Source organism: Ursus americanus, chromosome 34, assembly GCF_024610735.1.
Source record: "Ursus americanus isolate L20-20 chromosome 34, mUrsAme1.1.p, whole genome shotgun sequence".
NCBI classification, from domain to species: domain Eukaryota; kingdom Metazoa; phylum Chordata; class Mammalia; order Carnivora; family Ursidae; genus Ursus; species Ursus americanus.
The window spans coordinates 3210665-3282138 of record NC_142160.1 but is presented as its reverse complement, the minus strand read 5'-3'; the positions used below and the strand labels follow the sequence as shown (position 1 = coordinate 3282138).

The 71474-nt window shown below is 48.3% G+C and overlaps 1 protein-coding gene across 1 annotated transcript; it reads left to right on the top strand.

The window, feature by feature from the left end:
• Nucleotides 1-15772: 15772 nt before the first annotated feature.
• Nucleotides 15773-45861, top strand: DIRAS2 (DIRAS family GTPase 2). Its single transcript, XM_045772479.2, has 2 exons — nt 15773-15843; nt 42425-45861. Exon 2 carries the CDS (start codon nt 42460-42462, stop codon nt 43057-43059), a length of 600 nt encoding a protein of 199 aa, XP_045628435.1. The 5' UTR covers nt 15773-15843; nt 42425-42459; the 3' UTR covers nt 43060-45861.
• Nucleotides 45862-71474: the final 25613 nt, after the last annotated feature.

The following is a 71474-nucleotide window of genomic DNA, read 5'->3' as shown; positions in this document are numbered from 1 at the left end:
CGCTGCAAAGCAGGTAAAATGCATGCTGAGAATCCCCCACGGGCCTGGACAGGCTCAGCGCCGTGGGTCCGGTCACAGGAGTCCTGGTAGAGGCGTCTCGGGGCCTGGGCTAGAAAGGCCAGGGATTAGAGAGAAGAGAAGATGAAGAGCCCACAGCAGCCTGGGAGATGTCACTGGCAAGAGGTTTCCTGCAAGGAGCAAGGGTGGGGTGAGCGCTGAATGCAAGCCAGGGGCCAGGGAAGGACTTGGGGTTTCTGTCATTGTGCTCGGCTGACCCCGCCATGTGTCCCCTCGATGTTTTCTTAATTTTCTTAGCTTTCTCGGACTGTTGGTGGCTTTTAGGACAGTGGGTTTTCTCGAGCCCTGGCAAGCTGGGAAGGGCTGCCCCGGCCCGCAGCTTCCGCCGAGCAGAACCGGTGAGCGTGAGTGTGCGTTCCTGCCGTGCCGGGTGGGCCACGGCTCTCTCTGCAGGGTTTGCTCGGGCCCAGCCTCAGGGACACACTGCCAGTGGGCACCCTCCTCAGTGGTCGGGGTCTCTTCAGGATGGAGCGTGAGCCCCTTCGCTCTCCCCCGCTACCCGAGAGAACGAAGCCCTGGCCAGCTCTCTCCCCACAGATGGGGGGAGAATTCCAGGCTCCAGGGCCGTGTGCTGCCTGCACGCCTGCCCTAGTGTTGAATGCCTTCTTAAAACTGGGGGGTGGGGTGGGGCATGGAGCTGTGCCCAGACTGCAGAATTATCCAGAATTGCCAAGGCATCTCCCCACAGCTCACGGATCTTTGGCATCTGTACCCAGACTTGCTAAGGAGCAGCGAGTCTGCTAGAGTTACCTCGAAAGCGCCCTCTCCACGTGCTGGGCTCCTCCCTACTCTTGGCAGTCACCCCAAACCCTCTGTCCCCTCTTCATAGCATGCATGCCGTCCCCCGTTGCCACGCCACCTCCAAGGCAGCTGAACACGGCCACAGGGCAGAGTGCGCGCGCAGAGCCGGCACCCCCGAACCCGTCAGCACTGAGGCCCCCCAGATTCCACCCCCCACGCGGAGGCCCTGCTTGGAGCCATAAACCATCTGGCTGTTTCCACCTGCGCCTCTATGTCTGTCCTCACCTCCCCTTCCTTACCTCCCACTTCGCAGATCAGAGATTCCTCCTTGCAGCACGGAGCCTCCTTTATAGAATATCCTGACTTCTTTCCTCCTCGGGGCTCACGAGAAACTCCAAGTTCAGGCCTACGGGCTCGGCTTTCAACATGAAAAGGCAGCATTTACAGTTAGAAATCCCTTCTTTCTGTCTCAAAGCTTGAATTTTGAGATGATTGCCCATCTAGGAATTCCAGAAAATCAGTTCCAGATTTAAAGTCGATCAAAGACTTCTTTTGTCCCAGGTGATCACCAACCATTCCTGGAAGGTGACCGTCCTTAGGGTCAATGGATGGGGACCCACAGAATGCAAGTTTTTTTATTGTGTTTTTTTTTTTGGAAAACCTTTCGAAGATGCTGTGTTACAGCAACACGCTTTAGCAGGCACGACACATCACACGCTCTATAGTTTAACAGCTGTCAAACAACGTGTAGCTTTAGTTGTGGTAAAAAGAAATCCTTCACGTTGATGAACGTGGGGCGCAGCGTTCCTGTGAGTCCCGAGCCACCAGGTGAGCGCGCTGTCACCCCAGGTGAGGAGAGCCAGATTCCACAGGCAGGAGCCTGGACCCACCAGGTCCACCAAGGACTTTGAGTCAGTGATGGAGGAATTAGCAAGCCCTGGCCTGCGCAACGGTCACTAACCCCATCTAGTGGGTTGTCGTCCCTGAAACAAAGTTGTCAGACCACCTGCACAGTGCCCGGTGGGGCGGGTGGGGGATGCAGGAGAGAAACTTCTAATTGTTCGACTGCATGGGACTGTGTTTCTGGTTTTAGTACCATTTTTCAAATGCTTGCAGTCTTTTCCAGCATCCGTATGGAAAACACTGGCCTCTGGGAAAGAAACAGGGTAGCTGGCCAGCTGAAATGTATTTTGTCTTATGTCCTGAAAGTGAAATTAGTATAGTTATTAGGCTATAGTCCTGTGTGTGTCTGTATTTCTGTGAAGATGGTGATTAAATTGAAAGGTACTGGAAGCCAAAAAAAGTGTGTGACTGCGTGTGCGTACCATTATGTGTGTGTATCTGTGCATATGCACCATGCATGTGTATCCGTGCACACACATCATCATGTATGTATATCCGTGCGCCATTACGCATGCATGTCTGTGGGGGGGTAGTGTGTACCCTGTGGAATGATTTCAGGAATTGCCTTTCAGATACAGATGCACTGAGCCTTATAGGAGGCGAAGTAAGTGGACACTGAGCAGGGACTTTTGTCTGACTACTAATATAGGCAACTACTATTGCCTATTCCTGTTTCATGAGGCTCCTGTTTGTGGGAGAAAATTCACTTAGAAAATATGACCAATGGCCCTAAAAGCATTCGGGGGAGGGATGTTCCCAGTCTGCACACAGCCTTCGTAGTGCTTATGCACTCCGTTTTGGGGTCAGAAGGAAATAAGAAGACTTTAATAGTGACCACCGATCATTCATCAGGGAAAGCGTCCCCAAAGCCTCTATTTTTAGAAGGCTTCCCAAAATTAGACAGCAGTCTTCTCTGGTAGACTTGAGGAGCCCGGAATAGACTGCTGCACTCAGACAACGAAGTGGGGGAATGGACGGCAAGATCTCAGGTGCATTAAAATGGGGCAGGTGCCCGGTGCCGCGGGCCACTCAGAGTCGTGTGGACTGGGCACAGCCGCCCCTGATCTGAGTCAGAAACAAGCTTTCCGGTTCACTGGCTTCACCGCGGCTGAGCCTTCTCAACGAGGAAGGCTTGGACTGGAACGGGTCCCGACAGAGGTCTCTCTTCAGGTGCGCTCTACCTGGATGCTGCAGCGGGGGGTGGGGAAAGCTGTAGGCATTTGGGGCAACAACGAGCACGCGTGGCTGCTGGGCGTCTAAGTAAGCCACCCCCGGCTGAGCTGCCCTTCCCGGCTTCCTAGTGACACAGAGCCCAGGGCAGCTGTCCCCCAGAAGCCTCCTCTGCCCCACATCCGATGCCTGTCACCAGCTCGTGGGCTTCACCCCAGCTGCTGGAACAAGAGGACACTTCGTGAACCACTGGGGCCAGAAGAGACCTGCGTGGATCACTGCCTTGATAGCCCCAGAGGGGTCAGCCCTCCCTATGTCCACCCCTCTTTGCTAGGTGACTTTGGGGCCGCTCCTTCTGAGAGCTGGTGACTATTTCCTGTGCCTGAAACAGCGCCAGCCTGGCCCCTTGCTTTACCCAACAGGGTCCGGCGGGAGGGACCACATGGGGCCCCAAGATAAGCTCTAAGTGGCTTCGCCCTGCCCAGGTGGGCATCGGAGAGCGCTTCCAGCAGCATGCGAGAAAGCCAAGGGTGAAAGGCTGGGGAAGAGCGGCCCAGATGGCCTGCCAGACCCCTGCTGGCTCGTCAGAGCCCCTGTAGCCACGGCCATGCCTCCAGCCGCCTGTAGCCCTGTGAGGGACCGGTCAGGACCACTAAAGAAAGGCCAGCAAACCAGGGACTCGTCAAGAGTCACATGCCGCTGTCTTAAGCCATGAAGCTTTGGGTGTTTTTGTTACGTGGCAATTGATAGCAGATACAGAAACTGGCCCCACATCGTCTACACAGACCAACTAAACCGTAGAGGCAGCTTTGAAAAAGGGTCATAGCTTTCTGCAAGTGAGCAAATTGTGACTTTCTGGGGCCAAAGAGCTAGTTAGTAAGAACAGCCAGACTGAAGACCTGCCTCTTCCCCTGCGAGTTGGGGACCTTATGAAAATCACCCCATTTCTCTGAACTTTTCCTCTCTTTATCCATCAAACAGTGATGACAATAACCCTATACCTGATATTCGTATCGAACACAATGAGCAAATTAAATCTGTAAATTTGTCACGCCCGACTGCTGTGTGAGACTTCACGCAACTCCTCACAGGCCTTGCGGTTTTCCCTTCTTTTTCCTTCTTACTGGAATCAGAGGAACGCGGCTGACAGTCAATCAATGTTAATTTGAGAAAAGAGAGGGAAGATGTCCTGAGTTAGGAGAAATTTGAATTATTGAAGAATTTTATAGAAATAGGGTGAGGATACAGAGTGCATGTTAAGAAAGACGTTATGTTTTGGCTTTAGTTAAAAAAAAAATCCTTTTAACGTTTAGCTGTGTCCAAACATGGAATGAACCCCCTCCGTGTAGGGTCGAGGGCTTCTCAACTGAGATAGACTGTCTCAACGTTTGCACGCAGCGGGCCAGAGTACAAACGGAGGCCCGCAAGGCGTATTTTTGTACTTAAATATTTAAAGGAAATAAATCAAGCTGACAAACTCTTAAATAAAACATGTTCCATCCTCCTACCTTGAAAAATAAACTGCTATATGCTTCTGGGTTCGCATTTAGAGTGTGAAATTCTTTTGGGTTCCACTCAGTGGTTTTTTGGCTCAGGGAATGTCAGGGGCCCCCACTCCTACCCTTGTCCCTCTCTGCACTGCCCCCCCCCCCCCAGGGAGTGTTGTCCTGGGACTTCACTCTCTGGACACGCCAGCCCCTCATCCCAACTCTGCTCAGATGCCTCAAAGAGCTGCTCGTCGGCCACAGGAGATCACAGCCGCTTGTGAAATTTCTCATAAAGGACCCTCGTGCTCCAAAGAAGGGGCTCGACTAATTAATTGACCTTCTGAGGCCTCTTCTAGCTTGGACTTCTTATAATTCCGTTATTTGCAAACATTGTACACAATGTGAGCTCAGAAAAATGTGAACTAAGGTACAAATGGGTACCTAAAAACAAAAGGAGTTCCATTTCCAATTTATAGTTCAGAGTAGCTCTTACGTTACAAAGTCATGTCTTCTATACACACGATAGGCGTTAAAACATCTCCCAGCTAAGTAACCACACCTCCTGAATGAACAGGGCCTGGACCCATCAGATGATAATGACTGGTGCAAAGCATCTAAAGTACAGATTAATTGATCTTATAATAGGAACTAGAAAAATCATCATAAGTAGATCCGAGTTTGCCCAGGACATCTCTGGGTCTCACCTCCTGTCCTGTTATTAATATTGCTCCTTTCCAGCCTTAAAAATGTCCCAGTTTGATGATAAATTACGTGTTCGCCTTACTCACGGACAGCAAATGACACCTTCTAGATATCTTTTCACTGCAGCGAAGGCACATGGCAAGCAGAAATAAAGATTCACATATAATCAAAGGATTGTTCTAAATGAGAACATCTCCTAGACCATCCTATAGGATCCGCCACCCCTCCCTAAATAAGGATTCCCAGGCCTAGGGAAGTTATCCAAGCCTCCTAGCTCCCAGGGGACCTCCAGGAGAGTGGGGTGCTGTCGATGGTCAGGAACCTGGGGTTGCCGAATGAGGACTCCACCCTGGAAGCCAGCAGGGACAAGGCCAGGACAAGAAGTCAAGCATCTGTGGGGTCTAGTCCCTGAGCCAGACCAGACTGGCTCAGTCTCTCTGCCTCCAGGACCACCAGCAGGACCCGAGCAGACACCACCATGGAACCAGGTGGTCACTTACCCGAAACCATCTGGGGAAGAATGGGAACAGGGAAAGCATATCTGAAAGATGAGGATTTTCCTTAAAAAAAGAGCAACTTGGGACTCCTGGATGGCTTAGTCGGTGGACCACCTCCCTTTGGCTCAGGTCATGATCCTGGGGTCCTTGGATCAAGCCCTGCATTGGGCTCCCTGTTCTGCCGGGAGTCTGCTTCTCCCTCTCCCTCTGCCCCTCTCCCCTGCTCATTCTCTCTCTCTGTCCCTTTTTCTCTCTCTCACTCTCTCAAATAAATAAATAAAATCTTTTTTAAAAAGGAGCAACTTAATCCTTTCAAAAGTAATTAGCAAAATTGATATAATTTAAAATGTATTTCGACTTCGAGACACTGTGTCACCAATAATATGCAAGATTATATTCTCCTCCTTCCTCCACAACCCGACAGAAGAGGACACTTGCAGAGTAGAAGACTACAGCTCATAATGACCGGCTTTCTCTTTGCACATTTTGTCATCGTAGGAAGATCAGGGGACGTGTGCCATCTGGAAAGGGAGATCCTGCTGGTCTTTGGATTTCAAAGCGACCGCGTGGCACTTCCTCACCAGTTAAAACTTCCCCTCCGGGGATAGGGTGGACATTTGGAAAACTTCCAGTAGCGAGCGTAGAGGAGCCAGCCGCGCCCCCTCTCCTTCAGTAAACCCCAACCCCCATCCCCTTGTGCGCCCTTCTCCCCATCTAGTCCCGTCCAACTGGACGTTTGCCTAGTAGAAAACTAGTTGCCCCTCCGAATCCACGTTTTCTCTCCCAGATACAGAAGCGTCTTTCATTCACTATTCCTAATCTTGCACACAAACCAAAGGTTTCAACACCGGAGCCCAGACTCACCCAGATTCTTGGCTGGGCTCTGTGGTTGCTGGTACCGTAGGCTGGGATCGGAGGCTGCTCAAGGTCACGGTTCAGGTCCCCGGTGTTGTGGGGCCAGAGTGCATGCTTCAGAGCTGGGCTGCTCCCCACTGGGTGGGCCATAGGATGGACCCCGTGGCTGTTGGACGCCTCTGACTCCTCGTCCCGGAGGGGCAGACTTGGAGGCTATGCTGGGCGGTTGTCTGGGCTGTGGGAGGCCCAGCTGGGCTGTACGGTGTGCTGTGTAGCTGCCGGGGTTCCGTGGCCCGTTTTCCAGAGGGGCGATTTGGAAGGCTATCCTCCAAGGTTGAGTGGGCGTGCAGATGTGCCCCCTGCCTGGGCAGGGCTGGAGGATGCGCTCCGTACCAGTACGGGCCATTGGCTGAGGGTTCAAATCAGGCGGAACTGCCAACCACGCTCTGGCCAGTCGGGGCCACCAGCCCGGCTGTGCAGATGCTGGGGTCCCTGCTCAGGCACTGCTGAAAGCCGGAACCTGTGGTCTCCCCAGATCTGAGCCCAGGTTTCTATGAGTCGCACTCCCTCTGACTCTGTCTGATCCTAGTGCTTGAGCTTGGTCCATTCTCCCGTGATCCTGGTGAGGTGAGACCCCAGGGAGCCTCCCAGGAAGACTCCCATAACTCTGGGGAAGCTGAATGGACACTGGGTTCTCGGTTTCCCACCGGAGAAACCAGAGGCGAGGGGGGCCTCTCCATCTGTCACTGGGCCAACGCCGGGGAGGAGCGATGCGGACCGTGGCCGCTCTTCCGCTTCGGTGTGGTTGGTCCCGGTGTCTGTTTTCCGGAGGGGTGCTGCAGCCTCGGCCACAGCTTCTGAAATCGTCACAGTCTTGCCTAGTTGCTGGTTGGCCTTCCCGGGACAGGCACTGTAATGGGGAATGTCCCGCGTCACCGTGGTGGCGATGCCACGCCCCCGTCTCCGTGAACCTGCCTCATTCAAGTACCTCATGGAACTGGGATCGTACAGTCTGTGCTTTCGTGTCTGACGTCATGGAGCATAACGTCCTCGGGTTCATCTGTGCTGTAGCACGTGTCAGAACCCCCCTCCTTCTCAAGGACACATAAAATGCCATCGCACTATGTACCACATTTGGTTTATCCACTTCTTCGTCACGGACATTTGGATTCTTCTACCCTTGGCTATTGTGAATAATGCTCGTGTGAACACTGGTGTCCAAATATCTGTTTGAGCCCCTGCCTCCAATATTTTGGACATTTATCCAGAGGTGGAATTGAGAGATCATGTGATAATTCTGTTTTTAATGTTCTGAGGATCTGCAATACTGTTTTCTCTAGCAGCTGCGATGGGCCTTACGTTCCCACACACACGCCCACGATTTCACTAACACTTGTTTTTTCTGTGACCAGCCATCCTAACAGGTGTGACGTCAGGTCTCACCGTGGTTTGATCTGCATTTCCCTAATGACCAGGGATGTTGAGCATCTTCTCCTGTGCGTGCTGGCCCGTCGTCTGTCTTCTCTGGTGAAATGGTTATTCAAACTCTCTGCCCATTTCTTCGCTGGGTTGTTTCGTTGGTGGTGCTGGTGATTTGCAGGAGTTCCTTATATTTTGGATAGTAATCCCTTATCAGGTACATGGTTTGCAAATATTTTCTCCCATTCTACAGGTTGCCGTTTTACTCCATTGATTGTGTCCTTTGATGCTCAGAAATTTTAAGTTCTGATGTAATCAGTTTATCCATTTTTTTCCTGTTTGCCTGTGCTTTTGATATCGTATCTAGTTGTGTCATTGGCAAACCCAGTGTCATGACAGCTGTCCCCTATATTTTCTTCTAAAGGTTTTACATTTTTACCTCTTCTGTTTAGATCGTCATTGTTTCTTCAAGTAATCTCTCTGTCCCTTTGTCTCCTTCCTCCACCTGGGACTTCTCTCATGCATATGTTAATCTGCTTAATGGTGCTTCCTAACTCCCGTAGGCTCTGTTCACTTTTCTTTTCCTTTTTTTCTTTTTACTCCTCAGTCTTGTTAACTTACTATGACATCTTTTCAAGTTTGCTAATTCTTTCTCTTGTCTGTTTGAGTCTGTTGTTGAAACTCTGGCATGAGATTTCAATTCTGTAATTGTATTTTTCAGGTCCACAATACGTGTGGTTCTTTCTGTAATTTTGGCCCCTTTGCTGATATTCTTCTTTTGTTCATATGTTGTTTTTATGATTTGTTTTAGTTCGTTGTCCATGCTGCGCTGTGAGCATTATAAGGCCGGAGTTCAAAAGTCTTTGTCTAGTAAATCCGAAGCCTTATTTCTTTAGAGTCTATGTCAGGAGATTTATCTTATTTCTCGGAATGGGTCGTGTTTCCCTATTTCTTTTATGCTTGGTGAACTTTTGTTGAAAATTGAACATTTGGAAAAAAATAGCATTTGCTCCCACTCTTTGCAGACTGGCTGCGTGCAGGGTAAGACCTTTACTCATTAGCCTGGTGTGAGCTTAACACCTTCTTGGGCCTTTTCTGGGCATGTGTCTTTCCTGGAACCGTGCACATGCTTTTTCCTGAGACCCTGTATACCTGACTGCTGTTAAGTGCTGCAATTTCCCTGAGACTCTTACCCCTGCTCTTTCCCATGGCCGTAGGCGTTCTACTGTGTTTCTCTGCCTCTGATCTCAGCCCCCAGGCACTCACACATCTGTAGCCTCCTGCAGTTTCCAGGTGCTGTGACACCTGCTGTGGCTTTCAGCATCCTCAGAACTGATGCATGAACTGTGTTACTATAGGGGATGAAACTTTCCTTCTATCTTTCTACGTTCTGTGGCTGGTCCGAGTATTACATGAAAAGAAGGCAGATTAGAGGAGAAAAAAAAAAAACCCCAATTTTAATTATGCATGTGTGCACTGGAGTTTCACAAAAATATGTGGAAGCCAGCGGATTGAGACTTCTATTTCTGAGGTTAGGGGAGGTGGGGGTTTGGAGCTTCTAGGTATGGGTAAGGAGAGGGAAGTTACGAGAAACGAGGGAAGAAAATGTATGGTAAATAAATGTTGCCTTTTTATGCAGGTAAGATTCTCTCAGGAACAAGAATTACCTCTGAGAATAGCTCTTTTCCTGGTACAGGCCCCTTTCCTAACAGGAACTTCCTTTATAGATTCCTTTGCAAAAAGGGGAAGGGAATTTAGACTTTATTGTAGGCAGGTAAGGAGCAAGTAAAGATGTTTTCATGAGTTTTCTAGTTCTCGGTTGCCTTCGGTTCAAAATAATCCCCATGCCAAAGTGGCATGTTTTGGGGTGCTCTGAACCCCTTCACCATATTCCTGTGTGAGTCAGGCAAGACAGAAGCCTTGTCCTTCAGGCAGCCTGCCAACAGCCGAGGACACAGCAAACAAAGTAACGTTCATCCTTTTGTTCCAGAGAGGTACTAGGAACTGGGTGGCTCCTTCTGGACCACACTGTGCTCAGACATGCTGGGTCAGGATGAGCAAAACATAACATTTCTCATGTTTGAAGTGTCTTCATTTGTCATTCCCGTGGTTGCCACAGACCCTTGACTGGTTTTTAGAGTTCTCACAGAGATATTTCACTCAGTCTGTTGTCATCTACTTGGTATTTCCAAGGGGAACGAGGGTCGGGGGCTCCCTGGTTTGCCATCTTGCTTGAGTCTTTTGACTCATGTATACTCTTCATTGGTTTAGAACTGGGTGGGGAGGAGGGGCGCCTGGGTGGCTCAGTCGTTAAGCGTCTGCCTTCGGCTCAGGGCGTGATCCCGGCGTCCTGGGATCGAGCCCCACGTCAGGCTCCTCCGCTGGGAGCCTGCTTCTTCCTCTCCCACTCCCCCTGCTTGTGTTCCCTCTCTCGCTGGCTGTCTCTCTCTGTCAAATGAATAAATAAGATATTAAAAAAAAAAAAGAAGTGGGTGGGGAGGAGCTGGCATTTCTACACTTCCCCGCTCAAGTTTGTTTCGCCCTAACACGCTGGGACGGTGATGAATGAGGCATTCGTGGTGCCTACCTTCATTTAGCTTACGGGCTACAGGGGAGGATGAAAAACACAAGTACACAGACAACTAGTAAACACAGGTAAAATGGAGACTCACTCTGCTCTAGGCTACGGAGGAAGCAGGATCTGGGGGCCGGGGGACAGGAGGTTTAGTAGTTTACTGGGGCTGCCGTAACCCAGGACTCCGGACTGCGAGACCAAGAAACAGAAATGTGTTGTTTCACAGCTCCAGAGGCTAGAATTCTGGAATTCAAAGGTCTGAAGGCTTCATGCTGTTGTCAGGGCCAGGCTCCCCTTGAAACCTTGCGGAGAACCCTTCCTTGCCTTGTGTAGCTTCTGGCATTTGCTGGCGATCCTTGGCATCCCTTGACTTGTAGATGTGTCCCTCCCATCTCTGCTCCATTGTCACCCAGCTATCTTCTCCCTGTGGATCGTCCTGTCCTTAGAAGAGCACCAGTCAAATGCAAGTAAAGGCCCACCCTACTCCGGTGTGGCCTCATCGTAACTTAATATCTCTGCAATAAACCTATTTCCAAGTAAGGTCCCATTTTGAGTTACTAGTGGCTAGTACTTCACATGTATTGGGGGGGGGGCACAATTCAGTGCTTAGCAGGTGTTACAAGTTTAAACAGGGTGGCCAGAAAGGCCTCTGTGAAGAATGCATTTAGCAGTAGATTTGAGTGGAATGGCCTTGGCCAGATGAGCTCACAGAGCTGATGAAAGCCTGTGCAGCAGCCTTGATGGGAGGAAGGTCTTGCTGCATTTGGGGAATTGAAAGGAGGCCCTGAGAGCAGAGGAAGAGGGGCATGAGGGGAAGCTGGAGGCGTAGCAAGCTGCTGGCTCATGAGTGCCCTGTGAGCCAACAGAAAGGCTGGGCTTGAGTCTAGAAGCTCTGGGATGCCCATCCAGGGTCTCCCCGCTCCGCTCCTCCTGGCTGCTGTGAGGACAGACTGGAAATCATGAGCAGAGATGAGGGGAGCGGCTCAGACTCATCAGGGCCGCCTTCAATCTTTTTGTTTCTTCAGAGAGGACAAGAGTAAGGGGAGCAGTAAACCTGTTTCTCCACATGTTCTGTGGGTAGAAAAGGGAGCAGTGATGATGTGGGAAAGACGGTACTTAGAAGGAAGGTGATCCTGAGCTCAGGGAGGAAAGTGACCTCCCAAGGAGGATGTATGGCTGTGAATGGCGGAAGGGGCCATGCTAGACACCAATTCCCTGTTGTCTTGCAATTCACCATGATGCCTGGGGGCAGGATGTGGGAGAGAAGAACATCAGTGGGGAGGAGGAGACCGTGACATAAGAGAGCAGAGAGTGGGGTGATCGGTGACATTGGACCTACACAAAGAGGAAGGATGACAGGTGGCCCAAAGGACAGCAGGACGAAGGGAAGAGGCTGGTGCAGTCCAGGAGACGGGATCCTGTAGCCGGAGGGGAAGCTACAGCTCAGGAGAGACTGCTCTGAGGTTAAGGAGATAATGGAGCATGGGAGGAGAGACAGTCTCTGCTTGAGATGCTACTGGAGAAACAGGGATGCGTCAACAGTCAGCATTTAATGAGGCCCAAAGGGTGGGACTCCTCCCAAGCAGTTTGGATTTTAGAGAAGCTTGATGGATAAGCACAGGTATTCCGAAGGGCGCAGTGGGAGGTCTGGGGAGCAGGGAAAGCAAAGGTTTCGATGGGCTGGATCCAGGGACAGACAGAGCAGGAAGGGTGCACAGAGCTGCATTTCACGGATATCATCATCCGTGTGTGTTCTCTAATTTCAGTAGACTCGGAGAACGAGGTCAACCTTAGATAAGGCAGGGATGAGAAACTCTCGAGATTACAGAGAACAGATGTCAGCTTTGGCATCTGTGCAGCCCCGGTAAGCTGAAAAGATTAAGAACAGATAGCAAGCACGATGCCTGGGCCTTGTGTAGCAGTGCTGAGGGAGGGCAGGAAGAACAGAGACAAAGCTTCCTTAGACCCAAAAGCACCCCGTACAGCTGGGGAGAGCCTGGAGGAATGATTAAAAATAGAGAACCAGGATGAAAACCAATGGAATAGCAAAGACTCTTCACCTTCTGCAGATTCTTCGCTCGTGACGACTGGACGCCCATCTCTGGAAATCGTCCCTGGTTGCTGGGGTGCTGCTGCACTGCACAACCGTGGCCACTGCCCAGGACGGAAGCCTGGTGCCCCCGTGACTGGCGTCTTGCTGCTGAAGGCTCTCAGCTGACTCCCTTCCTGGGAATTGCCTCAGAAAGGGCCTGGGGAGAGGACAGCCTGTGATGACTAATCCCGCAGTAGCTTTTGATGTGGGACATCTCTGAAGGGCCAACCCAATTTCAGAGCTCTTATTTCAGGGCCAGTGAACTTACGAACAAAAATCAAAAGAAAACTTTGTTTTCTCCTTGCCTTTTGTGGGAAGACTTTATTTTCTTGGGCCTGGGCTTCCCTTTCTCTGAGTAGATGTGCAAGGCTTTTTACATTGCAGGGCTGAGGACTGAGTTTGGAGGGTCTGGCCCGTCCGGGGATTAGGCTTCATGGGGGGAAGATGGAGGTGAGAGTTTGGATTGAAGACGGCCAGCTCTGCAGGTGGACCTCCTGACCACTGGCACGACCGCTGGGAGACAGGGTGTCCTCTGGGCAGTGGTGTCCTGCACCCTACCCTTACGTGGTAAGCCCTTAGAAGGGACAGTTGCAGGGGCAGGGCGTAAGGGCTGTGATCCTGGGAGACCTCCTGCAGGACCAGACCCATCTGGGGGTGAAATGCGCCGTCCCTGTAGCACCTTCCATCAAGGTGGTGCCCTTTCTACAATTTTTAAGGAGATAGGTTGACATGGCATTTGTTAAACATATGATAGGAAAGCATACATTAGTGCAGGGGGTTTCAAACTCTACCATGTGGATCGGGGTCCCCGGGATTGTTTGCTAAACACATGTTGCTGCGTCCCCACATTCGGAGTTTCTGAGTCAGAAAGTCGGGGTGGGGCTGAAATGTGCATGCCTGTTAACTTCCCAGCTGCTGCTGCGCAAACCCGCGTCTCAGAGAAGACAGGAGGAAAGTGAGACAGTGGGACACAGAAGGAACACAGTCCAAAGGTGTGTCTTTTCATTATATGTGTGCTTGCCCAGCAGCCAGCTAGAGTGTCTCCAGCCTTATCCCCCTGGCTTGTGCCCCAATGTTAGACTTTGGCTCTGCCTCTCCCTTGATGGCGTCTGGCACTCTGTGGACCGGTGACATCAGGTCCTAAATGGAGAGGCCAGCGCTCAGGGGAGCCATGCTGGCTTGGGGGAGGAGCGGGCTGGATGAGTTTGCTGGGCAGTTTGTGTCATGTACAAAGGTGACCAGCAGAGGGCGAGAGTGAGGTTGGGGTTCAGCAGGTGCCCTGCACTCACCCCCCCTAAACATGGCATGGCTAACACCTGCTCCAGGAAGGTTCTTTGCACAAAGGATTCTCTGCCCCTCAAGTCCTGCCTTCTCTTGGGAGCAAGGGGAGAGCGTGTCCACCCAGAGACGGGTCCTTTTTCTGATCTGCATAGAGGCTAAGTTTGCCAAGTACAAGGCGGAGAGGGCAAAGTGGGAACATAGCTGAAGAAGCTCTTTTTACAGCCCCCCCCAAAGGCTGCATTATCTGGGTGGCTGAGCTCGGGGGTCCCTGCTCCAAGCAGCCTTAGCATGACCAGGGAACATGTTAGAATTGCACACTTTGCAACCCCACCCCAGCTGAGTCAAAAAATCTGGGGTGTGGCTCAGCAAGCTGTTTTGAACATGCTAAGAGTTTGAGAGACACTGGCCTGGAGCTTCTCACGTACCACAGGCTTACAAAGCTCATGGGGGATCTTATTAAAGTCAGATTTTAGAAGCAATCTGCTCCTTGTGGCCAGTGAAAAGTCAGGGCTTTGCGGAGTGACAGGGAAGCCAAGGACATCATTGCAAGCATGCTGCTCCTGTTTAAACGGGGCTTCTGGGGCCCCTGCGGCACATTCTCAGAACAAATAATGATCGTATGTGGCAAAATGCAGATTCTTCTGCAGTGTGGAATTTGCAGAATCAACTGGCTCCACTCACCAGCTCCAGATTCTCGCTCCTTCCAGCGCTGGGCTAGGACGGGCTTTCTGCCTTCAGTACTTCCACACCATTAAATCTCGTCGCCAATCCCTACCTAGTCCTCAGCTTCCATTTTACCATTTGACCTGGTAGCCTATGTTTCAGCTTGTCGAGGAAAACAACATCTCAATTTGTTAGCCTGCGCAGTCCTTTCAGATTCCAGAAATGGAGGCAGGCAATGCCCAGAACCCACCGTCAGCATCCCTGAGCCCACCCCTGGGATAGCTATATACCAAAGAGGAGACCCAGCTGGAGTGGCCACCCTGCTTTCCTGCATCATTAAAATAAGGGTAGATTCGCCCACAGTGGTCTTCAGTGACTTTGACAAAAATGGTATACCCCCCCCATATTCCAATGGCCTTAGCTTCTAGGTCAGAATTAGGGGGAACTAGTGGGGATAATAAAATTTCTTGATTATAATTATCATTCTAAGTAAGGTTTTAAAAAAACATGTATTTTCTGTGAATAATGACAGGAATATACTTTAGAAATGAACGTCAAAGGATAGACAATTTGAAATCATGCAGAAATTCAAGACAGGTTTAAAACAGGTAAATGGAATTCTATCAGCTAAATCAAATTTAAATAACAACAAAACACTGCTAAGACTCTGGGAAACATTGGTATTAAAAAAAAGAATGAGTTATAATAAGGCAAAGAAATATTCCTCAAACCTGTAGTTTAAATTCAGTATTCCATCAGTGTTATAGGCAAGCATTTAAAAAATGCTGGCACAGAATCGTTAGCTATAAATCTTTCTTGCTGATTCACCTGTTTCCGATCAATGCTTCTTAGACAAAATGGTTTATCCATGTCAGAAAATAAACCTGGTTATTTCCTCCAAACGCTGATGTGAAACTACTCAGTGGAAAGGCAATTCTAGCTCCAAATTGCCAATGGTGATTTTGTCACAGGAGTCTATTAAATGAGAATGTATTAATCTGCGCTGTGTGGGTGGCTATCGGCACAGCCCAATTTTACCTGCCTTCTCAATGAAGTTTTTAATTTAGTATCTGGACACTGCAAGAAAAGCTTACGTGGTTAGTAGTGATTACAGTTGTTGATGTGAACGATCCAAGACAAAAGAATCGGGTGCACCTTCAATGGAATGATTTCAATTCATTGAATTCTCAGAAAATTCCAGTCCCGGCCATCTATTCCAGGAGCATGCAGTAGGTGGCACCTAAAAGCTCTTTGGAGGCGAGCAGGCGCCATTTGAGCTAAAGCAGCGGCCGCTGCAGCAGCTGGCAGGGCTCAGAAGTCGGTGATCCAAGAGGGAGCGAGAGGAGGAAGGCCGGAGGAGGCCCGGGCTGGGCGGCGCAGGTGCGGGGTGTGCGGGATGTGAGGGGAGTGAGGGGTGTGCGGGGCGCAGGTGCGCAGGGGCGCGGGGGGCGCGGGGCGCAGGTGCGGGGAGCGCGCGGGGCGCGGGGCGCAGGTGCGGGGGGGGGCGCTGGGCGCAGGTGCGCGGACGGACGCAGGGGCGCGGGGGCGCGGGGCACAGGTGCCGGGGAGCGGGGCGCACCGCGAGGGAGCAGCTGACAGCAGCGTCACGGCGGCGGCGCGAGGGAGCGCGCGCCCCGCCTGCCTCGGGAGGAGCCCGCCGCGGCACAGCCTGCGCCGCCCTGTCCTATGCGAGGCGAGCTCGAGCTCGGGAGCAGCTCCGCGCAGAGTTGTGCGGCTCCTCAGGTAACGATCCCCCCTCCTTTGCTGTGGCTTCGGCGCGTCCGCATTGGGGCCCCGACGGCCTGGGCATCCTTGCTCGCCAGCCCCTGCGAAGGGATTGCCGCCATCTGGGAGGGCGAGCCAGCAATCCGGATCCCGGAGTTGGCCAGCGGGAAAAGCTGCGTTTCTGTATCCTTGTCAGGGAGGGTGTGCATCTTGGTCCCCGTGTCTATAACGTGTTCTCTAAAACAGAGAATCTGTACCTTACACTTACTTGGGATTCCTTCCAAAACAGGAGTTAGTGTTTTAGGAAATCCCGTGGTGCAGGTGTTTCTATTGTGGAAGTTGATTGAGCGGGTTTGCGGAAGTCCTCAAAGATGTGGTTCGAGGTGAGCAAATGCAGAGCACGCTGACGCTCGGGTTTGCTCAGCATGTTTTCCGACCACGCCGCAGCCCTTGCCGGGCTTGGCTGAGACTCGGCTATGCATTTTCATTCTCCTTTTAAAGAATGTGTCTCATGGTCGCTACATGTGTCCCCCCGTCTCCCTGGCGGAAGGGCAGGTGTAGGAGAGGCACCGAACCCCTTCTGTAGTTGTAAGAATGTGGCTTCTCCAAGATGACAATGACTCCTGTCGGCTCCCGGGCTCCCTGCAAAGGACTGCTGGCTTCTAGCCCTGAGTTCTCTGTCCGCCGGCCGTCCGGCTGGAAAAATGCTGGTTTTCTCCTTTAAAACCAGTTCCTGTTCTTGGGGGTTTGGGAGACTTTTCAACTGCAAGGTCTGTGCGTCCCCGGCTCCCTCCGGGGGCCGGTGAAATACAGCGTCGTGGTGGGCTTCAGTCCTTCCAGCTGTGCAGTGACACAGCTTCCCGTCCTAGGGGAGTCATTCTACATCGCTGCCCTTATTAACTTTGGAACGGCCCCCTTCCAAGCGAGAAGCTAGTCTTAGCATAAGAGACCTTTCCTGCTTTGAACTAAAAACCTATAAAATATTCTCTTTAAGGAAGATTTTCTAGGTAACAATAAAAAGCTGGAGCGTTTTACATTCCAGATCAGTCCAAATGCGCTTCTTTTCCAGTGGCATTTGGATTTGAAGAGGTGGAGTGGGAGGGAGAGAAAAGGGGAGGGTAAAATTAGAATAAATTTAACAAGTTTGTGGGGGAATAATACTATTTTTTGGAGGGTCGTTGCCTGAAATTGCAAATTGTCAAGGGTTCTGTCTGTGGAAATGCAGGAGCCCAGCATTCCTATGGGCTGAGGCATTGGAAGACCCGTAGCTCATCTTACAGAAACAGGAGGGGCAAGGCAGGGAAACATTTTCATCCTCTTTAACAGAGGGCCCGTTAGTTTGGTAAAGGGCATCGTCCCCGGTGAGCACAGGGAAGGGAGCTGGGAGAGGTGACTGTCTCCCAGCGCCTAGAATCGCTGCTTCCTCCAGAGCTTCTTTTGCAGACGGCAATTACACGTGCACAGTTATTGCAGAAACCTCCGGAATCTTTTCTTGTTACAGCTTTAATAGTTGTTCCTAAGGAGAGACTCAGAAAACACCCAAATTGAATTCGAAGTTGTGGGAGTGCCTTTGCGCTTATGTCTGGCAATCGGGCGTTCTCAGCAATCGGTGAACGCTGCCTCCGCTGGCGCACCTGCCCATCTTACTGAACAATCTAAACCTCTGAGAAATCACAAGCTTTCTTTGTCAAAAAGAGAGCGCATCTGTGACAGTAAACAAGTTTGTTCTTCTAATTTTGTGGCCATAGTTGATATGTAATTAACCTATTGATTTGGACAGAGTCTTCCTTTTCCTCCCAAGATAAATGCAGTGAATTTTTGCACTAAAAAATTTCTTTGTTATAAAGAGGAGCATTTGTTTTTCTGGGGTGAGAAGGTTGCCTGCAAACTGTCTTAAGTTAGAAAGGGCTCAGCGCTGACCTGTAACTTTCAATTCAGCTAACCACTGTGTCCCATTCTCACCTCTAAGGTGGGTCGGTCTATCTATCTATCTATCTATCTATCTATCTATCTATCTATCTATCTATCTATCTAGTATGGCTACTTACCACGGGCAGATGTCTCTTTAAAGACACAACTGATTTCTAGGACATTGTTTTTGGTTATGATTTTTTTAGGAAAATACTTGCTCTTCATCAAAAGGGAAGGTGATGGTTGTCGTACAGTCACGGTTGCTAATGTTGCTTTACGAGTTAAATTTACACATGCATGTACAATTGAACATTAACCTGAAGTTGTTTGACTTCAAGTCAGGCTTTACGTTTTATTTTATTATGAGTCTTGCAGATTTCTCTGCCTTCACCAGGTAAGGACTCTTTAAAGTGCTCAGAGCAGGTGGTTTCCCAACCTCTCTTGCTTTGCTCTCACCATTTGCAAATTCAGGAAAGATGCCTTATACCTCTGTCCTTAATGCAGTTAAATTGTTTTCCTGTAAATCAGTACTGTTCAATATAAATTAAGTGTGTGAGCCACATGCATAAATTAAAATCTCCAAAGACTCACATTAGAAAAGTAAAAATAAACAGGTGTGATTAATTTTAATAATATATTTTCTTTAGCCCAGTCTATCCAAAATGACATTTTAAAGATGTGATTGATACAAAATACTGATAAGATATTTTACAAGTTTTTTTTTTTTTCATGCTAAGTCTTACATGTATGGAACATCCAATTTGGATTAGCTGTATTTTAAGAGGTCAGTGGCCCATGTGGCTAGTGGGTATTGTATTGGCTAGCATGGCTGTGAAATGTTAACTTTTTGACAAAGCAATTTAAAAGCTGAAAGGTTAGCAGCCATTAAACCATTCAATTGAACCAATTAAACACAATCAAAAATAAATATACAGATAATCTCAAATTGCTGTAAGACCTGTGTCTTACCCTTCCCTACCATTCACTAGTTGTGCGATCTTGACACCTATTTTTGCTTCAGTAAAACAGGAGGATTGGGTCAAATAACTGGTTGGGCCAGATACCTTGAGCCAAATGCCCGGTTCTTTGAAAATTAACCAGTAGACAGACTTGAGGATTCAACCCACTTGCAGCCTAGGGATCTGTCGTAGCAGAAACAAAGGAAGCCAACATCGTGCTGGGGGTCACCATTTTGCACAAGTACTGTTTGCTTCTGTCCAATCCCTGATGGCAGACGTCAGCAACTGAGACCCCATGTCCCATTGGAGATCATTCAATTTTCATATTTAAATTCCTTTACTGGGCAGGTAACAGCAAATCCATTGTAAAATCAATAAACAGCGAGTGAGCACATATTTACTGCACGATTGAATATGCTTCACGGATCTTTTCAAAGTATCCTTTGCTGGTGTGTGTATGTATTTTCAATGTTTCTATCCATTTTAACACCATGCAATAAAGGTTGGTGAAATGCAACGCTTTATAGTCGACTGACCCATGAATACTGACTTCTCGAAGCCCAGAAATGAGGGACCTTAATGAAAAGATGTCAGTTTCTTCACCCGGCCCCTGGATGGCCTCGGTGATGGGTAATCAGTGAGTGATGGAGGGGCTGGGTTTCTGTCACATGGCTGGCTGTCTCAAAATCAGGATAGGAGGTTTAAAGAGAGCAGCATCTTGTATGAAAGGAGTTTGTGCAGTGTTGTTCTAAAGCTAAGTAATGTCTGGAAAGTGATTTGTTTTCTAAAGTAAGCTGATACAGAGACTGTCCTTTAGGACACCCCCGCCTCGCCTCCCTTTACTTCTGAAGCTGGACTCTAGAAGGGTCCATGTGCTCATGAGAGCTGAGAGAGAGGAGCCCTTGGAGGGGGACACTTCCCTCCCTAGGTCATCTTCACCCTCCGATTGTCTTATTGGAGCACATCTGTGACTTTCAACGTGGAATTTGTCTTCAGCTGATACTGGGCAAGGGGGGAAATGACCAGTATCCAAGTCTCTGCCTCCAGAGCAAAGCCAGCAGCTCACCCAGCTCTACCACAGCGAAAATCCAGCTCCATGGCATTTTCCTTTCTGTACGAACTTGGCCGTGTCTTCCTCACCGTGCTGGCCCAGCTATCACCCCCACCTGCCGGCACACATGCGTGCGTAAGGTCAGTGGGCTCTCTCTCTGCCCCCAGCTCTGAGATATCCCCTGACATTGACAGAAAGCTGTCTGTGGAATAGCCCCCTGACACTGGGGATACTACACACCCGTTTATCTTCCTGTCTTTCTCACTCATTAGCGATCACTTGATATCTACCCCTCTTTGACTAGATGCTGCTGGATTCACACCCAGTGATAACGCTGGTTCCTTACTATCGACCGCCCAGCATGCATGCTAACTATGTCGGTACCTACCCTCCTCTTCCATCAGCTCCCCATCAGATCTGCTCTTGGCAAGGAATTATTTCTGGCGATTGAGTCAGAGAACATACACGGCCATCCGTGATTAGCTGGATGCATGTTGCATTTTTAAAGTAAATATGAGACCATTCTGGAAATGGCTTGGCAGTATTATATGTTCCTGTAAAAACTTCCTTCCTCGCCATCCGAGCATCGTGAGCTCCTGGTTCCGTTGTTGCCGATTTGGATTGGCTGGGCTGCCTTCTGGGTTTGTTGCGCCGCGGCTGAAATGCGGGTTCTGCCACTTCCTGCCTGCACGTTGACCTCTGTTCCTTCGCGCACCTGGAGACTCGGGGTCCGCGCTGGGGACCAGAACATCGGGGCCAGGAATGCCCGATGTTGTAGGAATTGAAGCGTACACTCAGAGGTGTTTTCAAGATGCGGCTTGTCCAGACCTCTCTGCACCTGCTGGAGGGTCAGGATTCCGGGCTGTTGGGTGGGTGGCTGTGACCTGATGGGCATCTTAACGGATCTGCTCTCTCGCCGGTCAGATTTGTTCTTCTCCGGGGCAGCCTGGCCTGAAGCCCGTGCTCTGACGTTGCAGCTTGCTTCCAGGTGCCCTCCCGGCCTCTGGCATCGGCCCTTTCTAGCTCACCTGGTATATTCACTCTCCAATTAATCTGAAAAGATTGATTTTCTTTTCTTTATATCTTGCTCTTGAGCCGGGCCTGCAGGGACTCCCTGTTTTGATTCTGGTTAAGCCCGTGTTCCTTCTTTTGCCAACTCTTTCCTTCTGTTCCTTGACTGAGCTCATCTCCCCACGGGCAGTCCCGCCTCTGTCACTGAATTCATGCTGTTTTGTATCTGTAAGAATATCCCCTACTTGACATTTTTGTCGCTCTCGTCTCTTCATCTCTGTAAGGATTCTGGGGGCCTTGACTGGAAGCCTCCGGAGGACAGGTAGTGCTGAGGACGGCCCAATGTCACCTGTCATTGGATTCCAGACACGATGGTAGCCACAGACTCCGATGGCACGTTTTGCTGACCTGCTTGGTAACTGCAGAACAGATGCAAATAAGTATCGGTCAGTGGCTCCGACTCCACGCCCTTGCCTTTGCTCATCCCGTCAGCTTCTGACCGCTGATGCTCTTCTTCGCTCACCAAGAGCGTTGGCCCCACGTTCAGCTTTTGTCCTCACGGTGTGTTCACATGTCACCCAGGAGACCTCTGTCTTTCCCTCCTCTCCTCTGGAGGTCCATCTAATGGTGACAGTTGCAGGGGAATCTGGTCAGTCCCGGGAGCTCTCCCCCCTCCTGAGGGATGTGGGGCGTCCGGCCACAGCGTCCTGTCCTTGCAGCCCACTTGCTCAGTGCGCTTACTTTACTGCTGTCCCAGAACCGACACTTCATCCTGCTAGTCTCTTCAGTTGTTACCTTCCCACTGGTGTTCATACATGTTTGTGTCTAGGTGTCCTTAAATTAATTAAAAAAAAACCAAACTGGATACTAGTTGGCCACCAATTTGCAAGCGTCCCCCGGTTTCATGGCCAGGGTCTCAGGAAGCGTTCCTGGGCGGCACCTCGTGCTCCATCTGAACCACTCTTGCTGGGCTCACCAGGGACTCTCTTCACTTCCCAGTTCGTACTCCCAGTTCACACTGCAGCGCCGTCTTCTTTGAAGGCTCTGCTCTCCTTAGCTTCCACGACACAGCCCTTCCGTGCAGCTGCTCCCATCCCCCCATGCTCCTGGTGAGGCTTTGCAGACCCGCTGCCTCCCCCCGCGTTCAGTCCCGGAGTCCTTGGCTGTTTTCTCGTGGGTCTCACATGTCTACGCTGGGCTTCAATTCCTACAACATCGTGCCTCCCAGCTGCACACCATGGTCCCGGCGCCACAGCGGGCACTGGACCCGTTATCCACCTGCCCACGCGCTGTGAGCCTCGATGGGCCCAAACCCAGAGCTCATGACCTCCCCCTACAACCCGTCCTTTGCCCAGCATGCTCTCAGGTGGGATCTGATCCCGTCTCTCCCGTTCTGCCACTTGGAAACCTTACCAGTGCTCTTGACACTTCCCTTCACTCCCCATCTGAGCTCCTTCCCCAGCCAACCACCACCGATTCCTGTTGATGTCACTCTACCTTCCCTGCTGCCTTTCTAGTCTAAGCTGCCTGGGTTTGGGCCCGATTTATCGTAACAGACTTCTTGTCCGCTTTCTCCGTTGGAGCCGGCCCCCTTCAGTGGCTGTGTGCTGTGGTCTGAAATGCACGTGGTCATGACCGTGCCTCCTGGCCCAGCCTCACCTTACACTGCTTCCCTCCTGCGGCCTCTGCAGTCCTGGCGCCCAGGTTTGATATTTGGAGGCCTCTAGATAGGGAGCTTCAAGTGCACGCAGGGCTCCCCCACGCAGGGCCCACACACGGTCGTGGTCTGCCTTGTGGATGGCTTCCCACAGCAGAGGCCTGGGGACGGTGCAGCGCGAGCAGAGCCCGGCCCTGTCGTTGACGTGGTGGCTGGCCTCACGCTTCTCTGTTCCTACAGCCCAGAAGCCACATCTGAGATGCCATTCAGCCCACAAGGTGCCCACAAGGATTGTAGGTGCATGGCCGCCTAGACAGGGCCCCCCCCAGATCTCTGTTCACGTGGCTCGTGACTGAGCCGCCTTGCTGAGCCTGACCTTCCCCATCTGTTCATTACAAGTAAAACAGGTTCATTCACACTCCGAGCAGATTCACACGGAATGCCTCCTGTGGGCCAGGCGGTGTTCAAGCACCGGGGAGACAGAGTGAATGAACAGATAACAAGCTCTTGTGGAGTGTAGGGGATAGTGGAGTGAACACAGATTTTAAAAAAGTAAATTACATAGTATGTCAGAAAGGAATACATGCTATAGGGGAAAATAAGGCAGGAAGGGGTTATAGACTGTCGGGGCCGAGGTCATGCAGTGAGACAGGGTGGGCAGGGGGAGTCTTCATATTTGAACATAGGTCTGCAGAAGAAGAGCGGGGGAAGAGAGTGGTCCATGGAGAGGGAACTGCCAGTGCAAAGGCCCTGGGGCAGGAGCATGCCAGCTGTTGTCCGAGGGGCAAGAGGAGACATGTGGCTGGAGTGAGCTGGGGAAACGCAGGAGGAGGTGAGGGTGAGGGTGGGGGGTGAGCCCTTCAGCCGCTCCTCTTTGAGACAGCGCAGCCAGTGGAAGGTACAGGGGTGACGAGGTCTGGTGCCTCTGGGGAGCTGATGAGAGTAGCTTGAGGCTGAGGCACACTTTCTGCTTGGGAGGTGGCTGCAGTGACCCGGCTGTGGGCCACGGGAAGCAGGTGGGAACAATGGGAAGGGCGATCGTGGTGAGGTCTGGCCGTGTTTGGGAGAGATCTCTGGCACGCTGTGCTGATGGACTGGGCATGAGGTGTAAGAGATCAAGAGGGGTTCAGGAGGGCTCTGGGGGTTCAGGCCTGGACAACTGGAAGGGAGGTTGCCATCGACCAAGACAAAGTTGTGAGGGGAGCTATTGACGGGCTACAGGCAGCTCCGTCGTGCACGGGCTCTTTGGGGATGTCTCCAAGGCATCCTAGCGGAGAGGTCTGGTAGGAAGAGGGCTTATAAGCCTGTAGTTTAGGGCAGAGCCCTGGCTGTGTTTATGCCGTCAGGTGTTGCTGGCGTAGGGTTGGCTTCTGTAGTCATGGACCCAGAGGGTGAGCTTAGTGGGGATGGCACTGACCACCTCCCCTGCCACCACCCTGGTCCAGGCCGGGACCTTCTGACTGTCTCCTGCTTCCACCCTGGCCCTCTGAGTCCTCAAGGAGCCCCCACAGCAGGAGTCAGACCGTCCCTCCTCTCCCAAAAACCCTCAGTGGCCACCATCCTTTTCGCGGTTAAAGCTATCTCAACACAATCGCTGCCCATTACTTGCTGACCTCATCGACCTTTCCCTCTCTCTCCCTCCCTGCCTTCTGGAATCCTACGTGGTCCTAAAACAGGTCTTGCTGGTCTCTGTGCTTGCACCTGACGCCATCTCTGCCGGGGAGCTCTTCCCCAGGTATCCAGACTTCACACCATTGCCTCAGGTAAATCTTTGCTCAAGTGGCAACTTTCCAGGGATCCCTTCTCTGCCTCTGTTCCCCTCTGACGTCCACGACACATTCTCGAAATGGGACTGATGGATATTGCATCCATGCATTTTTATCAAATGCATCCACACCCATGGAAGTCCTTCATCTGGAAGACCTTTAAAATGATAGAAAAAAAGTTTGATTTGCAAATTTTTAATTGTGCAAATAGGAGAGCCATTTAGGGAACATTTGCATCGCTACTGACAAAGTCATATAGTAGGGGGCGCGTGGGTAGCTCAGTCGGGATTGAGCCCCGTGTGGGGCTCCCTGCTTAGCGAGAAGCCTGCTTCTCCCTCTCCCACTCCCCCTGCTGGTGTTCCCTCTCTCACTGTGTCTCTCTCTCTCTCCAATAAATAAAATCTCAAAAAAAAAAAAAAAAAGTCATATAATAGTAGAAGCACTGTTTTCCCAGTTGTATCAAGAGATATTTGACATACGTCACTGTATGTTTAAGGCACGCAGCATGGTGGTTTGATGTCTGTACCTTGTGACATGAGCACCCCAACAGCTTCATCTAATATCCATTTCCTCATATAAATATAGTAAAAAGAAAAGAAAGAAAAAAATTTTTAGGGAAAAAAAAACTTCCCCTTGGGATGAGAACTCCGGATTTATACCCTTATGAGCGTTCCTGGGACCCCAGGACAGGGTGGGCTCTAGTCAGCCTGCTGCACATTGCAGCCCCGTGACTCATGCATCTTGCAACCTAGAAGTTTCTTTGTTTTGACCACCTTCCTCCAATTTTCCTTTCCCACCCTGTGCTCTGGCAACCCATGTCCGATCTCTTTTTCAATGAGTTTGAAATGGGTTTTTGTTTGTGTGTTTTCTATTTCACATATAAGTGGAATCAGATAATATCTGTCTTTGATTTGTCTCACTGAGAATCATGCCTTCAGTGTCCATCCATGTTATTGCAAACGGTAAGAGGTCCTTGATTTTTTACTGCGTGCGTCACATTCCATCGTATGAGTGAATACACACAGCTTCTTCACGCACGCATTCAGCAGTGGACGCTAAGGTTGTTTCTGTGTCTTGGCTCTTGTAAATATGCTGCAACGAAGATTCCTTTTTTAGAAAATTTGTTGATAGCGTATAGAAATGCTACTGATTTTTGTTAGTTTCATATCTTGCAACTTTGTGAAATTCATTGATTAGCTCTAACAGTGTGTTGGCAGTCATTAGGATTTTCTCTATATAAAATCATGTTGGGGCACCTGGGTGGCACAGTGCTTAAGCGTCTGCCTTCGGCTCAGGGCGTGATCCCGGCGATCTGGGATCGAGCCCCACATCAGGCTCTTCTGCTATGAGCCCGCTTCTTCCTCTCCCACTCCCCCTGCTTGTGTTCCCTCTCTCGCTGGCTGTCTCTATCTCTTTCAAATAAAAAAAAAAATCATGTTATCTTCAAAGAGACAATTTTACTTCTTCCTTTCCGATTCTAATGCCTTTTGTTTCTTTTCTTGCCTGATTGGTCTGGCTGCCACTTCCAGCACCATGCTGAGTAGGAGTGCTGTCAGTGGGCACCCTTGTCTTGTTCCTCAGCTTAGAGGGAAAGCTTTCAGTCTTTCTCCACTGAGTGGTATGTTCGTGGCGGGCTTCTCATATATGGTTGTATTATGTTGAGATATGTGTCTTTTATGCCTAACTTGTTAAGTGCTTGTATCGTGAGTGTGGATGTTGAATTTTGTCAAATGCTTTTCCTGCATCTATTGAGATGATGCTATGATTATTTTCTTTCATTCTGTTAATGTGAGCTATGACATGGATCGATTTGCAGATGTCGAACCATCTTTGTGTCCCAGGGATAAATCCCACTTAGTTAAGGTGAATGATCCTTACGACGTGCTGCCTGATTCCGTTCGCTAGTATTTTCTTGAGAATTTTTTTTTAATTAATTTATTTGACAGAGATAGACAGCTAGCGGGAGATGGAACACAAGCAGGGGGAGTGGGAGAGGAAGAAGCAGGCTCCCAGCAGAGGAGCCCGATGTGGGGCTCGATCCCAGAACGCCAGGATCATGCCCTGAGCCGAAGGCAGACGCCTAACGACTGCGCCCCCCAGGCGCCCCTTCTTGAGAATTTCTGCATCTAAACTCATCAGGGATATTGGCCTGTCATTTACTTTTCTAGCAGCGTCCTTTTCTGGTTTTGGGATCAGGATAATGCTGGCCTCACAGAATGAGTTTGAGGGTTCCTCCCTTTGATTTTGTTGGAAGAGTTTGAGAAGGACGGGTGTCAGCTCTCCTTTAGATTCACTAGTGAAGCCGTCCGCTCTGGGCTTTCCTTCATCGGGAGATTTTCCATTATGGGTTCAGTCCCCTTAATAGTAATTGATCTGTTCGGATTTTCTGTTCACCGTCAGATTCCTAGCGGTAAGCCCCAGAGATTCCCCTGCTGGTCTCATGGTGTGAATTAGAGTAGGGGCTCCCACAGAGTGACCCACAGTGCTGGGGCAGGCTGGTTGTTCCTCCTGGGTTCTCTTTCCCCCTTGAAGGAACCAGAGGCTCGGGGAGACCCGTCCTTGCAGCGCTGTGCTGGCCTGGGGAAGGGGCGATGCAGTCAGGGCGTGGCTTCTCCTCTAACCCGGTCTGTCTTGGGCTCTGGGGTGCAGGCGGGGGATGCTGCAGCCTGCGTGTTCTAGGACTCTGCAGGTGGTGTCTTGTTCTTGACAAGATGTTAGCTGCTCTTGTCCGGGGGAGCAAAGTCAGGAACGACCAATGTCACCATCTCAGTGACGTCTACGTGACTCTCCTAGGAGGGTTTTTATGCATCTGTCTTCAAACTGCTCTCTCTGTAGGACAGTTGTTTTCCCAAAGGAGGGACTGTGTCTCTCTCTCTCTCATGTTTACAATTTCATCTTTATATTAGAGAGATAGAGGAAGTATGCTTAATTCTGTAAAATATCTGCTATATGGCGCACACTCAAAGCCATCTGCCATACAGAAAATGGCAATGAATTTAGAACAGTTGCTTTCTGTATAAAAGATAAATGCATGACTTGCCTTTGGCTCTGCGACACTTCTATAGACTGAGCTACAAGGTAATTAATTAGGAAGCCATCCTGCAGGCACAGTGCTTTTGTGGTTGATTCTTATCTCCTTATGAAGTATGTCAAAGAATTTGCTACATCTTAAAGGTTTTGTTTTTGTATATTCCATATTATTATATATTATTTATATATTTTTATGTATTAAAAACACTTGCCTTATATATAATATATATATTCTTACCTTTTATAAATTAAAAATACCTACTTTATTTTAAAAAACACCAGTTGGAGATAGGTACGTGGAAAAGAATGAAACTGGACCACTTTCTTCTACCACGTACAAGAGCAAACTCAAAGAGATAAAAGACCTAAATGTGAGACCTGACACCATAAAACTCCTAAAAGAAAACACAAGCGGTAATCTCTTGGACATTGGCCTTAGCACCATATTTATGGACATGTCTTCTCAGGCAAGGGAAACAAAAACAAACATAACCTATTGGGACTACACCAAAATAAAAAGGTTTTTCCCAGCAAAGGAAACCATCCACAAAATAAAAAGGAGCCTGGTGAATGGGAGAAGATACTTGCAAATGATATATCCAATAAGGGGTTAATATTCAAAATATGTAAAGAACTTATATAAGTCAACACCAAAAAAACCCCCAAATAATCTGATTAAAAATGGGCAGGAGACCCGAATAGATTTTTTACCAGAGAAGACATGCAGATGGCCAACAGACCCAGAGAAACATTCTCAGCATCCCTCGTCATCAGGGACATGCAGATCAAACCTCAGGGAGGTACCACCACACACCTGTCACAATGGCTAGACTCGAAAAGACAAGAAATAGCAAGTGTGGGTGAGAATGTGGAGAAAAAGAAGCCGTCGTGCTCTGTTGGTGGGAGCACAAGCTGGTGCAGCCGCTGTGCGAAACAGGATGGAGCCTCCTCAAAGAGTTACCATATGGGCCGCCTGGCTGGCTCCGTCGGTGAAGCGTCTGCCTTCAGCTCAGGTCATGATCCCGGGGTCCTGGGATCGAGCCCTGCATCGGGCTCCCCCTGAGCAGGGAGCCTGCTTCTCCCTCTTCTGCTCCCCCTGCTTGTGTTTTTTCTCTCTCTCTCTCAAATAAATAAATAAGATCTTTAAAAAAAACTTACCATATGATCCAAATAGCCATTTCTTTGGGTATTTACCCAAAGAAAATGAAAACACTAATTTAAAAAGATACATGCCTTCCTATGTTTATTGAAGCATTATTTATAATAGCCAAGATATGAAAGCAACCCAAGTGTCCATGGATAGATGAATGGATGAAGAAAGTGTGTGTGTGTGTGTGTGTGTGTGTGTGTGTGTGTGTGTGTGTATAACGGCGTATTATATATATGTGCACACACAATGGAATATTAACCACAGAAAAGAATGAGATCTTGCCATTTATGACAACACAGATGAGTTTATGCAAAGTGAGATAAGTCAGACAGAGAGAGACAAATACCATACGATTTCACTCCTATGTGGAATCTGAAAAACAAAACAATTGAACAAACAGCAAGCCTCATAAATGCAGAGAACAAACTGCCCAGAGGAGGGAAGGGTAGGGGAGTAGATGAAATAGGTGAAGGGAAAAATTAAGACAAAGTCTCCGAATGCGCGACACCCAGGAGCCCCCGCCTACTTTTGGCTTATACTTCTTTGCTGTAAGAACTCACTGTTTATAAATTTTTATTTCACCTCGCACCGCCAGCCTGTGAGTGGTTAGTCTTATGCAGATGTTTCGCAACTGTATTTTGTTTCTTTAAAGAACTCATTAATCTTCTCCGCGTGATTTTCCTTGGTCGGCTCACAGAAACGCACTCCAACGGCAGGTAACCGTCCGGTAGGTGCTCAGCGTTTCTGATGCGCTCGGCGACGAGGCAGATGCGTTGATGTGCCTGGTGAATGAACCCAACAGGAACCCTGGCTTTGTGCTACCGACAGTAGACGAGGAGTGGAGGGAGACACGGGCCAGCCAACACTGAGAGAAGAAAGGAGGTGCCACAGTATCTTCTTATTGGAAGAGAATCATTATAGCAAATAATAGATGCGCTGAAGTGTGTTTAAGAGCTTCGTACTTTTGCTCAACTGTAGCAAACCTGTCTCCTCTGACACGTCCCACCTCGTCCATTATTTTTTATTGCTCTTTCTATAGCATTCTGAGAGGGAATGCATTTTAGTTTGTCACCATGCATCTTGGCATTTTATTTATATATTTTGCCGCAGCAGGAAAATAAGTATTTTTCTGATGGCTTGTGGCTTTTTGCCTTTCACTATTAATTAGAAGAGGAGTCTAAGAATTTTCTAAAAAAATCACATTTTTTAGTTCATTTCTGTAACGGATTGGATTAGTTATAACATGCTGTTAAACTTTGCCAAAGAAAGAAGGGTAGGGATTTGCTCTGGAGCATTGCACACCAGCAAATACAGCACGTGAGCCATGTCTGTAACTTTGCGTTTTCTAAAGTAACCACATTTTAAAAAGTAAGGCACAGGTGAAATTAATTAAAATAATGTGCCCAATGTATGTGAAATAGCATCATTCTAACTTATCACTGATATCACAGTTACGGACGAGGTATGTAGCATTCTTTTTTATCCTAAGTGTCCACAATCCAGCGCACGGTTTCTCCCTGGAGTCTGGCCTCAGCTCCCTTGGGCAGCGGCTGCCATGTTGACAGCACAGCCTCCACCAGGTTTGGTTTCAAATAGCGGTGCTTAACGTTACCTTTGATGCAATACAAAATCAGGCCCAGGACGTAAGGGCAAATGTTAATTGGTCTTCTTGGGAAATTAGACTTTTGTTTGGTTTTGCCAGATCAGATTAGACCCTTAATGCTTTTGCCACAGGACATGGATGAGAACGGAGAGGGGCCGTCTGCCCTCCCGGTGCTGTTACTTGTGCTCGTGTTGTGACTGTGGTCTTTAAGGCATGGTTCTGTTGCTAAAAATGTTTTCGCTTGCAATCACCGATTTTTATTGTGCTGAAATATAGTTGACGTAAAACCCACCGTTTCCCTCATTTTCAAGTGTACAGTTCAGTGGCTTTAATTACAGTCGCACTGTTGTACCGCCATCCATCTACGGAACGCTGCACGTCCCCAAACTGAAACTCTGTCCCCATCAAACACGAACTCTCCATCCCGCCTCCCCGCCCAGCCCTGGCACACACGCTGTGCTGCTTTCTGTCTCTACGAATTTGCCTGCTCTAGGGACCTCGTGTAAGTGGGATCATGTGGTATTTGTCCTTCTGTGACTGGCTTATTCCACTTAGCGTACTGTCCTCAAGGGTCATCCGTGCTGTGACAGGTGTCAGGGTTTCCGTCCCCGTTAAGGCTGAGTAATGTTCCATTACACGTGTATATCATATTTTGTTTACAGACTCATCTATCAGTGGACCTGCGTTGTTTCCACCTGTCGGCTGTCGGGATTAGAGCTGCTGTGAACGTGGGTGTGCAAATATCTTTTCAGTTATTTTAGTTATCCATCTGTACATCAATTATATATCGGTTCTTTGGGGTATACACCCGGAAGCGGATTGCTGCGTCAGATGGGAATTCTGTGTTTAATCTTTCCACGTCTCCAGCACTTGTTCTTTTCTGACGGTGTTTCGGTCTTTGGTTTTGATTTTGCGGAGTCTTTATCCTGCTGGGTGTGAAGTGGTGCCTGCCTGTGGTTTTGACCTGCGTTTCCCTGGTGACGAACGATGCTGGCCATCTTTTCATGTGCTTCTTGGCCACGTGTATATCTTCTTTGGAGAAATGTTTATACGAGCCCTTTGTCCATTGTTTAGTCGGTTTGTTTTTCTTGTTGGTACTCAGTTGTCTGCGTCGTCTATACAATCTTTATGTTAGATTCTTACCAGAATATAGGGTATATTTCCCCCTCATTGTGTGTATTCTCTTTGGACTTTCTTGATAATGTGTTCTTGGTTGCACAAATTTTCTAATTTTGACAAAATCCAATTTACTTATTTGTCTGACATTCCAAGGGGCCCCAAATAGCCAAAACAATCTTGAAAAAGAACAGTGAAGCTGGAGGCCTCACACCTACAGATTTTGTTATTTTATTTTATTTTTTAATATTTTATTTATTTATCTGACAGAGAGAGAGCACAGGTAGGCAGAGCGGCAGACAGAGGCAGAGGGAGAAGCAGGCTCCCTGCTGAGCAAGAAGTCCGATGTGGGGCTCGATCCCAGGACCATGAGATCACGACCTGAGCTGATGACAGATGCTCAACCGACGGAGCCCCCCAGGCACCCCACACCTGCAGATTTTAACTTACTGCAAAGCTATAGTAGACAAAACAGTATGGTGCTGGCGTAAGAACAGCCATGTAGCCCAATGGAATGCAGTAGGGAATCCAGAAATAAACCTTCCGATTTACAGCCAATTGATTTTGGACCGGGAGGATTAAGATCATTCTTTGGAGGAAGAATTGTCCCTTTATCAAACGGTGCTGGGACAACTGGATATCCACCGGGAAATGAAGTTGAGCCCCTCCTCACACCGTATACAAGAATTAACTCAAAATGGATCAATGGCCTAAATAGAAGAACTAAAATCATAAACCTCTTAGAAGAAAACATAGGGGTAAAGCTTCATGACCTTGGATTTGGCAATGATTCTTAGCTAGGACCCCAAAAGCCTGAGTAACAAAGGAGTTCATGACTGTTTGAGGGAGACTTTGGTAGCCACTTGCCAATTTTGTCAACTTTTCTTTGGCTCCACCTAGAAGCCCACTAACGACGTACACACATGCAGAGCCCCGTTTCAATAGGCTGACGGCAAAGGAAGGCTTGGGGCCGCATGCGGCGGCACACTGAGCCTTCACGCCTGGTCTTGCTCCTGGTCCGCAGAGTTGCCATGCTCCTGCTGCCTTCTTCCCCTGCTTCCTTTGGCGTCCGCTCCCCTCAGGGTTAGCTTGCTGCACTGGGCATGGAGGGTCCACCCTGGCAACTGATCCTCTGACCAGGGTGATGATAGTATTTTTAGTCACATGCTTTGCCTTTTCATTTCCCATACCTGTGTGGAAAGAAAAGGAGTCAAGTGGAAAATGCCCCCAATACAGTCAGGCTCTTGGCGGGGTGAAAGCGTCACGGAATGCATGCTACTTGGCTCCGTGGCGTTCCTGAGCATGGCGGTCAGTGGATAGCACCGGACGAACATGAGTGGACCTTCCTTCTGTGCCGAAGCTGTGGGATATTATTTGCCTCTCAATAATGGAAGCCTTAAAGAATAATGTATTCTAACCCTTCCAATCCAGGCCACGTCTCCACGTCTCTCCATTTGCTCCATTGTTGCAGATATCGTGAGTCTTGCAAGACTACCTGAGGACCCCCCGCCCCCTGACATCCCCCGGGGATGGTGGCTCCATTATCTGGGTGCAGATGTGTCATCTGCTTCAACACCTGTCCTTACATTGCAGGACAGGGTGTTTCCAGGACACCACGAAGCAAGGTTCCTGAAAAAGGAGTACGCTTCTTTGGGGAAGGATAAGCCATAGATGTTTAACTCTTTATGGTCTGACAAGTATTCCCACTAACAAAGCTGTCATTTTTTTAGGGTCAGCAAAGAAGGTACATGAAATGAATGTTTAATTAGATTGAGATTCTAGAAATATTTAAAAGGACACTCTCTTGTCTAGAGGATTTATATGGAATTTGTTTACCAACGAAGTTTAAATGTTATAATAAGGACAAATGCATTTGGGGAGAAGGCATCGTGGAAAACCAAGGCAAGAATGGAGCAGTGACCACCTGTGTCATCTTCAGGAGATATGCGTGCCTTCGATCTCAGACCGTCGGTGAGGATTTGTGGCCGGAGAGCACACACACTGGAGGCTCTTCCAAACGCTCACACTTCGTGAGCTGAATTCTTCTCATCTAGGATTTTTGTCTGGTTTGAACAATTTGGGTTTTCTTTTCTTTTTCTTTTCTTTTCTTTTCTTTTCTTTTCTTTTCTTTTCTTTCTTTTTCTTTGCAGGCTTAATTCAGGCTAGAATGCAGGTAAAGATAGTGGTTTTATCCAAGATGCTCCTTTTTTCTCATTCACATGAATCTGCTGTTTCTTCCAAAGGCTATTTGGATGGGCAACTTCCGTGACTCAGGAAATCAAAGTCCATTTTCCCTAAATCAGGCTGTATAGGCTAGGAGAGCCTCCCATAATTCTGCACCCAATGACGACGGCTGTGTGGCAGGTTCCCCCACACAGCCCAAACTTCTCCAGGTGCCAGCCGGGCGCCCTGCCTGTTAGCGCCCTTCTGACACCATTCACCCTGAGAGGTCATTGGGTCTCATAGGCTGAGGGCTCCATCCTGCAGGCAGACTGCCCTCTGCTTTGGTGTCCGTGGCAAGCCCAGATCGTCACCTGGGCTTCTGTCTGTGACGCAGAGATGTCCACAGCCCCCCCACCCCTTGGGTTTGAGTAATTTGCTAGAGAGCCTCCTGGGGCTCAGGGAAGCCTGTGACTTACTAGATCAGGGGTTTATTAGGCAAGGCGACAGCTCAGGAAGAGCGGATGGAAGAGGTGCACGGCGCCAGGGATGGGGAAGGGGCGGAGCTTCCACGCCCACTCCAGGTGCCCCTCTCCCTGCTCTCCCTGCAGGCCAGGTGTGCACTGGCCGGAAGCTCTCCAAATCCCATCCTTTTGGGTTTTTACAGTGTCTTCCTTACATGGTCGTGATTGATTAAATAACTGGCCACTGGCAATTGAGTCAACGTCCAGTCCAGGCCTTCTCTTCTCTCTGGAGGTGGGAGGAAGGGACGCTGAAAGTTCCAGGCCTCTCTTTATGGTTGGTTCCCCTGGCAACCAGCCCCCCAATCTCTAGGTGTTTTCCAACGGTCACCTCATTACATAAACCCAGGTGTGGTGGAAAGGGGCTCCTTATGAGCAACAAGACACCCATTTCACCTTTACGGTTCTAGAGACCAGATCCTCTAATAGAAGATGGTCCCGTTGCTCTCATCGCTCAGGAAGTGCCGAGGGTTTTGGGAGCTGTGAGCCAGGAACTATGATGAAGACCAAATATACATGAAAAATGTCTTTTCATCATCTGAACGATCAAATGTATATTTCTTATAAATCATAACACTGCACCACTAACCTCATTTTCAGTATTTAAAATGTCTCATTTTGAATTCTTCAGTATAAGACACGCAATTTGTGATACTTTGGGATGGCTCGTTTACTCCCTTTGGTCTGTTTCCCCCATTTGTCTGTGTGTAAGCTTTTCAGACGTGTAAGGGGCTGAGAGACCGTGGAGCCCAGACAAGTTCCAGAAAAGGAGAGTCGAGAGGTGTCATTCCAGACAGTTGTCCTCCTCAGGGGATGGCCTTTGGTGGACAGATCTGTACCCCAGCTGCGCCCCCCCCCCCGGCAGTGTGATGATTCTTTCCTAAATCAGGGGACAACCAGGGACTGGCAGACATTTGTGAGAACAACCCTGTGAACAATGAACAGACAGAACCCGAGACAGCTCATGTCTGTGATAAGAACAACAGCAGCAAATCTCAGTTAGCAACCTTGTTGACAGTCGGCGTGGTATCACCTTTCCTGAGATAAGAAAGAAAGTGCTTCTATGAGAAAGGAAAAATCAGAGGGCAAGAAAGTGCTTGAAAATGTAAGGGAAAGATTCTAGAGAAATCAGGAATAGGTACAGTGGATCCATCACCTAAGAAGGGTTCCAGAAAGACAGAGAAGGTATAGGGGCTGTGATGATGTACTTTTCAAAAATAGGAGAAAATTCGCCCAGGCTGCAGAAATGATGAGGTTTTTAAGCCTCTCAACCCTCAGAAACCATAATGAAAAAGCAGTTCTAGGTACATCCTGGTGAGATGTCATAACTCCCAGGAGAAAGAGACTATCTTCACCCTGCCGAAGAGAAGGGAAGACCCCAACTTCCCTCCAGAGGCGAGAGTATCCTACTGCCTGGATTTCGCATCATATCCCCAGATGGTCGGGTTCAAAATCAAATAATCCTTAAAATCTGAGGAGAAAATAATTTGAATTTAGTTTGGCTGCAGGATGGAGTCACTCGGGTGAGAAGGGCATGAACTCAGAAATGTTAATGCCAGCTTAAAGAATTTATCAGTAATGTTTATACCAAAACATAAAATGGATCCGAGGAAGGTGATAATAAATCGAAATACAAAAATTGGCAACTAAGAGTTACCAAGGTAAAAAAATAAAAAAGGCTGAGGGGAAACACCCAGCCAAACCTAAGACCCCCGTGATGCTGGCACAGGAAATTATGTGTCAGTCAGCAAAGTCTGATTGGCAATGACCTTTCCCTCAGTGGGTCCAGTCCTGCGATCGCGTTCTGCCTTGAAAAATCTGTACAAAACCCTCGCGACGCTGTTTATGGATAGGGTTTAGAAACAACCTGCAGGCAAAGCACAGAAGACTTAATACAAATTTTGGAACAAATTGTAAATGTTACACCTGGAAAACCGAAATACTGGTATGTACTTTAAAAATAGAGTCGAACTAACAAAACCTCGGCAGTGGAGGAGGGCGTTGTGCTCATTTCATAGAAAGATATGGTCCAGAGTCAATAAGCCAAGACATTAAGACCTATGATTCCAGCAGCGTCTGCATTATTTAAAATTATCACGGTGAACACCAGGAAGTGACAATGGAGTGTCTGTTCTTTTCAACAGCGGATATTTCTGGAAAGAGAGACAGGCTGCCGAAGGAAGGAAGGGGCCTCGGTGCGGATGAAAGCGTGTTTTACCATCTCCTTTATCTTTTAAACCCAGTGCACGCGTTATGTCATCTTTCCTTTATTTGTTTTGAAGTTTTTAAGCCGAGACATCCCAGGTGGTTGGGGTGGGTCCGGGCGGGGTCCCGTGTCTCCGTGTCTCCCTCCACCTTCTCTCTCCTCTCTGTGAAGACCAGCCCGCCCTGTGGGCACCCCCCCTTCTTTCAGATGGGCTGCTTTGAATATCGGATATGCATCACCAGTCTTTACAGATACCCTTCCCCTGCGGCACCCCAGGCTGATTGTCCCTTCCCCTTTCCTTAAGCCCGGAATTTCCTTCACGAGAAATCCACCCTTTCTGGCCATCTCTTCAGTTTTCCGGCTCCCAAACGCACTGCAAGATGGCCTTGACTCCCTCCGTAGCCCCCCTGCACACCAATTAACTGAAACTTCGTCCATCTTCCTCCACCTGCTACCGCCCCGCACTCCATCGGTAACGATACTTTCTTTGCACTTGGGTCTGAGAACCAATCCTGTTAGGTGTCCCGGCTTTTTATGATATTTAAAATTTTTTGATATTTCATTCTCATGATAATTTTGGAAGAATAAGATCATTCAGAACAATCTGGATGACGACCGTGTTACCTTGAACATGTTAGATCTCACACTGGGGTCTCTGGACCTCTTCCTCTGTATCTGTGATCTGCTGCAGAATCAATAGATGATGTCATCACATACAGTGGCTCACTGCCCCTCAGTGAGTTTGAAATCAGGAAGTATGCGTTCTCCAACTTCTTCCTTCCCTCCCCTCCTCAGCCCTCCCCTTCCCTCTTTCTAAAGTCAACATTGTTTTACTATTCTGGGCCTTTTGAATTTTCATGTGAATTTTGGGATCAGATTGTCAATGTCTGTAAAGTAGCCATTTGGGATTTTTGTAGGAATCGTATTGAATCCATAGGTGATTTGGGGAATATTGTCATTTTAACAAAATTAGGTCCTCTGATACATAAACGTGGGTGGCTTTCCACTTATTTAGGTCTTCGAATTCTTTCGACAATATTTTTTTAATTTTCAGAGTTAATGTTTATGCTTCCTCATTAATTTTATTCCTAAGTATCTTATGCTTTTTGATGATACTATAAATGGAATTGGTTTCTTAATTTTGTTTTAGATTGTTCATTGCAAGTGCGTAGAAACACAGCTGATGTTCATATGGGTACTCGAAAACCTTTTAGAGCTAGTTTATTGGTTCTCTTTTCTTTTTGGGAAATTCCTTAAGATTTTCTATATAGGGGGAGCCTGGGTGGCACAGCGGTTGAGCGTCTGCCTTCGGCTCAGGGCGTGATCCCGGCGATCTGGGATCGAGCCCCACATCAGGCTCTTCTGCTATGAGCCTGCTTCTTCCTCTCCCACTCCCCCTGCCTGTGTTCCCTCTCTCGCTGGCTGTCTCTATCTCTGTCGAATAAATAAATAAAATCTTAAAAAAAAAAAAGAAGTTTATGCCCTCTTCAGTAAATAGTTTTGTTTTGTCCTTTCCAATCTGGATGCCTTTTATTTCATGTTCTTGACTTATTCTCAAAACCTCCCAGAAAATGGTAAATAGAAGCTGCAAGAATGAGAACTCCTGTCTTTTTCCTGATCTTGGGGAGAAAACATTCAGTCTTTCATCATTAAGTATTGTCTTAGCTGTCCTGTTTCATAATATGCCCTTTTTCTGGTTGGGGGAATTCCCTTTTATTCCTGATTTGCCTTTAAAAAAAAAAAAAACATGATTCAGTGCTGAATTTTGTCAGTTAAAAAAAAATAATGACTGAGTGCTGAATTTTGTCAATTTTTTTCTTTTCTGTATCTATTGAGATTATCATTTTTTTGGTCTTTTATTGATAATGGTATCTTATAGTAATTTTTGGCTTTTTTAAAAAAGACTTTATTTATTTGACAGAGAGAGAGAGCGTGTTCACACAAGCAGGGGGAGCAGGAGAGAGAGAAGCAGGCTCCCCGCTGAGCAGGGAGCCCGATGTGGAGATTGATCCCAGGACCCTGAGATCATGACCTGAGCCGAAGGCAGATGCTTAACCAGCTTAGCCACCCAGGTGCCCCTAATTTTTGGATGTTAAACCGACTTTGCATTCCTGGCATAAATCCTACTTGGTTATGATGTACAATCCTTTTTATGTATTGATGGATTCAGTTTGGTAGTATTTTAATGAGGATTTTTGTATCTATTCATAAGAGATACTGGTCTGTAGGCTTCTTGTGATATCTTTGTCTCAAGCTGGTATCAGGGTAATATTGGCCTCAAGATTGAAAAGTGTTCTCTCCTCTTCCACTTTTTGGCAGAGTACGTGAAGGGTTAGTATTAGTCCTTTGAATGTTTGCCGGAATTCACCAGTGAAACCATCTGGACCTGACTCTCCTTATGGATAGTTTTTGATTACTGTCCTGCTATAGGTCTTTTCAGAGTTTCCATTTCTGCCTGATTCAGCTTTGGTAGTTGTGGTTTGTGTCACCTGAGCTACCTAGTGTTCCCATGTTACCATGAGGCTGGTCACAGGACCCCCTTATAACACTTTATATTTCTGCAAGGTCTGTAGTAGTGTCTCCTCTTTCACTTCTGATTTTAGCAACTTGAGTCTTCTCACTGTTTTGGTCAGTCCAGCAAAAAGTTTGTTAATTTTGTTGATATTTTTAAAGAACCAACTTTGAGTTTCTTGATTTTTCTCTATAAGTTTTCTATTCTTTATTGCACTAACTTCCACTGTAATCTTTCCTACATTTTTCTTCCTTTGGGTTTAGTTCGCTCTTGTAAGGTGGCAGATTAGGTTACTGATGTGCAATCTTTGTTCTCATTTAACACAGCTGTTCATAGCGACAGTTTCCTTCTAAGCACTGGCTTAGCTGCAAACCCCTCCGAGACTTTTTTTTTGCTTTCTTAGCATTTTGTGCCTTCTCTCCAGTTTGTGTCCCTGTTCCTACTGCTCCTTTGTGACCTCGTTTTCTGCCCAGGCCTTACTAAATGTAGCCAGAGAGCTTGGGCCTCCAACCGTGGGAGTGCTTGGTCTTGTCTTGTCTCACTAACGCCCCCTAGCAGCTCTGAGGAGAGACTGCTGTTACTACCCCCTTCTGGTGCAGGCAACTCAAGTGCAGGAAGTTTAAGTCAGTAACTCACCAAGCTCTCTTACGTCAGATTTGGCGCTCGGTCTTCTCTCTTGCTACATGCCTTCTCCCTGGCTGATTTTTACTTAGTACAGTGCTATTTATGTGTGGATGAGACCCACGAATTTACCATTAGACTAGACTTCTCTGCGGAGCTTTCAGGTACCTACCTACACTAACCTACCTTTCAGATACCACCTACCAGATACTATCTCTCCCTGTCTGTCCTACAAACCTGACCCAATGACAGCTTTCCTCATCATCTTCTTCAAAGCTGCCTGTCATCTTGACTAATGACGCCACAGCTCACCTGCCTGTCCAGGCTGCCGCAGACCGGCTTTGTACCCTGGCACGAATGTTGGCTCTATTCCTGCCCTTGGACATCTGCAGGCGGCCCTGTGTCCTGGATGATGTGCCTTTCATCACTTCCCACTTCAACCAGCCCTCTGTGACATCTCTCCTGAGGGCCCCACACAGAACTAGATGTCCCACTGGGCTCTCCTCCGGCCTTTGTTTGTGAGTTTATGGCAGCAGGGACCAGGCAGGGTGCACTGTATGCTTTCCTATGCCTGTCTGTCTCCTAATGCTGTGAGCTTCTGTTGGGTGAGCACTGAGTTTGCATATCATCTAGACGGTTTTTAACACATGTTACAAAGCCGTGAATTTTATACCTTCTGACCTGCCTGTCTTCTGTGTAACTGTCAGGTTCCTGTTTCCGCGCCACCACCTTAGGGAAATTGTTTCTGGTGTCCCAGGTTGGACTAGTTGCCTTCCGGACTTCCCTTTCGCAGCACTGCTGTGATATAATTTATTGAATATCTGTGAAGTTATCTTTTCATTTCTGCCTGCTTGATTTATTCCTAAGATCCATGAGAACGGAGCCCCCGCCTTAGGTCTGCCCTCCGCACATGGGTTTTCAGGCCCCTCGCCCAGAGCCTGGCCTTCAGAGGAAGCTCAGCTGAGATTTCTTGGACAAGTGCATAGCCATGGCTGTGGAGTCTTCCTGTTAACGGTTAGTGTTGGCTTTCTATGTTTTGGCTGCCAGTTGAATAGCGGAGACCTCTTAGCATGGCCGGCAGCATATTCAGCACAACAGGGTGAGTGTGAGCTCAAGACCAGGGGCTCCTATAGAGATTTCGGGATGCAGAGCTTGTTAAGACACATTCCCTTCCAGGCAGATGCTCACACTCCTGGCTGGAGCTAAATAGCCATGGCACAAGGCAAGGCTGGGTGTGGACACGGCCTCCGAAGCACAGAGAGAGGCTTATTCTGAGGTCTCAAGCCAGGTCCCATAGGCCATTGCATTTTTTTAAAATGTAGAACAATTTATTACAATTCTGTACTTTTGAGTTGATTGTAATGATCTCTTGGGCATTTAAGAGACTGTCTAAACTCCTGAGTGGGCTTTCCCGAAGGCTTTTGCTGTCAGTGAGTTATCTGACATCTCTCTGTGTTTTTCTGTGGCATTTGATGCTCCTTCAGCTTCTCAGTAGGTTAGTGATTCCAAGTGCCCCCAAGAACAGCTGAAGACTGCACTGAGCCGGCTTGGAGGCAAACATACAGGGAACTCAGGGAGAAATCAGAAGATGGAATGCCAGTGTCCCCGGCTTTGATCTGATGGTCTCCCTGCCAGTGGACATATTTATACCTATTTGCTTCCATAGCTAATTACATTTAATCCTTTGCCTCTGGAAGTGACCTTGCTGAGCAGTACCTTTTCTTATGGTCCACGAGTTACTAGGGATGGGAAACGTGAGTATCGGCACCATGGCTTCCTGGAGAAAATGGGTTCCATACTTCACATTTCCACAGTACTGTCTACTGGGAGTTAAAAAAATTGGATATTGCTTAATTCTCTACTTTTTTGGAGGTTATATGTCCTTCCTTCCCAAAGAAGGGACAGGATGAAAGATATTTGGTCATCTACATGTGAGGACAGCACACTTAACCCTTGGGCCAGGGGTGATGTTTGTAATGAAGGAAAACTCCGTTCCATTCCATTTTAATGACCCCTTGTGGTTGTTTCTTCTGTTCTCTCGGTAACACTTGACTCCTGGTAATTCTTAAAAAGAAAGTACCTATAACTATTTAAATTTTGATTGAAATTTGATTTGGATGAAAGGACCCTCCAAGCTTCTTGGTTATCTGTCCGGGCTTGCTGCTCAATGAGACAGGCTACACCATGGCCTCAGGAGTGCCCAAGCCGCTGCCACCAGCTCCCTGTCCAGGCGCCCTGGGGGCACCGCGGGTGGCAGCGGACTGGGTTTGTGTCCCAGCCCCACCTGTCGCCAGCTGTGTGAAATCAGGGACATGACATTCCCCAACGCCTTCTGTGTTTCTAGTGTTCTCATCGCACAACAGGGACGGTGATACCAGTGCTGTAAGGTGGTGAGGATTTCATGAGTCAATATAAACATTGACTAGATATTAATAGCATTCTCCTCCCCTTTCCCCCTCCCTGTACTTATAAAAAATCATATATTATTATTATTATTATTATTATTACCTGAATATTGTGTGTTCACAGTACATTGGATAAAACAATAAGGGTCCTCTGTGATTGTGTGTGTGTGTGTGTGTGTTTGGGGAGACTGGTTCATTCCCATGTCCCCTTTACCTTTCCTTGATTCCACCTCCCTTGGACTGACTTGGCACCTTCTCCCTGGGCACAGGGACGCTCAGAGTCATGATCTGAGAAGGAGAAACAGACTGACTTTATTTAGCTGCTGAATACAGTGACCGCCCTATTGAAAACTGGAGATTGACCATAATTGCTGGATTTAGAAGTGTAGAATTTTTAAATGAAATTCGAATTATCTTGTGTCGGGACAGTGAAAGCTAAATGTACCTCTCCAGCTCTTTTTAAGCTATCCAAAGAGGGTAAAGAAATCCTTCTCGAGATTTTCTTTACATTTTTTTTTTTTTAATGAATTCTCTCCCATGTCTGGTTCCTCTGCTAGGTGCTTCCTGGTGACAGTCAGAGGTCTCAAGCAACATGCCGGAACAGAGCAACGACTACCGCGTGGCCGTGTTCGGGGCAGGGGGTGTTGGCAAGAGCTCGCTGGTCTTGAGGTTTGTGAAGGGCACGTTCCGGGAGAGCTACATCCCCACGGTGGAGGACACCTACCGGCAGGTGATCAGCTGCGACAAGAGCATCTGCACGCTGCAGATCACGGACACGACGGGCAGCCACCAGTTCCCGGCCATGCAGCGGCTGTCCATCTCCAAGGGCCACGCCTTCATCCTGGTCTACTCCATCACCAGCCGGCAGTCCCTGGAGGAGCTCAAGCCCATCTACGAACAGATCTGCGAGATCAAAGGCGACGTGGAGAGCATCCCCATCATGCTGGTGGGGAACAAGTGCGACGAGAGCCCCAACCGCGAGGTGGAGAGCGGCGAGGCCGAGGCCCTGGCCCGGAAGTGGAAGTGCGCCTTCATGGAGACCTCGGCCAAGCTCAACCACAACGTGAAGGAGCTCTTCCAGGAGCTGCTCAACCTGGAGAAGCGCAGGACCGTCAGCCTCCAGATCGACGGCAAAAAGAGCAAGCAGCAGAAGAGGAAGGAAAAGCTCAAGGGCAAATGCGTGGTCATGTGAAGGCCCGTCGGCGGGAGGAGCCGTGGCGTGTCCCCCCAGTCCCGTCCCCTCCCCCTCCCCACGTGACACCCACCGTCGTCAGGGTAGCATGTACGATGCCTACGTGTTCAATATCGCCTTTGACCCAGACGTGCCCTGTCGTGCCCGAGAGGGCCTCTCATGCCACCCCCGACAAGCACCCCCTCTCCAGAATCAGGGATTCTGCCCAGCGGTTCAGATGGAGACCCCCGTGCCGGGCACCGCGGGGAACTGAGAGCGGCGCGGCCGTCCCTGAAGGCGGCTTGGGCCGGAGGAGGCATCAGCTGGCAGCTGCGGGAGCAGTCGGGGCTGGCGGGAGCGGGTCCCATCTGCATGTGTGTGACAGCGTGGGACCCCGCAGCTGCGGCCCAGCCAGACCAGGCCTTTCCCTCCGCTCGCTCGGGAGCTGGACACCCTTGGGGGCGGGAGGGGTGGGAGGTGAGGAGCCCAGGGCCTTGAGCTGAGTTACAAACATCACGGCACAGCGTCCCCCGGGGGCGCTCCCTGCCGGGTCCCTGACTTGTGAGCCTCTCTGCTCTAAGGGGAGGCACTCCCATCACTAGACCTAGTTAACAGGTGTCCCTGTCACTTTTTGGAGTATTGATTTCACATACAATGATGAGCTCACGAAGGGCCTCCTGCTGGGTCAGAGACCCTTCAGGGCGGGAGTGAGGATATTTTGACATGACTAATGCAGTGCGGTAATGCTCTGTGTGTTACCCTGGAGGGTTCTAGAAATGTGCTTTTTCCTTCCTTTGACCCAGGAGGGGTCTGCTTCTTCTAGCCCCTCAGATTTTAAATAAATGCAATTAAAGTAGCTATTTTTAGACAATTATTTTCCCTCCAAGATGGTTTCCTTCTTCTCAATAACTCCATCTGTATTCAGCTGGGAACAGCCGTCAAAGGCCATCCGAAGACCAGAAGCACACCCGTTTTCTAAATCACCTGGATATCTATATGCCATACTTTGCACCTCAACGAAATACTTTGAAACAGAAGTTGTTCACTGTGTTTTTGATGCTCTGTCTGTAACAGAAGTATATTCCTGGAACACGTGTTCAAGTAATAGATTATCTTGCATGCTCCGTCATCAGTGTCTTCTAAGAGCTGTTCAATGCGCTGTTCACTCCGGAAACAATGATCTTTTCCTCTTAATGACCTTGTGTGCATTTTTAATCCTCCAGACCCACTCAGGGCCTCTGTGGGTTCCTGCATGCTGGCGAGGAGACGGGATGGTGGCTGGAGACAGGCAGCTTGCTCTGTCCTGCGCAGGGCACAGCCCACTTGGCTTAGCTGCTCTGTCCAGTCTGGTTTGGCTCTGCTTCCAGAAGGTTCCCACTGACAGAGCCCATGAGTTCTCCTGTTTGTTCTAGTTGGCATAGCTCACACTGGCCCTGACTCCAGAATCTTCCTTTCAGCAGGTGGCTGCCCCACAGCCTTCACAGTGACACCTAGCTGGTGAATTTTCTAGAACATTTGTTTTTCAACCTTATTTTTTCCTATTTCTATTCTCAGAGAAATGTTATAACTTTGTCATTTGGATGATGGGGGTTAAGTGGAAGCAGAAACAGGACGTCATGGGGTTGATCGGGGACCGGGGTCTGCCACGGGCTGCGCGTCCCTGCGGCTCCCGGCGTGAGGCCTCCCTGCCCGGTGCCCTGTCCCCACTGGTACAGTCACGGTTGCCGTTCCGCCTCCCACATCCGTGTCTGCCCTTCAAGTGTTTAGAGCTTCATCAATGGGAGAAGCTTCTGATGGTTGAAAATCAGGGTGTATTCAGGACCCATTTTGTTCCTCTGCACCTTGCCTGTGAGTTTCTAGGAAGGCCACCGATGCCTCAGTCACGGGTCTTCGCTCTGCTCTACTTCCTAGGAACCGCGCTGAGGGTTTGGCGATGATCTCAAAACAGTCTTTGAGGAGGTTCCAGTTGTCGCAGGGTTTGAGACGTTAGTTCTACGGAATCAGACATGTGTAGCATTGATGTGGCCCCGTCCTGAGTAACGTGGCCGTGGCTCCGAAGGACCCACCCTACGTTGCCCACAGGCACAGAGGTTGTTGAGCTAGCTGCAGGACGTCACGAAACTCAAAATATTGCTTTGAAGGTGGCATTCCGGGGATAAGCATGGGGCTCCATGAGTCCCCTCCTGTCCCTTCCAGTCCCTCCTCCATCTGGCGACAAGCCACGGATGTGCCCCGAGCATGCATGCAATACAGCAAGACCAACACAAGAGCAATATCGAATTGTTTATTAGATCTAAAATTATATATATATTTTAGATATATATATAATTTATCTTCCTGCATTTTTGAAGTATAAAGCAGTACCTTGTACATATCTGTAAGCTAGCATACTTGTTTCACCATTTCTAATACTGAAGAAATGCTCGTTCTTTGTAGAACAAATAACTATTAAAGGTTTTAAAAATTGCTCTGTGATACTTAATCTCCTTTCCAAGATTTGTAAAGTGTCGCTCCTACGTAAGCTCTCCGGAAGCATCCATCACTAACGGGACACACGTAAACCCTCGAAGCCCCATCCTGGAACTCGGTGCCCCACAGAGACAGTACGTGGACAAGAGTATTTACAGAGCATGACTTTTATACGTGTGGGACATCAACGTGTATATTTATATTTACGGTGTATATCGTTACAGTTCCGTTATCAATTCTATTTTATTTACTCTTCAGTTATAAAAACCGCCCTTGCATACCAGTTTCTAGTTGCCAGTGATGTTCTGAAAATCATGAAACCTACTGAAATAAAGCTTCAGTTCTGACCCCCTGGCTGGAAGGTGGTGGTGTTTCTGATTCTTTGTGGTCTGGCGCGTCTGTGAGGGTCTTAAGCTAGTTCTCCTGCACCTGCTGCGTGTGCTCGCGGCCCGACGGGCGGCCGTCAGGCTCTACGCGGGGCTGGGATGGGGACAGCGTTTCCAGGAGGTTTCCTTTCTTCCTTCCTTCCTTTTAAGATTGTATTTATTCGTTTGAGAGAGAGAGAGAGAGAGCACAGGAGCAGGACGGGAGAAGCAGAGGAAGAGAGGGGCTCAATCCCAGGACCTTGGGGTCATGACCTGAGCAGAAGGCAGCCGCTTATCCGACTGAGTCACCCAGGTGCCCCTCCAGAAGCTGTTCCCAGGTGGTCCCTGGTGTGGGAAACAAAGGCGAAGGCAGGATTGAGTTCTGCGCTGCCTGCAGCCCACTGGCGGGCCGTTGCCTCAGGCAGAGCAGCTCCTCCAGGAGCTTGGCTGCGTGGATGCTGGCACTTTGCTAGGGGCGGGGAGCCCGGGGTCCTGTGCGTCTGCTGTGACATGTAGAAGTTCCTCTGCAGACTTCCTTTGTCCCTAACCACCCCACCCCCAAGACGCATGTGGTCGATCATCCCCCAGGCCTATGACCCACCGATGTACGTCTGGGGATCTCACGGCTGGCTTTTATTAGACAGTGATGAATGGCCTTTTCCCAACAATGGCTGGCCCGGTCGAGGTCCTGGAGGTCTTGCTTCCAAAATTCCCTAGAGACTTACACTGTCCCTGACCCCTGCCGACTTGAAAGTGTGTGGTCGGTCACTCCTTTTCCTCGTGTCCTGTCCCTGTGCTTTAATGAAACCACCTTTTTGCATCAAAGACGTCTCAAGAGTTCTTTCTTGGCTGTCAGCTCCGAACCCCAACATCTTTGCTACCGCAGCCCCTGCCGGCCCCTGCCCCAGGCTGCCCCACTCAGGCTTCGGGAGGGTGAGGTGGGAGGGAGAGTAGAGGCAGGGAGCTCCTTGGTTCCAAATAGGAGTCAAGAAAAGCTCCCTTTTAATCCTGTGTCCCCCTCTCCACCCCCTCTTCAAGGGCAGGCTGTTACGTGGGTTTGCTATCGAGAACCCCAGCGCCGTTTCTGGGCACGGTTTCTGCGGGCCGCCCTCGGTCCTTACTCCTCCTCCTCAACGCGAATTATAGTATAAACCCGACTTTGGGTAACACAGGGAAAACAAATCAGCAGCTATACACAAGATAAAACCCTTTGTCTGCCAGTGAATAGCTAGGGGACCGTGGGCAGGATTTTAACCTCTCTCATCTTCTGTAAAAAGGGAATTAGCATCGGCCATGTGGGAGGCCTTTAGGATTAAATTGAGAAGCTCAAAGCACTCAGAGCTGTCTTGTCACATTCTGAGCTTTCAGTGGAAGCAAACAGAAACCCGTGCCCACGCAGGACCCTGGAAGGCTTGCGACAGTGTGAAGACTGTGTCCGTACAACAATCAACCGGCACCTCTCCGCTTCTTGAAGCCTCTTCTAATGGCTTTCCTGCTCTGGCTCTAGGCATGCCCCCCACCCCCAGCCCGGGTCATTATTGCTACATTATTCAGGGGTTTCTCCACTTATGCAGATAATTGCAATCAGCAGGCCCCATTAGACCCCATTAAAGGGCATCCCATCCGGTACTTATCAAGCTTTAATATGCAGATAAAGCTCTTGAAGGACCTGGTGACTCCCAGAGCTGGAGGCTGGGCTGGGCCTGGGCCTCTGCACTCCCAGGAGGCTCCCGGCCATGCTCCTGCTCCTGGTCACCCACCACACTTGGAGTGGCGAGGCTGTCATCCCTTCGTACCCCAATGCTGCACGTTGGCGTTACCTGGAGAAGTTCTGAAACCTGCTGATGCCCAGGCCCCAGTCCAGAAATCATAATGCAGTAGGGCTGGAATGTGGCCTTAGCTCAAGATGGTCCTGGGTAATCAAACATGGAAGAACATTTGAGAGTCCCTGCTGTGAGCCACTGTCCACTGGGGATGTCTGCCAGCTCCCCTAAACCTCCAGAGGAAGGGGCATTGCTTATTAAATCAAGTTTCCCCTTTGATGAAAGTTTTCCTGGCAGCAGATTGGTGGAATTTGCAGGGGGTCGCTGGCCTCCTCCGTGTCCAGCAGCCCCCAAGATTGGCATGGAGACATAGGCGTAGTCCGGGTAACGCTGCGGCTCACCGGCACCTCCCAGACGAGTCCCGTCAGCTCTCAGCGTGAGGGGACCTGGCGGGTCTGGGTCCCAGCCCCAAGCTGTGTGGAGTGTTCTATTGGCTGGCCCGATTCCAGATGCACACTCCACTCCTGACAACTCAAGTTCCTCTGAATCCCACAGACCGACGGCCCCGCATCCATCCTGTCCTGGCTCTGCTGACCTGCGGCTACCCCAGAAACCGCGACTGGGGGTCAGTGGTCGGCACTCCTGACGGTCCGCACTCACCTCGTCCGCTTCCTTGCCAGGCCCGTGGCTCTGCCCTGCCTCCGTGCTGCTCCCTCCAGACGGGCCTGAGCACCATAAGAGGCACCTTTGCCCAACCTGGAATATCACGTCACTGGGGGACCCAGAGAGGCTGTCACCTGCCTCCGAGATTGTGACAGAGCTTCGGCGTCATCATGACAACACTGTTGTTGTTTTTGATGAGGGAGCGGACAGCGAGCTGAGGACAAAGCACCAGCTGGCACCCCACCAGCCCCACACCCCCGGGTGGGACGTCCCTCAGGCCCTCCGGCCGCCCTAGAACTAAGGGGAGGGAGCAGAACGGCTCGCTCCTGCCCTCCTGCCTGCGGCCTTGTGTCCACTTTCTCACCTGGGTTAAGTTGCAGGTGTTTTGCTTTTGAAGCCGAAGTCATGATTCAGTGAAGCACAGAGGTAGAGAGAAAAGAGTAGCCAAACACGACACGTAGAGCGTCGTGAAACCCAAATCTGTCCATCTGTGAGTACGACAATTTTTCTAAGACAAGAATCTCCCCTCCCCTCAAAAAAAAAAAAAGTGCTTAGGAAAGAAGACACGACCCTCTGACAATGTCACATCATGGGTCTGGAGCCCTCTCGCCCATGAATCCTTTGGTCGGAAAGTTTATCAATTCGTGAAATTTTCTCCATCATTAAGGTCTCATTTTTTAAAAATAGAAACACTTGCAAAATAATGCTTTTGAGTGTGAAGTTAATGAGTTGTTTTTAAGGAAAACAAAGAAACCCCAAATTGTACTTTTAACGGCAGAGAGAGACCCAGGTCTTACCACTGCAGAGGGACCTGGAAGACCAGATTCAGTGTTGATTACAGATGAGCTCAGGGAGAAAGCACAGCTGTTTTGGTTACAATTCCTGTCCTTGTTGGCGGCCGTCAGGTAATCTCAGTGGCCTCGCGTCTAGAAGAGTGGCCATTGGCGCACTGGTGTGTTTGCTGATTCTGCTGCGTGTTCAGTGGGCTCAGGACATCCTGGTGGGACCTCTGAGGGGGCAGCAGAGAGTCCATGTAGGAGATGACGTTCTGTTGTCATTTGGGTAATTTGTGATAATTTTGCAGGAGGTCACATGCTCTGCAGAAAGCACCCTGGGGTCAGTACCCACGGGGGACCCAGAGTGACCGGCAAGGACAGGCGGTAATTCTACTCAAATGTCAAATCTTGTGCTGCATTATTTTCCAGGGCTGTTGCTGCTTAACCATGTGTCTCCTGCTCTCGATTTACCGTTCCAGGAAACGGTGAACATTGTAAATGTAATCCGATGATGGCCACAAACATCTTGTTGGTCTGTATTTAGAGAAAGTAGCAGAGCAGCGCGTGTACCGTGTGCGTGGACAGCTGAAAAGAAATGCATTGGCCGAGGGTTTGACATTAAAGGTGAGTGACACGCTTTTTTTTCTGATCCTGATAATGGCAGTCGCATAATCAAGAGACATGTCGTTGGGACAAATTGGGAACCTTCGCAGGCCTGAACGCATCGCTTCAGGCCAACATATTACATGTTTTGTTTCTGTTTTCCTTTAGGGTAGTACATGACATGAGGCTCTTTGGCTGAAGGTAACAGCAAGATCTCAAATAATAGTTATTTAAACAGTGTCAATGTTTATTCTTTGTCACATGGAAGGAATCCAGTGGCTTCATGGAATTAGGAGAGATCCAGATTCATTAGATGACTCAGCTCCCCCTTCTCTAGGTCTAGGAGGCTTCCTAAGGGCCCCTGATGTCGGCTTGAGCTCCAGCGACAAATCCTCGGCGTTCTCTACGGCACTTCTGTGGACCTCTCACTGAGCACAGCGTGGCCACGTGCCCTCCGCAGTGGCCGGTTTGTGCACGAAACGCATGCGTATAGGTGAGTCATTACCGTCCCTGGAGATTGGCTAACCTGGGGAGGGCCCCCGTGTCAAAGCAACAGAAATAGAGAAAATAGAAGAAATGGTTAGTACACGGGCAAGCTCTGTCATGGACAGGCTATCAAAATTCGTGAGGAGAGAAAATGCCTCGGCCATCAACATTTTCCCCGCATTTTATGTTTTTCTAAATTTGTTCGAGAAATAAGGCAAAGTCATCGTATGAATAATTTAACACCAGATCCAAATGCTGAAAAGAGGACACGAAGAAACACTTTCTAAAGCCAAATGAAATAAGGGACTAGATTAAGAATCCATTTGCTGTGATCTCTCTGTTGAAACTTTTAACCTCTGGCTTTTGAGTATTATGTGCTCCTTAACCCAAAATCAGATAAAGCCCCGGAGACAAGGTCCACCATGAAATAGCTCCTCATTTCCATGTCTGCTTTCAACCCTTGTCCTTAGGACTTAGAACCCTCTGCCAGAATCGTCAACCACTTACTGTCACTCATCCTGAGCCGGTATGATTTTGCATTAGCATTTTCTACTTTGGCAGAAATAAAAGGCCAAGAAGAGTACTACGTATGCAATGAAATCCACAGCAGGGCGCGAGGCATCCATTGTCTGGTCAGATTGAACAAGACTCCATGAAAAGGTCAGGGGTCATGGGGGCTCCTACAGGACACTGCCTCCCAGTGCGTAGGCTGTCTCCCTGTGGGGTGTGTTCAGCTGCGCCATGGTCAAGGTGCATGTGTTTCTCTTGACCGCACAGGGCGTCCAGGTCCCCGGTCCTCTGTTCAGGGTCCTTGTATTGTCCTGAAGCATCGGGTGGCAAGTCTTACCTGGTGCAGCGTGGACGATGGGGTGGCACAGCCACACTCGAGGACCTTCGTCCTCTCTATCCCTCCCGGTCGTCCCCTGGTATCTCACAGCCGGGGTGTGGGGCTGGCTCCCACTGGGTCACAAGAGCCCTGGGGTCCCATGCCTCCCAGCTCTGAGTTAAAGGAGAGGAAACTGGCCACGGCAAGAACGCGCACACTTCAGCAAGCGCCGCAAATCAGGGTTTCTGTTCCCTTCTCTGGAGAGCTGGTGGTCAAGATTCACCAGCACGCCCTTGCCCGCAGTGCATGAAGGGCTTGCTTTCTTTCCCCTGAGACTGGTCTCTGCTTCTTCCTTCCTCTCCTGCTGCATCATTCTCCCTCTCCAGCCTCCTCTTCACCCAGAGCCTTTCTCACCCGTCTCCCAGCTCCTCAGTTACCAGTTTAAATTTAGCATTAGCAATTATACTCTGCAATGTATATAATTTATATAAATGTTTGTATATAAATGTATATAAGTAAATTTAATAAATTTAATATATAAATAAATAAAAATTAAACGTGTGTGTGTGTGTGTGTGCGTGTGTGTGTAGAGAGAGAGAGAGTTCTAGCAGCAGCGTGGTGAACACTTGTGCAGCATTTTGGAAACATTTTTTGGAAACACTGAAAAAAACTATAAAAAATCTTATAACCCAGTTGACCCTAACAGTCCACTTTAGGCACATCTGAAACTAATTTGAAGTATGAAAGGAAAAGCCTTGTGCCCAGAGACGTCCTTTGCCGCCCTCATTAGTGACAGACTAGAGAACACGGAACAGTCTGACGCCACACGGAGCGGCGTGTGTGTGGCTGGATGGTGAGAAGCGGTTTCTGCCCGGTTGGCCCCAGGCACTGTCAGTGACTTCATTATCAGAGAAAATTTAAATCGGGTTCATGAAGTTAAGAAAGTGCATCTCATACACTTTGGAAAAAAACGTGTTTTAATGGAAAAGTTTTTCTGGTTAGTGCTCAGTTAAGCCAGGAAATTAAATTACCCAGAACACTCGATTAATTGAAGGTCCTCTTAATTGAGATTTTTACAATCACATTTAGAACGAGTTGCTGTGCAGAGTGTCTGGAGCAGGGCTGTTTGTGCTGTGGCTCCCGTAGCTAGAAACACGCTGCGTGCGCAGGGGCCGTGCTGGGCTCCACGCTGACCGTGACCATGACCCTGACCATGACCGGGGCAAACAGAAGTCTCATCTGCTAGGATCGAGTACAGCCACAGACGTGAAAGGCTTGGTGCCCGGGTGTCACGGGGAAAACGCTGGAACCGTCCCAGTGAGGATGACGGTCTCCATCAGCGAGAGGGGTCCCAGGCAGGGCGGCCAGAGCTGCTCACTGCTCGCCTGCCTCCTGTCCTGAGCATTTCTTCTCCAAATGCTTCTCTGTCCTCCTGTTCTCAGTGGGGGCCACGCTTTCCACTAGTCCCCTAGATGCGAACCCAAAACACAGTGATCTGAGTCACCGGGGCTTGTCTTCTAGCTTTCATTTCCTCTGCTTTCTTACACACTCTCTCCTCTTTCAAAATCCACTGCTGTTTTCCTTCACACCCTACTCAAAATAGCTACTTTCAGGAAGCGCTAAATATAGGTAATCTGAAAAAGCCAGCCCCCCACCTGCTTCAGAGCTTCCTTTCCCTTGAAGTTGAGAAGAAGGTTTGTGGGGTTCCTGCTCCCCTTTCCTGACATAGACCCCAGTGGCCTCTTCCGGTGTCCCAGGGCCCCCTCCGGCTGCTAGGGAGGAAGGGAATAAGACATACTCAGCCTCTCAGTTGTCTAATTCTGCAGGGAAACATAAATTTAGATGGCATTTAGAATTATTTACATTAATATCTGTTTTATTATGTGCTATCAGGAAAAAAAAAACTCGGGCATGTCATTGGCAGCCATGGAAACACTGGCAAAATCTGATAATACTCGCCTTTCTGCCTCTTCCTCCCCCCACAACAAAAAGAGAGAAGAACAGGGAAACTGGAAACCGATCACATATAAACTATAGAGAAACACAAATTTGAATAAAAGAAAACTGTCCTGGTGACATATAACGTTTGCACATGGTCTTTCTCTGCAAGCCCCCAGAGCACCGTGAACCACGGAAACGTGCCCGTCCCTTCATACAACTAAGTTCCAGCTCTATTGAAAGGACGAATGAATAGATGCACCAACATACCGAAATAATCTACTCACCTTGGAAGAGAACGGGATGGCTGATCTCATCATGAACTTCTGACTTAAAATCCTGCATTCGTTACAGTTCCTACGGAACATGGCTGACACTGGACGTGATAGGGATTGGCTAATTCCTTGAGAAACAGGTGTAGTCGGTCAAGACGGCTAGTCGTCAATCTGGACTGTGACCCGTAGCATATGCGTGAGAGCAAGCGTGAGTAACAGCAGTTAGGAAGGGGCAAGTTTCCCCTTCAATGGTAAGTACGAAACATCTTCCAGCTTTTTAGGATACGGATTTTTCTTTTATTGTCACTCAGAATGAATATCTATGCTTTCTACTTCTAAAAAGCTAGTAGTAAACTAAAAAAAAAAAAAAACAAAAAACAGCAACATGTAGGCAGAACAGGAATGTTAAGAAAATTGGAGAAGGTTGTTTGTAAGCTTTGAATCTTCACCCAATGCTGTGGATGTAGCAAAGACACAGGAAGCCAGGAGCGGCTGTCCTGCTCTGTACTGGGTTTGGGTGGAGGAACCCGGGGGTTAGGGCAGATGGTGCAAGTGCTCCAAGGGAGGGGAAGAGGTCTGAGTCCAGGCTTCTGTGATCGGATGGGACAGCAGAGGGCATGGGTGGTGGGGGTGGGACTGTGACCCTGAGGCACAACCAGAGACCCAGAGACTGAAGACCGAGATTGCCCAGAAGGTTCTGGACAGCAGCGCCTACAAACACAGGACACTGGTGAAACCACCTTAAAATGACAGGTACGACCTTCTCTTTCATTTTTCAAGAGCGACCCTTCCTAGGTTGGTCCTGTGCTTGGAGCTGGGATCCACCGGAGGCCACTTGCAGGAGGAAAATCCAGCCAGAGAAGGAATTCATGACACACTGTCCAGGTCTGACGAGCTTCTTGGCCCCACTTCTGAAGGGGTGATCTCTGCAGTCCACGTTTCAGATGCGGGAAGGCCTTTTCTCTCTTTGCATTCTTCCTTTCCTCCTCCCCTATTCACCTTGTTGAAGGGAGGTGAGAACACTCCTGGAAGAGTCCGTGCACACGGACGATAGCCCCATACTTCACACGCAACATCATCATGAATGTTGCACGAAGGCACATCTCCGGGTTTGGAGGGCTCTACAGATGGGACCTTGTGAAGACCTTTATAAGCAGCCTTTTTCTCACGTGCAAAGAATATGAAATAGACTCACCCAGTGAATGAGGACGTGCGCTCTTGGACATTTCTCCCAGAGAAATGGAAGCTTATTTGGATGCAGAAACTTGTACGTGAGTGCTCATGGCAGCTTCGTGCACACCAGCTCAACACAGGAAACTGTGCAGGTGTCCTTTAAGGTGCAAGTGGTTAATCAAACCGTGGTACATGTATGCCAGAGCGTACGACGCGGCAACAGAAAGAAGCAAACTGCTATTGTACACGATAATGGATGCACCTTGGGGAAGGTTATGGAGTGAAGAACGCCAATCTCAAAAGAGATATCCTATATGGTCTCTTTTTTCTAGCATTCATGAAATGACACAATTCCAGGGATGGAGAATGGTTTGGTAGTGGCAGGTGTAGGAATAGGGGAGGACGGGTCCAAAGGGTGGCCTGGGGAAGTCCTGGGCTCATAGTTCAGTTGCGTTTCTTAATTGCGGTGACACCCACGTGAGTCCACACACGTGGTAACACTGCCTAAAGTCACCTACACACAAATGAGTGCACCTGGAGTGAATTCTATGGACAAACTCTATGGATTGCCCAGGGTCAATATCCTGGTTTTGGTTGGATGGCTGTGTCGGATGGGAGAGGCTGGGGAAGGGGTGTGTTGGACATCCCGAGCATTTCTTTGCAACTTCCCATGAATCTATAATTATTTCAAAGTACAAAATTTATTTATTTTTTTTTCAAAGTACAAAATTTAAAGCAAAAGCAATATGTAGCCAAATAACCCAATTGCTGTCACTTATTTGGGGCTGTTTTTCAACACTTGTCCATTATGCTGTCTGAGAAGTGTCAAATTGGTTTCATTTTAAACTATAAAATGAATATTTTAGTACACGCTCTTTGGATGCATATGTCATCTGTATATCACAATAAAAAATTATAACAGAAAATCTAACAGGTGTATAATGTCAACCAATATCTGTTAACAAAACTATTGGGGATCCACTCAGTCTCATCCCATAGACTCAGGTTCAGAAGGGAATAAAAAGAGCTCCTGCTAGTGCCAAGGATACATTAAAGTACAAAGAAATGTGATTCAAATAATTACAAAGAGTTCAGGATGTGATGTGATGAGTTCCAGACCTGCTTCTTCTCTCACATATGCATTTAATACTATACATTTGCCTCTAAGGACTCTTCTGGCTGCATCCCACAAGTTTTGATCTGTTGTATTGTGATAGTCATTCTATTCAAAATATTGACTTATTTATGCTTTTACAAAACTTTCACAAGGATTGGAAAACTCAATTGCCAACTACAGTAGGCTGAATCATGCCTCCTCCTGCCTCAATGTCCACATCCTAATCCCCGGAACCTGGGAGTGTGTTACCTTCCATGGTAAAAGGGTCTCCATATCTGTGATTAAGTCAAGACTCTTGAGATGGGAGATGAGCCTGGATGATATACTCCAGGTGGGCTCACTGACATCACAAGCCACCTTTTAAGACAGAGGCAGGAGACCACAGCGGGATGCAGGTGTGGTGATGGGAAGGGGGGCCAGAGTGATGCCTTTGACAATGGAGGAAGGAACTAAGGGACCAGGAATGTGGGTGGCCTCTAGAAGCTGGGGGAGGCATGGAACGGGTTCTCCTCTAGAGCCTCCAGAAGGAACCAGCCCTGCTGACCCCTTGATTTTATCCCTTAGGATCCATTTCAAATTTCTGACCTCCAGAAGTCTAAGCTACTGCAGCTGTGGTGTTTTTAGCTGCTAAGTTTGTGGTCGTTCTTTATAGCAGTCATAGGAAATTAATACACCACCTTTTTATTTTGAAAAATCATAAATCTTCCGATTAGTTGCAAGAATAGTATGAGGCCACCCACGTGCCCTTCTCCTGCATTAAAATTCTGCCCTATCTGATTCCCTACTCCGTGTGTGTGTGTGTCTTGCCGAACCATGGGAGCATGAGTTGTAGACATCATGTTCTCTTGTTGCCTACGTATTTCGGCATGAATTGAACGAGGACATTCTCTTCTGTAACCAACAAAGCTGTCACATTTGGGTGCTCTAACAGCGATGCAGCACTTTCATCTAATACTGAGTTCACACTTAAGCTTCTTCATTACCCCAATAATGTCATTTATTTCTGGGCTTTGTGTCTCCTAACTCAAGGCGCAGTCAAGGACCTCCCACTGCATCCAGGTGTCATGTCTGTATTCAGACTTTCAAATCTGAGCAGTTTACAGCCGTTTCTGTTTTCTCTCTCATGGTATTGATTATTTTGCAGAATCTGGGCGAGTTGTTGTATAGACTGTCTCAGTTTGGAACAATGGATCTTTTCCTCACGGCCAGATTCAGGGTAAACATTCTGGAAGGAGTATTTTATGGTGATGCTATGAATTCTTCAGAGCTTCTCATCATCTTTGATACATCTTTTTCTTTTTCTTTCTTTCTTTTTTTGTTTTTTGGTGTGTGTGACTAGAATTTTATTTTTAAAAAGTATCATACAGTAAAAATGAGTCATTTCTTAGCGCACAGTTCTATGAATTTGAAGACATGTATAGATTTATGTAATCCCCATGACAATCAAGATACAGACTAGTTCCAACCCTGCAAAAACTCCTGGACTCCATCCCAGTCCTACTGAATCCAAATCTGCATCTTAACCAGATCCTCGGAGACATTCAATTTGAGAAGCACTGGTTTAGAGAACTTAAAACAATATTTACAAATTTCTTAGCACACAGCAGACCATCAATAAATCATGGCTACCTTAAATCTGATTGTCATTACTTGTGCGCAAGTGCATACCTCTCTGTGCATTACACGAGGAAGATCAACTGGTGTACAGTCTCGGTTAAACAGATGAGACCCCGGTCAAAGAAAGACATTGTCTTGCTGTAATCACCACTACTGTGTCATTTCCATGGTCATAGATACATAAACGCACACATACATGCAAGCACTCCCACCTTAACTAAGGTTACTAGAAATACCCCTCCCCCCTACTTATGGGTGCTGCTAGAAAAGCTAATTCCCTGAGCTTTCTACTAAGGAAAGCATTCTGCTGAAACCGAGGAGGATGACTGGAGTTTCCTGGGTCTCCTGCCCATCGTCACCTGTCTGGTAGCTGATACAAGAAGACAGTGCAAAATGTGCTTCACCGGGCAAACGGAGCTACAGTGGGCAGTGGTTCACATGGCTAGTCTTTGATTTCCATCTAGAGCCCAGTAACATTGACTCAACCTTTTCTAAATCTTGCTCAGCGAAGACCTCCACGTCTTGGGAGGGCTTTGAAAAACCTGGGCAAACCCTGAGGTCACTCTAATGTGAGGTTAATGGCCAATATCAAGACCATTGTGATATGTAACTCCATTAAATCGAAGTGAGTACTCGCATCTGTGCGTGATGTTGTCTGAAGGGCAGGGATTGCTTGTAGGTTCACAGTCCTGAGATGTTGGCTGCCAATTCCTAAAAAAAAAAAAAAAAAAAAAAAAAAGATACTCCCAGAAGTCCTATTGATCAAGCAAAACTGACTTTATTGGATTTCTTGCAGTACGGAAGAACACTACCGTAATAGTCATGGTGTCTCAGAGAGGGAGTCACGGGAAGGGGTTCATAAGATTTTAGAGATGTGTTGGGTGATTTGAAGCAGGTTTCGAAGGGAAATCTGGCTGGGGTTGGGCACAGTGTGTGACTTGGGTGGTGTGCATGGAGTGGGAAGGTCAACCAGAAAGTACTGATGACAGGAGATGCCAGTTTTGATAATAAGCTACTTTTGTAGTTGGCTCAATGTCCTCTCTCCAGCCAGTATTTTCTGGAGCACGTAGCCCTGATCCCAATATTATTTACCACAGAAACGGGATCTCTGTCTGAGAAATCTTTCGAATAAGAACAAGAAATTGGTTTCAGTATTTGCAAGCGAGTCCTTGGATCTGGGTCAGTGAGGGGCCGTCCTGAGCCTCTGCAGGCATCTAAGACCTGGGAGTGAGGGGTCACGACTGATGTCCTGCCATCCTGCCGAGGGCGCCCATCCCCCTGTCTTCTTCTATCCCTTCTCACCTGTGCTCCGACTTGTAATGTGGGCCTGTGTCTGTGCCTGTGCAGAAACTTGAAGGGAGCTTCGCATCACAGTGGGGACTTGGGCTGGAAACATGAATGTGAAAAATATAAATCGAGACAAGCTTTTGCTTAACTCATTGTGAGTGGTGACTACATTGCATTTCCCATTTTGAGCTGATGGGGAGGTCAACTCTCTAAAAGAGAGGACGTCTGCAGACCAGGGTTCTGGAGACGCGGTGCACGCGTTGCTGGAGAGGCGCTGTGTGCTTGTCGGGGCCTCCTGGCAAAGCTCCTGTGCAGAGCCCCTAGCAAGCGCCACGTAAGGCGCCGATACTCAGACGTAGTTGACAATGGAAACTTTTTTACTTTTATTATCATCCTGCAGAAACCCAGCTTTAGTTAAAAGCTGCGCTGTCCGCTTGTGGTGGGTACGCAAAACCATCTTTAACTGTCAGCCAGAAAGACAGTGAAGGAAAAGGACAGACATGGTTCTGAGGGAACATTTTTGTGGGGACAAATGAGGACCTGTGAATGAGTAATTTCCGCATTCTAGAACCAGGTTTCCAGCACCCAAGGCCGTCGCTTTACTGGTGTCTATGAGGTACAGTCTTTGGAAACACAACCCATTCCAAACCAGGGCCAGTTATGTGAGACTAGAAGAATCGGAGTGAGGTCCCGTGGGGCAGAAGGCGGCCTGTGCTGAGTGTGTAAGCTGGTGTTGGACCAGCGCCGTGGCCCAGCATGGGCGCTCCACAGCCAGGGCTCATTGAACTCATAGCTCAGCCACGACACGGGAATAAAGGACACACAGGGCACGTTCGTGGAATTCCTTCTTACTGATTGCGTGCTTATGAAAATTATGTTATGTCTATAAAAGTAATACACGCTCACCATTACACATTACAACAGTGTGGACATCACACCTCCAAGCTCCTCCAACCCTGCTCTTGAATCCCCTACCATTTGGAGTATATTCTTTTAAATTTAAAAAATCTACATAGATAGTCTCAATCTTTATTTCTTTCCCAGTGTGACAGAAGAAAAAAACAGTAGTCCATTAATATCTTAATTTGTCTTTCTTTAATTTAGTAGAGATCTTCTGTCAGCTGGTGTATTGCATTTTATGATAGAGCTGTATTTCTGAGAAGTTAAGTATTTGAATCATTCGTATTTTATTTTTTGTGTCATACTATTAAGATGTTCCATCTTTGTGATTGTCCTTTGTCATCAAGTGACTCCTTCTGAATAGCACTCTAATTAGGAATCAAAAGAAAATAAAAACTGATTTTGATATATTGGACTGAATGTGATGGTCCGCAGGAGGGCATTGATGCAAGGGACTGTGAAGAAGTGTTTGCTCAATCTGGGGATTCGGTTTATTCCTTATGTGCCTGTTTCCCTGCGTGCTGGGTTATAGTTGGCAGCTGCTAGAACAGCTCCCGTGACCAGCCTCCCGTGGAAGCCCTTCCCGAGCTGCGGCTGGACCCTCTGACCTGCTTCCAACCACCAGAAAGTGGCCAACAGGAAGGGATGCCGCTCCCGGGGGTGGGTTACAGGAGACCGTCCCGCCCTTGCTCACGCCCTCTGTGGCTCCTTTCACTCACTCTCCCTGACGAAGCCACACTGCCTGACCTGAAGCAGACACGCGTGGCAAGCAGCTGGGAGATGCATCCAGCCACCAGCTTGCAAGCAGTGAGTCCTGCCAACAACCACACGAGCAGGTCTGGGAACAGAACTTCTGCTGGTGGGCCTTGGCATGCCTGGGTCCCCCAACACCGTGACAGTAGAGACCTGAGCCAGAGCAGGGCTCTTAGTGGGCTCCTGACCTGCAGAAACGAGGTGAGAAGCACTGTTGCAAGCCACTGAATTGTGGAGTCATTCGCTCTGCAGCTATAGATAGCTAATACTCACTAATGGTTAATTGCTAGCATATTCCACAATGTGCAGATCTATGTGTGTTTCTTCCAAAGAAAATATTTTTTCCTATCTAAAAAGGAAGATCATAAATTTGGTATGATTAATTATTTTTCACATGTTGAAAATAGCATGACTCCAAAAATATCTTTTTGTGCCTCACCGCCATAGCTGTGATGTATACAATTATTAGCCTTGCAATGACAGGTCTGTGGTTTGTTTCCCTAATCCTGCAAGGTTCTAGTCTGCGTTGCCCCATCCAGACTGATGTAGTTAGATGCCACATGGTCTATACTCACAAGCGGTGGCCAGAAAGGCCCTCCACCCACGGGTTTAGCAAATGGGAAGGTTTTTTCATTTTGTCCCAGAGTGTTGAACCTAAGCACCTATGACTGACTTCTTCAATCAGGTTAGCGCTGCCAGAAGGAGCACTGCCAGAGGAGTCTTCCCCTTGGAAATATCCAATCCCTACCTCCAGCAAAAATCCAATTACAAGCAAAAGGCTGCATAATTTGAGAATGTTCTAAAGAGCTTTAGTGAGTTGCTCTTCGTGAAAATAACTGCCTTGTATAGCGCACAATATCCTCTGGCCCCCATGAGGGCTCTAGAGCAAATATTGTAAAAAAACCTAAGCATTGTGTCCAATGGTCGCAGTGGGAAACCACCAACTATCAATTTAATTACAACTTTATTACTCCCCATTCAATTTGGTTCCTACAGAGTTTGTGTTCCTTCAGGGAATACAAAAAAATTTGTTCTAATTACAGTATAATTATACATCAAGGACAGAAGGGCAGGAATCCTTTATTTCTGGACGTCCTTGCATCTGAACGGACATGGAGAGGCTTCACTCAACAACACATCTTGCAGGATGAATGGTTTTCCATTGACATATAAGCTTTCACCAAACACTAGTATTTCCAATTAAGAAAATAAAATCCCGGAAGATGCAGATTGACTGAAGTATGGTGAGGTTTCTGTTGACTTCAAAACATGCACATTTTTCATGGGAATGAATGCTTTTTGGGTTTAACACATTTTGTTTCATTGTTAGATACAATCATGCATTCAGTGTGATTCAGTCATTAGCGCCCAGAGCTTAAAAACACACCAGTTTCGGGCGCCTGGGTGGCTCAGTTGGTTGGACATCTGCTCTCGGCTCAGGTCGTGATCCCAGGGTCCTGGGATCGAGCCCCACATCAGGCTCCCTGCTCAGTGGGGAGTCTCCTTCTCCATCTCACTCTCCCTCTGTGTTCTCTCTCTTTCTCAAATAAATAAAATCTTTAAAAATAAATAGTTAAAACACACCATTTGTTTCTGCCCACTTTGCCAAACCATCCTTGGTTCCTCTGACCATCAGCGATTCTGCAAGCTCTGTGCCTTGTTCCGCGCTCCCCTTTCCTCACCGGTCCTGATACTCATCGCTGTACTCCTGTTCTTCCCGGACGGAGTGCTGTCTCTGCGGTTTATGCCGTGTTTGCACTTCTGTTCTCCGATGGTGTTTGGTGTCTAACGGACAAGTGGATTGAGGTCTACCCACAGCCAAGGTTTGGAGTCAAGAATGTGGGGAGATGTCGTCACCGTCATGCAGCCAGAGCCCCAGGATGTGCTCACTTCTGGGCATTGCTGTATTATCACGGGAAGTCTACGTGCTGGATCTATGCTTCGTTTACAAGTCACATTTAATAATTACGTGAGAGCGAAATGCCTGTAAGATGGACAGTTAGTCGCCGGACCCGTGTCTGCCTAGGGCAGCGTGGGGATACGGAGGCAGCTGTCTTGTTCCCTCCGGTGTCTTGTGAGAGTGGAGAATTAACCCTGATGTCTGCCATTGGACTCACCTCCCGCCTCTGTCGTCATGCCCAGGAACACTTGACGGGGCCAGATTCTAAGCCCAGATTCTTTTGTTTCTGTTCCTCTTTTGTGTTCAAGAGTTTTTGTCCCAATTTTTGTTGGTTTTATTGTTTACTATGGTTTAAGGTTGATAACACGTGTGTTCCATTTAAAACTATACGGCGTTGATGGAATGAGCACTGGGTTTTATATGCAAGTGACAAATCACTACATTCTACCCCTGAGACTAATAATACACTATATATTAATTAAATCGAATTTAAATTTGAAGAAAAACTAAACGGGGTTGCATATTTTTAAAAAAAATCAGTGAGGCACAGACTCAACTAGTCTGACGTTGACTGACTCCAGTGAGACCATAAACCAATGGGCTTAACCAGGAAGAGAAGGGTGACCCCCAAACCTGGGAAAGCAGTGCCATCAGGGAGCCTTCCCTTCTCCCTCCGTCGTGTTTTGGAGCTCTTCCTCTGGGCAGTGCAGGGGCTGCCCACAACACAGGCCGCGGGTGACTCTTTTGACGAGGAGCTTTCTGGGTAGTAGAGAATAAACCTTGCGTGATTTAATGACAACTAAACAACAATGAATACAAGTTGACACCTAAGTTATGGAAAGTCCATTAACTATTTCACTGAATAATCTAGTTAGTACTTTGCTGGTCAACCAATAATGCTCATAGAGAAACCAAGAGTGGTAGAGACGTACTCTAAAAAATAGATGATAAGAAAGAGCGATGGTCAATAGATAGTTTCATTCTTTAGGTTTCTGATAGGAAACATTACAAATATGTTCATATTAGGAAAGGTTATGAGAAAGAGGCTCAAAAATATTAAAAAATCCCTAAGTAGCTTCAGGTTCATAAGCATGAGTCACGAGTCACCAGACATTTTAAGGAAAGAGAACGATGATGAATTTAACAGAGCAAAACATAAGAGAGTTTTTGCTGCAGGATCTAAGGAATCCAAGAGAAAAGGAAAACATCGAACTAATCTGAACGTCTTCAGAAAGATTTGAGATATCTCATGTTATTAATAATAAGATAGTCTGTCGTGAAAAGGGAATGATAGGAAAACAGGAAAATATTTTTTGGAAATGAAAATACTGCCCGACTGAAAACAGTGAAGGGCCGAGTGATTCATTACAAAGAGGAGGCCACAGATAGCATCAGTGATCTGGAAGGTGCTGAGGAACTCCATGGTGTGGAAGGGAAAGGAAGAAGGAGGACATGAGCGAGAAGAGCTTAGCAGCATGGGTACCGTCTTCTAGGGATGCTGTGCTCATCGTATAGTATTTCCAGAAGGAGAACCCTCCACCCCCCAAAAAAGAAGAAAGTAAGAAAAGTCAGAGAAGAAGAGTAAGAATAACAATGTTAAATATAATAAAGTAAAATGTTCACATGTTCACATTGAAATGACCCAATGAATGTGGAAACAGATTAATCATCATAGAAAAGACACCTGCCAGATGTTCCTGGAGCAATTTTGCACCTCGAAGTGTAAAGGGAGAATCCTAGAAGCCTCCACAGACAGGGAAATAAATCAGCGGGCAAGCAAATAATCACCTGGATTACATAAGACTTCGAATCAGTAAAAATAGATTTAAAAAATAATATAATGATTGTTCAAAGTTGAAAGAGAAAATTATTTTCCCTTGAGAGTTATGCCAAGTATTCACAAAATCAGTTGAAAACAAAGACATTTTCTGATGTGTAAAAGGTAACATTACTCCACCTATGAACCTTGTATGAGGTAAGAATCATCGAGACAGCATTGAAGGGAAAGAATAAGAGAATTTAAACCATATGCCAGTGTAAGGTGTGAGGTCCAGTGAGGGAAGAAGTAGAAGAAATTAGAAAGAAATTGTTTTCAAGATTAATTTCAGTTAGAAAAGAGAAAGAAAAAAATCATTTTCCCCCATATCCCTCTAAACAGAGGGCTTAGCTCTCCATCGGTGTTTCCACCATAATAAGATCGTGATTGCTTTGTCTTAGTTTTTCATTCTTAGAGCCAATTTATAGACACATCTTGAAGGAAAGAAGTATAGTTTAAAAGTAGAATATATGTGCTATAAGCCTTAAAACATTGTAAACAACAAAACCCATAAAAGTTAGGATGGCAAGAAAGAGAAGAAAGAAAAAATAAAATAAGCTAGAAGGGAATGATTTCAGTGCATTATAAAGGTCATACTTCTACTCGTATGCATGTGCACACATTGTGAATACACATACATTTAATTTTTTTTTTTTTTAAGTAGGCTCCATGCCCAGTGTAGAGCTCATCACGGGGCTTGGACTCACGACCCTGAGATCGAGACCTGAGCTGAGATCAAGAGACGGACGCTTCCCCGACTGAGCCACCCAGGTGCCCCCATATATTTAATTTTTAAAATAAATAGTGTAAGTGAACTTTTTATTTTAAAACACTTTCAAATCTACAGAAATTTGCAAAGATAGCAAAGATAGACGGCCTTCGCAAAGTTGCCAAGATAGATAGTTCCATACGCCCCACACCCAGTTGTGCCTATTGTTAACATCGTACATCGATACGGTACAATTATCACAATGAGTGGACCAACGTGGATACTTTGTTAATTAAAGCCATGTCGATTTAGGCTCTTCTTGGCTGTGACAGCTTCTCAGATTTTCCTTGCTTTTAATGACCATGACAGTTTTGAAGAGTACTGGTTAAGTATTTGGTAGAATGTCCTTCTACTGCGATTTATCTGATGTCTTCCTCGCGAGTTTTGACAAGGAAGACCAGAGGTCAAGTGCCATTTTCCGAGGGTACATGGTACTCCCATGACCTATCACTGCTGGTGCCATTAACCTTGATCCCCAGCTGAGATCATGATTGCGACGTTCCTACGCAAAGTATCTCCATTTTCCCCACTTCGCATGCTGTCTTCTTTGGAGGGAGGTCACCCTGATGGCCCCTACTTAAGTCCAGAGATGTTTCATCAGCCTGGGGGTGGCTTAGCCACACGAATGGAAATTCTTTTGCATGGGGAGATTTGTCTACTCTTCTCCATCTATTTCTCATCACATCGTTGGTAAATAGGATAGATTTGCGGGTATTTGTTTTACACTTTGGGATATGATCCAACATCACTTTATTTATTTTTGCTCAAATTGTTCCAGCTTCGGCTATTGGGAGCTCTTTCCGTTGACTCTGGCAACTCTTTGACATTTTCCCATCATTTTGATTTGTTTTTGAGCACTTCACTTTTTGGCTCAATGAGATGCCCCAAGTTCACCTTCTGTATACATCCTGTCCCAGCCCCAGCATCAGCCATGTCTCCAAGGAGCCCTGGTTTTTGTATTGAGAACTCTCTGAAGAGAGTTTTCAACATAATGACTGCTTTATTTATATGCCAAGTGTCTTATCCTTCATAATGAAGAGCTTTTAGGTACTTTCCGAGGTGGTTTAATCAAGAAATAATGGAATGCGTGCACTTGGTTTTAGGTCATCGCTGATGAAAATAATGGAAATATTAATTTATGTTGCTTTACATAAATACAAAAAAGGGAAAACACGTAATGTTGTCTCTGGGGAAAGAGGCTGTGGATGGTGGGAAAGAGGCTGTTATTTTCACATACTAGGTCTTTTCTATAGTACGATCATTTAAAAAATTTTTGAAAAGGAAAAATCTTCATGCAGATTTCACTTTAATAATACATTTATCTGGAGTTTTTAATTATGGGGAAATGCTCATAGGAGAGCATTTAAGCGGGAAGAGTAAAGGTGCATCGATAAACTCATGTACCAGTACTCAAGCAGGCAGTGCGTTCAGCTCAGTGGAGAAGAAAGGCAGCTGGAAGTCATGGTAGTAAGCGTGGCCGCGTGCTGGGAGCACAGGATGGAATTCCTGTCTCATAACATCAGTGAGGCTCAGTATTATTCAAATCTTCTCAGGATTAAGGATTTCCCCAGTATGACTTAGTCTGGTGCAGCCTTTAACCTGTCTACACCCGCTGCCTGTGCTTGGTGTGGCCCACAGACCTGTGGCGTCAGCATCACCGCGGGCCCTGCCTCAGATCTAGTCACTCAGATGACGATTTCTAACAGCATCGCCCCTGATTTATAAGCTCATCTGAGTCTGAAAACTGCCTTGTATTTTACTTATTGATCCATAGGGGTGAGGGCTGGGAGGAGATGGGACATATTTATCTATTATCTATCATCGATCTATCATCTCTCTCTATCATCTATGCATATCCATCCATCCTTCCATCCATCCATCCATCCATCCATCCATCCATCCATCCATCCAGTTTTCAATTGTCGACTGTCTCATAAATGTCATTCTTTTACTGTTTGTATCTTTGAAATGAGGTCCAAATATTGTCCATTTCACCTTCCCCTTCTTGCTTTTTCTTCTTGTATCTCTTGAAACTTATTGGTGGAAGAAACTGGGTTGTTTGTCCTACAGCATTTCCCCTAGTCTCTACTTTGCTGACGGGTTCGGGTGTCATTTGACGTGTTTCTCTGCCCTGCGAGCCTCCTGTAATGTGTGGTTGAGTGTGGGGCCAGCTACGATGCAGGTTTGACTTTCTCTGGAAGACCGTTCCCAGGGCGGTGATGTGTCTTCTCTCCTCTCTCTCTCCCTCGGAATGTGGGCACATATCTTGTTCTAGTCTCTACCTATTGAGACAGCAGTGCCTAAAATTTCAAAAGATTAATAATACGTAACATAAGAAACATTTTCAAATTGTCTTTCTAAAGCTGAATGAAATTTTAAAAGCACTGGTTCGGTGCTTTTAATGGAACCCGGCCATGTTACGAGAAGAAACGAGGAAATACGTCCACGGATGGGTCTCCAAGGCAGCTGTGAGTCGGAAAAACCTCGGCTCCCTCCTGACAGCCTCTTCTCCTCTTTCCAGAGGGGCAAGAAAGGAAATGAGATCCCAGGCAAACCACAGACCGGCAGCAACTGCAGACGATGCAAGAGGTGAGGTGGCTGAGAAATGATGACCCACATCTCAGGGGGCGTGAGGACACCTCCTGGAGAAAATGAGGCTGGAGCCTGGGGAGGGGAGGTCTGAAACTCAGGACCCCGCAGGACAGTGGGGTTTGCTCAGCGCAGGGGGACCCAGTGGGGCTCTGTGACGAGAGGGGACTCCCCACAGGCTGCCTCCCAAACCCTTCTGTGTGTTTCTGTGTTTCAGAGAAGCCGGGGCAAAGTTTAAAGAGCTTTCTAGATTTTAGCCAAGGAACAAATTTCCTTTTCAGTTGGAGATGGGGGGGGACCTCGCAAAGTTCCATGTAGCATGACCTCTCCGTTGTAAGCCCGAAATCTAATCACAGGCCTCCCTGGGGAGGCAGGGGTTCCCGTGAAATCTGTGAGCTCAGGTGGCAGGAAGGGAAGAGTGTCTGTTTCCCCACGTTCCAAAAGGCTGTGCTAAGCCACCCTGCTTTTGGGGGAGACCCACAGCGGCACAGTCATGGCTGCTTTCTCAGAGCGGAAATTCTCTTTGGTCTCTTCGCTAGAGCGGGGCTGACGGCCGAGGGCGCTATGTGGGTCAGTGCACCTGTCCAGCGTGCGCGTGGCCTAGGTCACCCCCTTCCATTCTGTATTAACTTCCCACGGCCGCCGTAACCAATCACCACGTGCTCAGCGGCTTAAAGCAGCACAAATGTGTTCTCCTGCTTCTCTGGAGGTCAGAAGCCTGAGGAGAGTTTCGCGGGGTCACAGGCAGCAGCGCTCGAGTTCCTTCTGGAAGCGGGGTGGAGAAGGCATTTCTGAGCCTCTGCAAGCTGGAGGAGGCCTCCTGAGTCCATGGCCTGAGACCCCCTCCCCTCACTGCGGCCGGCCTTCCGGCCTTCTGTGGCCACACTGCCTGTTAATTAATCTCCGGCCTCCGTTTTATCGTGTGATTATGCTGGGCCCACCCGGATAATCCAGAATAATCTCCTCATTTTAAGATCTTTACCCTAATCCCATATGCCAAGGCCCTTCTGCCGTATAAGGTAACATTCACATGGGCCACATGTTAGGATGTGGAAGTATTTGGGAATGAGGCATAATTTGGCCGGTCACACCTGATTCGGGGACGACGTGAGGAGGAGCCCGAATCCCTGCGGAGGGTAGGGCTGGGCATCCCACCAGCCCCGTGCCTGATTATCTGCTCGCACGGCTGCGGCTGCTAGCCTCGCTCCCGGGAGTGCCAGGAGACAGGCAGGCGTGGGTTCCCCGAAGGTTCTGTTACAGCGGAGTGTTGCAGCGTCCCTGGGTTTGCTTTCATCAGATATGCTAAGGCACAAACGTGGACATGATTGCCATGTGGGAAGCAGCTCTTCTCTTCACCGTCCCTAGAACAGGAGCCCGGCGCCCCCACGGAGCCACGTGGAGATGCTGGTCAGGAAGCAGAGGTGGGGATGTGGGCAACAGCCTTCTCGTGGTTTCTGCAGGAAAGGCAGGGCCAGGCAGGATGGGCAAGCTGCGGACTGGCTGGTTTGACTGATTTCAGGGGTGTCTCGCGCATCAGGGCCGTCTCCAGTGGTCTGGCACAGACTCTGGGGTGATTAGAGCACGGGGACCGTGGCTGAGTGTGAGGACCCTGTGAGAGCCCCAGAAAGAGGGCGGTTGGACTCTGGGTTAGTTGGTCTGTGTCTGAGCGGCACCCTCCCCGGTGAGATGCTGGCTGTCTCCAGGAAGGAGCTAACCCTGGGAGGGCAGTCCTTCCCGTGTCAGCAAGCCCCATGGTGGCTTCCAAGTAAAAACACACGCCTAACACCACTTGTCCTGTGCTGGTGTGACATCCTATCAAGGGATGATGATAGGGGTGCCTGGGTGGCTCAGCCGTTAAGCGTCTGCCTTAGGCTCAGTCATGATCCCGTGGTCCTGGGATCGAGCCCCGCTTCGGGCTCCCTGCTCCGCTGGGAGCCTGCCTCTTCCTCTCCCACTCCCCCTGCTTGTGTTCCCTCTCTCGCTGTCTCTTTCTGTCAAATAAATAAGTAAAATCTTTAAAAAAAAAGGGGGGGGGGGTGATGATAATGCGGACTTTCTGTGAATACGACATAAATTGCCTTAAACTACATAGAAAATATTTTGTTATGAGAGTAGAGGAACACAAAAACTATAAGGAATCCTTGTGGGACAGACCGTAACTAGGTTTCCCACTTCTGTGGCATTAGTAAGAAAATACATGTGTAACCCCAGGGCTCTGACGATATCTTGGTGGGACTACAAAGCATGGGAAAAGTATTACATGAGTACATAAAGTAGATGTAACGACGATTGTTACCAAGGGGAAGGGTTGGTGGTGCTCATGTTGGAGATGCAGATGGGAGCTTGTGTGGAAAGCTGGAGAGAATAGGAGAAAACACTGGGAATGGGAGCTTCTTTCTCCAGATGGTCCAAGAGGTGACTGATAGGCGACAGGTATCTCCTGGGGAAGCAATAATCTCCATTAATTTTTAGAATGGCCAGATAGCAGTAACCTCACCCCAGTTTTTCATTAAGCATGGGAATATGGGGTGTATGTTCCAGTGAAAGAAGTAATATATGAAGACCCACGGCTGACTGTATAATGAGCTCAGTAAGTAAACAGAACAGAAGACTCCTTAATACGGAGAGAAGAAAAGCAATAAATTCCTGTGTCCAGTTTGCGTTTTAGCAGAGGCGATCCTAGGGTGTTTCTGGGGCAGAGATTCAATGTCGGGGTGAAGTTGTTCCTGGGACAGAGGTCTTGGGCTGGGGGGATGTTATCTGGGATGTGGGATGAGAGTTGCCTTTCCAGTGGGGTCCCACTTGAGTTGACATGGTCTTGATCTCTGTGGCATCATGCGGCTGGGGTTGGGGTCCATCACACCCTGGATTTGGTCCGTCTCTCTGAGCCTTCGCAGCGGGTGGTGGGCAAGCAGGCGAGGTCTTTGGGTTCTGAGGGCTTCTGTGAGCAAACTAGATGGCACGAGAGCCTCAGTGCTGGCCTTGTCTGGTTGAAACAGTGGTTTCTCCGGAGGGCGTCGACCAACAAGACCCCAGATGGCGGAGCCGGGGCCTGGCAGGAGCTGTAGGCTCTGAGCGCTAGCGCGTGAGAAGGTTGCCATGTTCGGCGCAGAGGCCAGGCTGGCGGGAAGTGAGAACTAAGGGATTTTTGTCCCCCTCCCTGCTTGTTTGTTTGCTAAACATTAGAAAGGATTCTTTCTTTAAAAGCTATTTTGAAGTATTGAGAAGAACATGGTGCAGATACCAGAGAGAGGGCTAATGCTCGTTGACATGGTGGCAGAAGGTGTTGGAGATGTGCGTCCGGTGGAGGGTGGCTGAGGCAGGAGCGCCGGAGGAGGGAGGCCGGTCTGGGAGGAGCGTGGAGCTTTGGTGATGGAGATTGGAGCTCTCCCAGGCACTGATGGCATAAACGACCCCTCATTACCTGTGGTGGGACTACCTGGTCCTCGCGGAAAGCGTTGGGTTCCCTAGAGGTGACCTCAGCGTGCGGTCGCCAGGATCCCTCCCCCCACGGAAGCCGATCAACCAGGTGGGCTGCTGTGGCCGCATTCCTGGAGATGTTCTTTGCAGAGAGAGGCTCACCTGGCAAATGCAGTTGAGCAGGAAGGAGCTTTGATAAAGAATGAAAAAGAGAGAATGCTTTGACCAGATACGGCGAGCTCTGAGAGGTGCCGCCGAGAGGGTTAGGGACGCCGGTGGCAAGACCTTACTGTGTCGGATCACGTGCTGAACAGGGGAGACGTTTGGATCTTTATTGGAAAGTAATGCGCTTGGGATATCAGTTTGCAAACAGTGTCGGGCGCTGATGGGCTGGCTGTGCGTTTCCGAATGTGAAGTCGGTCTAGAAACAAAGACTGATGTGAGTGGGGAGATTGAGGCCCCAAAATTTGGAGGAGGGAGTACTAATTAAGAGAATGCTATTTTTAAAGCACACGGGTGGTGAGTGAAAGGGGAGCATCTGGGACGAGACCACCGACCTGTCTTAGTGGCCAGAGACGGCTGCGTGCAAGTGGGGAACACAGGAAGTGCAGCAGGTTTTGCAGAGCTGGGGCAGGCGAAGAGGACTTAGGTTTTAGATACGTTGGGAGTGAGGTCTGGGGGTCATCCGAAGTAGGCACGGCAGGTTGCCCTGTGGACCTGGGCCTCAGAGGGGAGGCCTGACCTCCGGTTAAAGGCTGGGGTTAGGAAAGGGACACTGGATGTGTTCACTCCCTCTCGCTGCTGAACCAAATCACCACGAACTTACTGGCTTCACACGTACCCATTTATTCTCTTAGGGCTGTAGGGAATCGTAAATCCAAGATGGGCTTCACTGGGTAACACTAACGTGTTGGCACGATGGCATTTCTTC

Bases quoted from the DNA above. Each gene is read 5' to 3' on its own strand.
- DIRAS2 (XM_045772479.2), top strand. From the start codon at position 42,460: ATGCCGGAACAGAGCAACGACTACCGCGTGGCCGTGTTCGGGGCAGGG.